The 72089-nt window shown below is 40.5% G+C and overlaps 2 long non-coding RNA genes across 2 annotated transcripts; one reads left to right on the top strand and one right to left on the bottom strand.

Moving 5' to 3' along the window:
• The first annotated feature begins 32322 nt into the window (after window positions 1-32322).
• On the top strand, window positions 32323-41916 carry LOC128854048 (uncharacterized). Its single transcript, XR_008452953.1, has 3 exons — window positions 32323-32445; window positions 32816-32980; window positions 41593-41916. It is a non-coding gene; the product is annotated as an uncharacterized LOC128854048 (long non-coding RNA).
• A 1088-nt stretch (window positions 41917-43004) lies between these two features.
• LOC128854013 (uncharacterized) lies at window positions 43005-61398 on the bottom strand. Its single transcript, XR_008452903.1, has 3 exons — window positions 61280-61398; window positions 48178-48344; window positions 43005-45376 (listed from the first exon to the last, which is right to left on the bottom strand). It is a non-coding gene; the product is annotated as an uncharacterized LOC128854013 (long non-coding RNA).
• Between the last annotated feature and the right edge of the window lie 10691 nt (window positions 61399-72089).

Below are 72089 nucleotides of genomic sequence, written 5' to 3'. Positions count from 1 at the left end.
TAGATTAGGAGTATTTATTCCCATCACATTAACACATGCCCTACCTAAGCCACAGTCTTTTGCCGCATTTACAATCTGGAGATGCTTTACATCACAAGAAAAGGTTTAACTGGATCAAAAAGTTACACGGGCTTCAAATAGTCCAAACATTTGACTGTTATATCTATATGGAATAGTAATTTACTTGCACAAGTCGATTCATGTTCTGGATACCAGCAAGGTGGAGAGCAGAGGCAAAGATTTTATGGGCTGAATGAGTCCAATGGGTTTTGCAATACTGGCATAAAATGCGAATTATTTTCCATAGTGAGACACATATGAGATAGACACTGACAGATATGAGAGGACTTTGGGTGATATCCATCAAAGCAATGAGAATGCCATTCATAAATCTCACTGTAATTTCCTCGAGGGCTGTTGGCTGTTGTTTCATTGGCTTGATGCTCTGCAGTTTACCACTGTTGGCATTTATGCTGTGTATGTAATTTTGAGCTGGATAGTCTTGAAACCATTTAACTTGTGGAAGTAAATTGCTTGGAGCACTATGAAAATATCATTGAGACTGTGTGGTTTTTAAACTCCTTTTCTCTGTACCGTGTTAGTGAATTATTTCCAGCTGCTTCTAGACACTCCTTGTTGCCTTGCAATACTAAATCTACATACCGTGCACCATTCAGGTGATCCTTGTATGTTTGGAGACCATAAACGTCCTCCCAAAGCTCTACTGTGAAGCATTATTAGTGGCATTGCTTGACATATTTATCTTTTTATGTTGGGACGCATTTACACTTTGTCACACCTGACACGCACATTTTGTTTCAGAAATCCTAAGTGTTAAAACACAGGTAAAGCCTTGTTCCACTTTATCCCCATCAAAGTGTAGGTTACCAGGTGACTCAGATGGTGCTTCCATATAACACATACAGTTCTGGTAAAACTTCCCATGAAACAAGGAGCTGAATTTAAAGCTGATGCAAATTCCAGAATTCTTGGAATCATTAATAATGGAAAAAAATGGTGATGCTCTATCATCTATAGCAAGCTGTTGCCCCAACTTTAGTTTAGACCATTGAGGTTAGCCATTTTCTGGCTACGGACACAACTTTTAGGGTGCTGTCACTGAGGCACGTCACATATGGGGCCAGGAAGAAGAGCAGTACTGTTCCCTTTCTTGACAGCAACCTGGTAACATCTAAGGAAATCCAGCCTTGACCAAACATCTATGAGCCAAAACGTAGACATGGGTTAGGTTCTGCTTCACAGTATTTTGAGCTTAGAACAGACCTTGTTTTGATGTATATTAATGATGAAATAAAAGGAAAAACATGATGAGCTAAGAGTGTGAAATAAGCAGGGTTAACTGATTTTACTGAATGAGGTCTCACCCTTTACACCAATCCAAAACTTCTACATGTGAAAATATGTCCAGAAAACTCATATTGGTAAATGTCTGATGGGAATTCACCAGATCTCCTTTACTGTTCCTGTATAACTTCCAAAAATAGATTGTTTTTAACTTATACTAGAGGTTTGTTCTAGTTGAATAAAAATAAAATGCCAATGATAATAGGAAAAGAACTGTTAATTGATTTTTAAATGCTGGTGGTCTTGAGTTGTGCCAAAATTAATGACAATGATAATATGTTCATGCAGTCCTTTTTTATCCCAGAGCTCCTTACAAGCTGACTTAAAAATTATTTAAAGAGAAGAGCAGCCAAATTTGGGGTAAAATATGGCAGTTGTTTTACAGCACTCGACAATGCTATACAGCATTTCAAGATGGTTTTCCAATTGAACAGCAGGAGGAATATTGGGAGAATGCATTACTGAAACTGGAATTTTTCCAGATTCCTAGGATTTACACACTTTTACAGTACTTTCTGGGAGATCTTTAAACATCATGAAAGCTCAGGATAACCATCTACAGTGCCGGTCTAGTGCTCTCGCTATGTTCCATATGGAGTGTCAAAAATAGCATGCGCAGGATGATACTTTTAGTAACCAAAGCTAGCAGAATATTAATAGACGGTAAAAGTCTCTGCTCTCACAAAACCACTAAAAGCATGTTTTCAATTGCAAGTGTTTTAAAGTGGTTTAAATCCTGATGACTTGTTTGTACAATGAGAACTTTTAAAACAGGCCTCCAAGACAGTCTGAACCTATTGGTCACCTCTTCTATTTTCTTAAAAAAAAAAAAAAAAAAAAAAGAAAAGATGCCAGCGTAGTTATTTGCTTCAGGATTTCTCAATATTTCCTTTCAGAACCATTACTCAGGGAAATGCAAGCTCCTGCATGTGCAGTGTATGTGATGGTTGCCGGGGAAAGATGGCAATGGCATGCAGTTGAGTCTCAGCTCCCATGTTCTTGCCGTTGCTGATCTGGACACATGCCATGCAGAGCCTGGCAAGCTTGCCACGTATCTCGCTGGCTTTTCTCACACCACCAGTGGGACTGAAAACTGCAGATTTCTTATCTCCCAAAAGCTGAGGTTGTGTTGATTTCTCCCAATGTAATAATTTTGCTTCTACTTTCTCCCAGGGATGCAGTTAGTGTTCAGCAGAGTGGAGTCAGATGCTCTCCTTGGACTGTGGCCTTATGTACCCTGTGTGGGTTTGATGAGGGGAGAGGGTGGGAATTTAGCCACCAAGGGTCACTTGCAGTGCCGGAGAGCACAGAGCCACCAATGGTGCTTTAATCCCAGTCATACCAGCATGGAGCATAAAGGAGATGGAGCTGTTGGAATGGGTCCAGAGGAGGCTACAAAGGTGATTGGAGGATTGGAGCACCTTCCCTACGAGGACAGGCTGAGAGAGTTGGGGTTGTTCAGCCTGGAGAAGGGAAGGCTCTGAGGAGATCTTATAGCAACCTTCCAGTGCCTGAAGGGGCTACAGGAAAGCTGGAGAGGGGCTGTTCATAAAGGCTTGTGAGGATAGGACCAGGGGGAATGGGTATAAACTGGAGAGGGGCAGATTTAGACTGGACATTAGAAAGATTATCTTCACCATGAGAGTAGTAAGACACTGGCCCAGGTTGCCCAGGGAAGCTGTGTCTGCCCCATCCCTGGAGGTGTTCCAGGCCAGGTTGGATGGGCCTTGGGCAGCCTGAGCCAGTGGGAGGTGTCCCTGCCCATGGCAGGGGGTTGGAACTAAATGATCTTTCAGGTGCCTTCCAACCCAAACGATTCTATGATTCTATGATTCTAAAGGTGTTGTTTTTTCATTAGGTTCTTTGCTATTGCTGAATTAACCTTGTTGGATGGGAAAATTCCCACTTATCTCCACTTAACAACACAACACTGGTCCACGTGTTGGTGAAAGGGTATGTAATACTATTGAAACAGCTCTTGAACTGAGGTAACAGAGGAGAGTGTCCGTAGTTTTTCTGTTCAGACACCTCAGCTATTGATTTCAGCCACACTGTTCCCTCCACCTCTGCTCAAGGACTGAAAAAAGAAAAAGTGACAGTCAGCGTAAGGCAGACATAGGGTCTTCCAAACAGCCTAATCCTCCTCCTGCAGTGTGGGTAATTACGTGGCACTTCTGTTTATTTTAACAGACTCTTATCTCCCTGAACAACTCTGTTAGTGACCTCACTCTCCCAGAGGGCAGCTGTGACATCATCAAATGGCGATACTGCTTCCTGATAATTTTAACCCCTGTCATAACCAGTTATAAATTCATAGAGAGACTTCGTGTTACTCTAAAAACTTCTGAGATACATGAATTTCCTCTTAGTAGAAGAACAATTCATCTGTTTTACCTGACTTGTTGGTTCATGTTGAATACAGCGTGGTTAGCCAAATGTAGCCTGTCTATCCCCCCCACCCACTGAAGATGTTAAATTTATTGTGCATCATCAAACGAGAGTACATTGAGGATTTAAAATTCTAAATATAATCAAGTTCTCCTTTTTTTCCTTTTACAGCAAAGTTTGGCATCTTGGGAAGGGTGAAGTGTGTAGTATCACTTTGATGCTGGATGTGCTCAGAGAATGATATTGACCCAGTATCATTAGCATTTTAAACCGACAGACTTACCAGTGTTTAAAAGTGAGGAATCATGACTTGGAAATCTTCCAGTTTCTGGATATGCCACTCCCAGCCTTGATAACTTGGCAGTGATTGCAGTGTTGAAGAAATGCATGCAACCTCTGGTAGAACACCACTGATTTCTATTAGGAATTATATAGCTTTACATTCCCAGGCTGAGTGTGAAGAGCTGATTTGATGGTTTTCTTGCATAATTCAAATTACAGTCCTGTTAAGCTCATCTTGTACAATGAGCTCACTGGCAGTAGCATCTAAAACATAAATAAATCACACCACTTAAACTGGAAAGTTTGAATTTCATTTCTGATATTCCAGACGTGTATTGTTCTGGCAGCCTTTATCTTTCAATCATCTCAAAAGGACCTGCAAGATATAAGTGATGGATATTATTTTCTTATACACAAAATGTCAAATAATTTATTTTGAATGCAAATAATCAATCTCTGGAGCCTAAAGAGAGAATTTTTATACGTGTCTACAGCTAGGTCAAGAAGGGTATGGTATTTTTAGATGGCTGAACTGGTAGAGGCGTGGGTGTTTTGCTTTTGCTTATGCTCTGTACTCCTTTTGTATGTGGGCCAGATTCTAATATAATACATTATCCTTGTGTAGCTATGAATCCAAGGGCAGATTTTATTTTATTTTTTTATTCTTATATCATTCAAATAGTGATTAGAAGTGATAAAGCCTTCGAACAATGCTGTGCAACTATGGCACACACTTAGAAGACAGACAAATCCGCAGAAGAAAATGGGCCAACATGTGTACTTTAAAGCTTCTTTTATTCACATGAAAACCATGGAAATTTTGGTCTAGCTTTCTTTAAATTATTTTGGGATTGCCCAGTTCAACACATGGGTAAAATACATCAGAATCTACATAAATCACAGAAACCCAAAGCTGAATTGGGATTTGACTAACATCTACAGCTCTGGTGATATATTCCATTCCCTGCAGCAATACAGAAGAAGGAGAAGACCTACTCAGGAACACTCCAGAAATTAGACATCCTATAAGAGTATCATCTCCTCAGTTCTTACAAAGACATTGGCTGATTTGATAGTTAAATTTAGTCTTGCTCTCATTTTCTGTTAGATTTTGATGTAAATTCAAGTCAAGAACAACTTGATGAGGAATATTGGCTTTTGGCTTGAAACTCTGACCAAGTGTGGATGATGTTAGTTATTCTTGAGTGTGCAAAAGCAACAGAAGCTTATTTCAAAGAGCACTTGGCACAGGAATATCAAGTGTTAGTGCAACTTACTCCAGCTGAGAGTCATTATTTCCAGTGGCAGTGGAAAACCATTGAGAGCTCTCATGGGATATTGTACAAAATGTTATGGCAGGCATAATATTAACCCTTGCCACTGTTTTATGTGAAATTTCCAGTCACAGTCAAATTTTACTAGGAAATGAATCCAAGATTTTAGAAAATGACACTTTTGCCACCCATGATTTTCACAATGTAGGAAAGGAAAATGTTAAGCCTGTTGCTCAGTCTGTTCTCCTACATCCCAGTGAAGGGAACAAAAAGAGAAAAGCGGTTTCTGCTAATTTCAGGATTTAACAAGACTGCTGGTAAGGAAAAGGCTCACTTGTAAGGATGCAGCTCTAGAGTCTGGGATGGATAAGGCAAAATGCACACTAGAATATTGATGCAAAGACCTAATTTAAATCTTCAAACCTCTACTGCTGCCTTAGAAATCAAGATAAGATATTTCAATGCACTGGGGAAACTACATCACTTATTTACTGTTTGTTTAAGCAAAGAAATGAGACTATTTTGATTTCCATTTAATATGGGCTTCAACCCATAGGCCCCAATGAGAAGCTCTGGATATATCTGAAAGAAATTTGGTCAGTGAACCTAAATTAATCCTACTTTTAGGTGCTAAGGAATGACCATAAACCTTCTAAAGGAAAAAGTCAGATCTTTGGAAGCCTCATCATTTAAAAGCCCCTTTCTTCTTCCACGTATGGGACCTAAACCATAGTGCTGTTAAGTTAGGAGTCCTCAGTGGGAGGGATGAACATAAGTACTCAACTCAGGATTTAAGCAGATTCCCTATGTTTTATCTAAGCTTTCTTATGAATTATAGACAAAAATCTCTGCTCATTAGGACATTATCTTGTGTATGGCTTTTATTTAAATAACTTTCCTGGAAAAAAAAAAAAAAACCAAACAACTCTCAAGACACAAGAACTAACTGCTTAGTGAATGTTTTCTGTCAATAAACATTGTAGAGAATGCCCGAAATATTGCTCTAATGGCATTAATAGTAATCCAGCAAACAGTACTTCACTGATTCCCCTTTGCCAACTCAGCCAAGAAGCAGAAGTATTGACTAGAAAATGTAATTTAGCTTAGAGGTAGAAATTAGGCTTGTTAAAAAGTGTGATTGCTGCATTCATATTTTTCAAAGCAGTCTATGGTTACTATTTAGAAACGCAGACACCTCCCCCTCCACCACCTTTATAAGCCTAAAGTTTTGCTATCATTAATAAAGCCAAAAGGGAGAGGTGGGGCCACATGTGGTGTCAATACACTTTAATTAAGTGTAATAATTCCCCTTTTCCTGAGGTAGACGTGCTAAGACAGATTTCTCTTCAGAGATTTATGCCTCACCGATATATTTCTCAGCTTTTCTCTCTGCTTCGTTTGCAGAGCATCAGTGCCCTCTTTGGGAGGACCACGATTCTGCAGGACTTGTCCAGAGCTATCACAGAGTATTTCTACACGTCCACCCCTTTAAAAAGTGCTTTTTAGAGAGTGAAACTAACCCCGGAGCAAAGAGCCTTTTCAGTTTGAGCTCCAGCTGATAAAACATGTAGGAAAGCCTTAGCAGGACTTCAGCTGCTCTCTGAGGAATCCATTTTCTGTATCTTGATCAATAATTTAACTGTGAGAACATCCTGGAGGCTTTTTAATACCTGTGCAGGTATGATGCTGTCTTTAGGCCTGGGACATCTTTGTGATCCTGGGACATCCTGGGCTGCAGCAATATCAAACAGTGAAACCTTTTATCTGAATTCACTCTTCTCCTTTGTTGCTTGATCCGAGAAGAGGAGAGAACAGGGTGTCCACTGGACAGCACATGGTCATAGAATCATAGACTCACCAGGTTGGAAAGGACCCACTGGATCATCGAGTCCAACCATTCCTAACATTCCCTTAAACCATGTCCCTCAGCACTTCATCCACCCGTTCCATAAACACCTCCAGGGAAGGCGACTCGACCGCCTCCCTGGGCAGCTGTTCCAGTGCCCCATGACTCTGTCTGTGAAGAATTTTTTTCTGATATCCAGCCTGACCCTCCCCTGGCGGAGCTTCAGGCCATTCCCTCTTGTCCTGTCCCCTGTCACCTGGGAGTAGAGCCCAGCTCCCTCCTCTCCACAACCTCCTTTCAGGTAATTGTAGAGAGCAATAAGGTCTCCCCTCAGCCTCCTCTTCTCCAGGCTAAACAACCCCAGCTCTCTCAGCCGCTCCTCGTCAGACGTTCTCCAGCCCCTCACCAGCTTCGTTGCTCTTCTCTGGACACGCTCCAGAGCCTCAACATCCTTCTTGTGGTGAGGGGCCCAGAACTGAACACAGTACTCAAGGTGCGGTCTCACCAGTGCCGAGTACAGAGTGTCGTAGGCACCGTGGTCAGAGTTGGGCCGCAAAGCTGAAACAGTCAGATCCTGCCAAGTTTAATGGAATATATATCCTTAAAAAAAAATAAATCTCTGTCTAGATAATCAGGTATTTGATTGGAAGCACAGAATATGCACCAAGATCACCAACTAAGGCCCTAGCTATCGAGGTTTAGGCCTTTCAGGGATGTGTGCAGGAAGATTTATCTTTCCTTGAGGAGATGACGTACAAAATTACGATGTGGGATTGGCAAGCTCACTACCAAAACATAAAGCAAGGAGAGGATCAGTTTGTTGCTGTTTCTTTTTAGCAGGCTTTGTATGTGACTGCAAAGTTACTGAAAGTTGCTGGTCAGCATCTGTATAGGTCACACAGTGAAGCAGGCAGTGATGGAGCTCCTCGGAGCATCTCACGAGGGAGCCCTGGCAGCCCGGGAGGGAGTCACCGAGGTCTGTTAAGATGAGCTTTCCGGAGAAAAGGGAGGCTGACTGGGAGGGAGGGGATTTTAAAAGTGATCAGAAGCTGATAGCAATGCACAAAGCTCTGGATTAAAGGCACTATTGCTCACTGGAGGTCACTTTTCATCCTGAAGGATAATTCTTGCCTGCTGCAGGCTTAAAAATGCCGTCTCGCATTCAACATCTGTTTTAACAATCTCTTCCAAAAACAAAACAATATTCCCCCAGCGATTGTGGTACAACAACACAACCCCCTCTGCTCCTGCCTGATACCGGGAAGTGCCCTGCTGCGCTGTAAACCTTGCCCGGTGTTCATGCGCTGTATTACCCCCGACAAGTCAAGGGGCTCTCTCACTTACACATTAAATACTTGGGAAGGATTCACCAGGGACCAGGAATGAACAATTTTGCTGAAGCGAGGAAACCTACAGGAAAGTACTAAGCAGATAGACAGGGGTTCAGGGAAGAAACAGATCCTGCAGAAGCTTTTACTTGATGATCAGTATGCATCAGATAAGCAGGAACTCTAACATTTGCCAGCATTGGTTGTGTAGCACTTTGTGAGCAGTGGCAGATCCTGATTAATCCATTGGATGTACAGTTTAACCCAAAGTTTGTTTGCTGAATTTGCGTGTAGGGGAACTCCTATATAAAGCGTTGCTTTCAGTCTTAATCTGGGTTGTGCTGTCTCTCCAAAATAAATCCAAAGTGCTAAAATCTTTAACTGCAGGAGCAGCTTCTCTCCTTGCACAGGAATTTTATTTCGGATTCCAGCATCACCAGAACCAGAGAAATCTGATAATGGAATGAGCAGTGTTATTGAGAAAGTGGAATAGTGTAAGACGATGAAATAGAGAGGAAGAAAAGGCAACCAACTGAACAGGAATGATTTCTATAATGGTAACAAAAGAGGAAAGAATTTAATCAAATATCTATATGTGTCACCAGACAAGAATTGTTGAATCTGTGGAGAAGTTGAAAGTGTTTTGCAGCAGTAGGTGTGGAAGAACTGCGTCAAACCCCGCGCTTGCACAGCAATTTGGTATTTAGTTTCTCAAGGAGCTGAACGAGAAAGTTCAAAACAAGAAATCCTGGAGAAAATGGCTTCTTCTCTCCGGGGCTTTTGCAAGGCAAACTCTTATTACAAAAATCAGCCCCAGAGCAGTGTGTGTAAACAGCCATTACAATGTTCATACACAAATTAGTTCTGTTTATATCAGGGAAGAGCCTCTTTTTGTGGCTGCCCTGCACACAAACACACACGGCCTCAATACCTTGACAAATATTTCAACTCGTAAAGCTCAACAATTCACCGAGGCCTCTGCTGAAACAACAGAGCAGCTCATCACCAGGCCCTGACGTATCCTGCATCGGCCTATACCCTTCACTACCTTCATGAAGCAAAGATTATCAGTGAGACCTTAACGCAATGCCATTTTTTTTTAACAAGGGGTAGCATGTGCAGCAAAGCCCTGAGCAGGAGAAATTTAGCCTTTCCTCTAACAGAGTCTGGGAGAAACCTCTGAAAGTGTGTTGCCAGCCTGGGATAAAATCTAGGTTCTAATGGTTTATTACAGAATTCAGTCCATGGCTTCTCTTTACTGCTTAGAAAAACAATGTGTTTGTTCCCCCCTGCAACGCGCAGAACATGACAAAATCAACTGAATATAAATTTCTTTCAAAAGACTTCAAAGTGCCTAAGACTTTTTTGACATTGCATGGATGCAAATATCACTTATGCTGAAAGAAATGTTATACATTATACTTTATTTTAAGAAAAAAAATTGAGATCAGTTTGAAAGTTGCATAGTATAACGGATGCATCAGATTTCTTATTTAATTTCTAACACCTTAGTTAAGCTATATGCCAATTAACAACAATTGTATCTACATCCAAATATTAACAGACATACTTTAGAATTTGCTCTCATATTCAAAAGATTATTTCTGAGCCTAATCCAACCTAATGCATTTGAATCCAAATATCCCAGTTGAGGTGAAATTCAAGCTTTCCTTGGTGGATGGAAACAGAAGTGACCCGTGCCCTCTGGATGTAGAAGAGGGGCTCCCAGTTTGCAAATCCATCTACAATTTAAACTCACTAGTCGTATGTTTTACATTTTAACTATTACGTTATATTTGTCGCCCTTCTCCAAAACACCCATCTCACTCTATGTCCTGAGTGTTTTCGGACTGCAAGGGGAGTTGGGTGTGCTTGTGCCTGAGTGGCATTGGGAGCCTGGGCTGAGGCTGGGTCAGGTCTGCCTGAGCTCCGTGGCCAGTCCTGCCCCAGATCCATGCTGTGCCCAATAACCCTCTTTAGACTATAGTCTCTGCAGTGCAAGAACTGACTCTTTCTCAGAGTTTGCACAGCCTTTGACATCAACAACCAAAGAAAAATACCCCTCCGCCAGCAGTCAGGGTCCTATGTTAGGACTATAATGAAAATCTTGAAGAATGATATTTCATTGATGCCTATGAGACTGCTTAAATCATGCGCCAAGGATGTTCTTCAAACACCAGGTTATTACAGGTCTATCCAGCAGCTTTGTTTCATTAGAACAACAGAGTTTAGAATTGCCTTCATGAAATCACCCTCAAATATCTGGACTCTCAAGGACGGGTCCTTGAAAGAGAAAGCAATAATCAAGAGGAAGCCAGCCAGCTATGGCTCAGATTTTATAATGTTTTCCTGCTGTTATTTTCACCACAGGCTATTTTATAATCCCCGCCTCTTTTTGGTTTGGGGTTTTTTTTTCCCTCTATGAAGCTGCATTTTAAGGTCACATCTGTTCGGGGCACATAATGATTTTTATGACAACTTTCCAAAGAAGTGGAGAACTTGAACACAGGAAGGACTGCAGTTAGACAGGTACATATCAGGGAGGATTTTTCTCCATCTTGAGACATTTCCTCATGTTGAACTCAGATGATCTATCCCTAACCAAGAGATGCCTGTCCTATGTTCTAACAGAGCCCAAAGAGTGAAAACACAGGTAAAAACAAAGTGGTAGTGAAAGGCAGGTGCCAGAACAATAGCTTATCTGCAAAATGCTGTAGGTTTCTCTCTCATGGAAACTCAAGAGTTTTGGAAGTAGAAAAGTCCCAAGCAAGATAATGTAAAAATATTTTCAAAAATGTCATTTTTAAAGGCTAGAAAGAGCCTTGGAGAAGATCAAGAACTGACAGCCTCTATAGTGTATTGCACAGCATCTCCAGCAGCGTGTGTGTGTGGTTTTGTGTGTGTGTTTGTAGAAGAGGATTGCTCTTTTCTTTCACAGTATTGTTATTTATTGGAAACTTCCTTCACCTTCTCAAGACATTTCCGATAAATCAAAAGGTCCTTTTCTTCCTGACTGGCTTTCTCAGAATTGTAAAAGCAGAAAAAAGAATCTGGTTTTGTGTGTTGGGGAAGGACCCAAATCTGGTACTGCTGGTACTGCTCGATGCATTGCTCTGTGCTGTCTTTAATAAGGTTGTGATATAGCTGATACACTCTCAGAACAATTCTTTATCCTTGGATTTGTAGAACTTTTTACAGGCCCTTTTTGATCTCAGACAAAGCACACGTTTGATTTTCTTCCTTATCAAATAGCCCCTAAAACCATTTACAGGCTTCATGGTAAACAGAACACTTGCTGAGATTAAAGCTCTAAAGTAGAAACATGGAAAATATCAATTGCAATAAAATTGCTGCCTTTCAGTGAGCGTAATGATTATATTGTGCATCTGGTGTTCATGTCCTGGCCTGCATCAGAGTTGTCCGTGGAGTGGTGAACACGCTTTAATGCTGGAGCTCCTGTGATCCATGTTCTGAATCATCTATGAGCATAAATCATGCTTTGGCATCAGAGCTTAAAGCACCTTTGGTATTAGTCATTGAGTCAATGGTTTAACATGTCATCTCCTATGCTGACTACAGAAAGAAATCTCTCCTTTTAGGAACACCTCATGGATAACTTTGGCAAAGCACAAAGAAGACTACAAAAAGCTACATATAAAACTGTACTGAAGTGGTCATATTTGGGACATCCTTTTTCTGGGCGCTCTGAATCACTTTCCCTATCAGATCTGAGCAGAAGGTCAGATGTATTTTCTCTATGCCTTTTGATTTATTTTTTTTCCAATATGATTCCCAAATAAATCACTACTATACCAGAAATGCAGCATTTTAAATCCATGTTGTGCTGATGCAAATCACTTCAGAACGATTTTGCCAGGTATCCTCAAATGCAGTGGGTAGAAGATCGTATTGGAGAAGTGCTGCATGAAATTATGGCAACTAACTTCTGGGAGCAATGCTGGTAGCTCTATCACTCATGTTTAGCCTCCTGTGGGTACATTTTTCAATTGATATCCCTTAAATAACCTTAATTATGTGTGTGTTAAAGTGCCTCATACAGCAGGGAAAATTGAGGAAGACACTTATTAAAAAGAGGCACCAGCACATGTGGTATTATTTTTACAGTCATCCAGTGTGTTGATATAAAGTATTACATTTGAGTCAAACCTCATTTGCGTGAGTAGTTAAAGTGAAAGCTGATCTGTCTTTGCATTGTGGCTCGAATGGCTGTCCAATTAGCGGAATGATTAGCCCGGCTAATATCAACAGAACCATTCCTGTGTCAATTTGACAGTTACATCACCGCACAGTTTTCAGCCACTTCCTGAGGGTTTCTGAACCAGACCCAAGAAAACTGTAGTCCTACAAAATATCCCCATGGAGAAGGCATGTTTCGCAAGCATCGTTTTAGGAAAGGCCAGAGGACGGGTTCTTATGGAGGCCAAATATTTATGTTGACATTTTTTCCACAATTTTCCAATGTTTTCTCTAAACATATGATCTGTTGTTTTCAGCTTCTGCTTCTGGAAGGACTGCTGAAAAATAGTTTGTTTTTACTGAGATTTTACTTGACCTTGAATGCAAGTTATTGCTTGAGCTACTGAATAGTGGTTTATGTTGTTGATATGTTTGCCATAAATCATTGCAGAGGAATCTTAGAGGTGTACAGGAATATTTATTTGTTTTGTTAAAAAAAAAAAAGAGGGGCTGTTTAAGTTCCCAGTCATTAGCAGAACAAGTTTTTTGCTTCTGTAGAACGTTTACAAATAAATAAATTCATTTAAGAATCCCCATCCTTGTTTATCATCTGTGGTTTGTTACTTGTCTCCGTTTTTCCTCTCATGTAGTGCCAAGAAACCAAGCACGGCTCTGTCTTTATCTGCCTCTGGACAAGTAAACTTCTTTTCTTCCGCTTTGCTGTAAGTTGATATTAGCTTCTAAGATTTTCCACCTGCTTCTTTCATCACATTTTGAGCTCTTTTCTGCACACCCAGTGGCCAGCCTTCCAGTGGGCTTGTAAACCCACTGTCTTTCTACATGCTTTAAAAAGTACCATTCTCTTCAGTGAGAAGAAGGTGGACCACAATCAACCTCACAGAACGTGAACCTGATGACAAGACCAGCCTTGTTTGGTCCTGCCTGTTAACTTCCTTAATGTGATTAAAAACTCACAAATATTGATTTGAACCCAGCACTCTCACGTTCAAAGGCAATGACCTGGACATCAACACTATCTTCAGCATTCAGTGTTCCTTTTTTCCCTCATTCTCCTTCCAGCCCACAGAAAAGTTCATCACACTAAATGGAACAATTTTAAGAGTAATTTGACCAAGAGTTCTCAGCAAATTTTTCTGATTGTGTTTATACTATATTCCTAAAAGCAGAGCTGCTTTGCAGACAAATTGGTAATTGTCCTTTCCCAAGAATAAAACTGAAGAGAACTAACTCGGAAAGTGCAGGAATGGTTTTCTGGTAAGCGATTCTACAGACATTTGAGAAATTTTTGGTAAAGCATTCAGTAGCTCCAGGAAGTACAGTCACTTCCTTTCAGATTTCTAAAAAGTGCATGATAAACATGTACAAATCAATGATGGCAAAGCACTGACACCGGTGCAAAATTTGGCACTGGCGAATTCGGGCTGGCACCAATGACAATGAGCTATAAATGCTTTCTAAAATAATTCTGGCAATGGGATTGGGGATCTGTTCTAGATTACCATTAATGCTGCTATGGATGTCTGGAATTTCTTCCATGGTTTTTCCTTTCCAGGCTCCCTACAAAGATCCATCTTGGAGTCTGTAGTCATTAGCTCTAGAAAAAGCTATTTTACAGCATTATACTATAATCATTTTTTCTTTATTCTTTTCCACAACACAAACCTGGATCTAATCAACTGGCTTTTGTGGTTATTTCATTTGCATTTTACCTGCGAGATGCAGAGTGAAGCCAAAAATACGTGATCAGTTCATTTGTTCTCCAATAGAGAGAGAGGGAATGCTGATACCAATGCAAACTAAATTAATCTGACTTAATAATCTGTGATAAGTACATTTATTATGTTTTAGTCAGTGTGCTTTTTATGGGCACCCATCTCTCCTATTTACTGTGGAATCTTCCCACTTTCCCCCACATACAAATAATATTTTTTTTCTTTTTAATGTATTTGTTTAGTGAGAAATTCTTTATTTTATTTAGCCCCAAAGGATGTCTCGGTGGGATGTCCTTTGGTAAGACAGGAAGCCAAGAACACAAACTGGATTCATAGTATGGAATGGTAAAAATCACCTCAAATCCACAAACTGATTTTGGTTTAGAAAGTTGCTAGATGTGTTTTGTTGTCAGGCATCATGCCCCATTATACTGGAAATGCCCAGGAGGAGTGTTCTTTCCCCTCTATGCCCTAAGCTGACATTGACTGAAATCCTTCCATTAGAGGAGTTTATAACAAGCAGAATTAGGTTGTTGCTCTTAGTTCAAACACATACCCCTTCATTTCCTTTAATTTTATACAATGTAAATAAATACTCAGTGGGCCTTAGAGGCTACTGGAAGGCACTGAATGCTGGTCATGTGTTCTAAATAAGGCACTCCCAGAAAAAGCAATGCCTTTAGGCTGAGGAAGGTAATTGTCAGTTTTCGAGGAGAAAGGTCGAGGGGTGCAAGTGGGCTTTTTCCTGTATTTGTCCGAGAGGATAAACAGCAGGGAAGAAATGCTCTGCTAAAATAAAACAAAGAAAAAGCTTGAGGAAAATAGATGACTCCCCTGTTACATGGCAGGTTTGCCTAGACCAAACTGCTCCATAAAACTGATGGATTTTGCTTAACCAAAGAGGGTGCTTTTCCCTGATGAAACTCTTGTTTTTTCCTAGAGCCACTGCCCTCCAAGAGCAGAAAACTGGGGTCTAAAAAGACTCATTGCCCACACCAGCTATGAAATCATTGTAAATGGAACTAGAAACCCCATGCATGCCTGTCTTACAGAATTAAATCTGTTCCTTTCACTACTATAACTGATAGTTGTAAAACATTCATACAAACAAGAAAAGGCAGCTTAAAATGTCTTACTTGCAATGCCCTTAACAATCAACTGAATCAGAATAATGAAGATATTGTCACCATACAGTCTCAAGTGTTTCAAGTCCGAGGTTCAGATCTGGGCATCTCCTTTTCTCCATTTGGCTGGTTCAGGCACCAAGATTTTGAAGCACAGAAGGCATGTCCATTTTACTCAACTCTAAACTGGTCTTGCTCCTCTAGCTGAAGGGCAAACTGAGTGCATACCATCTGAGATGTTCTAGAAAAGTTATTCGCAGGAATATTTTGTCCATCGCAAATAACACTTCCCCCTCGTGCACTCAAGCAGGCAAAAACAAGCTCAAAGGCATTAAATAAATGAATAGATGTCAAATTAAAGAAAAGGTTTAAGTCAACAGAATGGCGCCTCTATTCTATTCCCACTTGTTTTCCAAATTGTTTAATGTAAGGCACAGCCTTCCTTTAATTATAGTGTTTTTGGCTAGCTTTAAGAATTTTAAAGAGATCGTAATGATCCCTAAATCACAGATAACTGAACCTATAAAACACAAACTCTGGTCTTCCCATAATGTCATCTCTTGCCAGCTCTCTGTCGGGAATGATTTTCAGTCAATTTGATCTTCAATAAATAATAGCCTAGGTAAACAGGTGAACTCACAGTAGGCAGGCTAATCCTCTTACCCCTTCTCTAACACAGATGTCTCCCCAGGCCAGCAGGAGGGACAGTTATGAGATTGGCAGGCCATACAGCTGTGTCCATTCCACTTTTTCAAGGACTTAAATAGCCCTCAAGTGTGATTTTATACTCTAAAACATCCTAAAATATGACCACATCCTAAATGCATTAAAGATTGTTCCAGGGCCCCTGTGGTTAAATGGAAGAACCAATATCCTTGAGAAGCTCTACAAATAGGAAAAGAAAACTACATCAAATGTATAGAAGACTATCATGGTGAATAAAGGGATATGCATATTTTTCTTGGGTTTAAGGAAAGAATAGAGAATCAAATATCTTACTAATATCCAGGTTCACTTCTTGCTGTGGTTTGGGACAGAAAAAGGATAATGAAGGCTGATCAAAATGAGCCAGACCCTATCACGCAACGCCTTAATTCCTTAGATTAATATTATGGAATTATTTTCTTGAGAAACAAGACGACAGACAGATAAATAGAAAGACTCATGCTTGCCTCAAGGTGTGCTGTTTGTCAAATTTACACCAAGATTTTTATCTAGTAAGAATTTAACTTGTTCTTAGATTTTCTCTTACTGCAGATTTAACCCTGAGGAACATTCTCTGTGATTTCCTTGGAGTATCGCACTATAAAAACTTGGGGCTTTTTTACCCTAATAGCTTTGCTAATTCAAGATTCATCCTGTAGCACATCGTAGTTCCAAAGTTCTATTCTCATGGCTAGAGTAGATTAATATAAGCGGTTGAGCCTTTAAGACAGTTTCAGTTGACTAAAAATCAGACACAAAAAGCAGGTTTTATAGATTCATTCTTTTCTATGTATATTCTTTCCACATAAATACATTTCACCTAGTTTTCAACTTAATAGCACTGTATTTGACATGGATAGCTGTTTCTAATTTGAATTTTACAAAACTAATAAGCAAGGCCAGGTAAATTCTATTCCAAAGAAACAAAGTAGCTCTGCCTATTTGGAAGACTCAATGAACTATATGGACTCTCAAGCTCTATAGGATGTCAAGCCTGAGGCTTGTATATAATATAGTCCTGGATATTAATAACTATATTACAGAAGAGTCATACATAATTTAATGTGGATTAGATTGGCAGAAATACCGTTCTACTTTTGCTCATAGACTTTGTCTTTTAAACCTGAATATAGATTTTCACATCAGTTTCATTGGACCTTCGCTTAGAAATTTATGAAGAGGTGATAATTTTCTATTAAGCATAATGATGCAATTTAGAAAATCACAAAAATCTTTCTCACAACTGATAAAAGGCTTTTCCATCAAGAGTTTGTTTCTGTGCCTATAATTGTACAGTGTGGTAGCTTCGTCTCTGAATTGAATGAAGTGACCACATCACTTGTATAAAAGTAGAACTCTTGACTTCATCTGCAAAAGGAAATGATTCTGATCTCATTTGCATCAATGTCACCAGGTTAATTTCTTCTGAGATGCCTCAGCTTGCTTAGATTGTCAGCAAGAAAGAAGACGGAAAGCAACACTGGCCTTGGAGCAAGTTTCTTCCCGTGGTTCACCAAAGAGCATCCTCTCCATCTGCTTTCTCTTTTATTCACGTATTAGTTACACTGTTTCCTGGATCCTGCTTTCACAGTTTCCTTTCCTGTTATGTGGTCAGTATAATGTATTATAATAAAGCATAGGTAGAAAAAGGATGTAAACTTGAGCTGGATGAGTCTTGCCAGAATTTATTGCCCTGAAAAGTTGATGAGATATCAGGGAGGTCTGGAGCATGGGTAGGTGGAAAGGCCTATGTAGTATCATGTTGGCCACTGTAAATAGAAGAAATGCAAATGACCGAGTCATTTGTTATTGCTTTTTTTCATACTTTCTTAGTCTTAAAGAAAGGCATTGTTAGAAGGCAGTCAGCACTGAAACAGATAAAAGAATAATAACCTGTTAACAGATACTCTATCATGTTAAAAGTACTTGGGCATTTTTTTTTAAGTTATTCCAGTAATGTCTTTGCTCCCTGTTGTTCTATAGCTTTGTTCATGCTAGGAAAGTAAAATACTGTTGTTCATTGTTTCTTAATTCCTTGCCATAACAATGAATATTGACTGAGGCCCCTACTGAGCATTTCAAGAGCACAACAATTTAGCAGCCTCATCTTTCCTTTCTGCATAATTGCAACTCAAGAGCCTGATTTTAGGCTGCATTGATACAAACTACCAACAATTAAAAAAAAAAAACAAAATCAACCCAAAACCTGAATGATCTACTAAATGTCTCCCAAGTTTTCTCAGTGTTTCTTGTTTCAGGCATTATTTACAGCATGCCTACAGCTTCTCCTCTCTTATTGAAGCATGGGAGGCAAAGGGCCAAGATTTTCCATCTTAAGAAGGAACAAAGAAGCACCAGCAGACCAGCTTTGGCTGTGCGGCTCCTTGGTTGCTCTGAGACAAATCCCCCTTTTCCTTCTTCCAGATCTGGTTTTGATAGCCAGCTTGTGCATTGCCCATCCACCGCACACTCTTGGCAACCTCTCACAGGAGCACAGAAAGCTCCACCTCTGGCATGGGAACAGCTCTTGTGGGACCCTGAAGAGGCAGGTGCACCTCATCAGGGCAGCTCCAATCACAGGCTGGGCAAAATGATTTCTCTTGCACCTTACCCTTGTTCTTTGGCATATCCTTAGTTCAGCTCAAGCTCTAGACCTCATCATTCATCTCATTTTGCATGAAGAACAAAGACCATCCCTGTGAGCTTTTTATTACCCAACACAAGAGCTTTATGCTCCTTTTAGGTCCAAGATCCCCTCTTGAGTAAATGATTAAACTTTCCACAATATGAAACATGGGTAAGAAGTGCTGAAAAATCATGCTGGAATAATCAAAGACACCTGTCGCTGGTAGAAACTATTTTCTAGTCAAAACACAGCTTTTGCTAATAGAGATATACGGGATCATCAGAAATGCTCATAAAATTGAGGCGAGGGTTTCGTTTTTCTCTTTATGGGCAAAGCGTTCGTATTTGCTTTCCTCTCATTCAAAAATAGTTCAACCACTTTGTTGGAAGTATTGAGGAAAATGTTATTTAAAATACTAAATAGGTTACCTCCCCTCAAACATCTGCCAATATTGCCCCTAAAATGAAAGTTTAGGAGAATTTTGAGGAAGAGAAACATTTGTGAGATTTAGCCAAAGGTCTACAATCTTCTAAGTCATAAATCCTATTTGTAGAAGAGTCTCCTAGCCAAATTTGCTTGTTCCTTCATTTGGATTTACTGGATCACACTCACTATTTTCTACTAATTCTTCTAGTGGCAGCTACTACACTCCACACATCCTGGCACTCCAACTAAAGGCTGTGTTTTACCATGTTTATTTATGAGAGACTGCCTGAGAATTCCTTCTTCACAGATCCTGATTTTTAGCAGCTCTTTGATTTGTTGCTGTACTGCTCAGTTCTCTTCTGAATTGCTTCATATGCTATTGATTTTCTTCCTTCTCCACTGCAGTAATCTTTGCATCTGACCGATGTGAGATTTCAAGAGCCCTGCACTGAGGCTTCCTCCTTCCCTTCCAAAAGAATTCAACAGTCTCTTTTTTTGCTTCTTTTTTTTTTTTCCTTACATCATCCTCATGGCTCACATCCTTTCTCTGCATCTCCCTCCTGATTCATTATGTAACCATGACTCTCTCTTCAAACACAGAACATCTGTGGATGGAAGGAGAAGGGTATAATTACTATAACATGTGGTAAGAACAGCAGATTATTTTGGTATTATCATCGCAACTTCCTTATATTTCTCTTGCTTCCCTTTTGGCATTGCAGATGATAGAAACTAGCTGAGTGAAATCTTTCCTTCCAGCTCTCTCCAGGGGACAGGACACTGGTTCCTACCAGGGTGCTGGTGGGCAATATAGAGAGGCCACAACAGAGGTCATAGGTTGAAACACATGCAATATCAAATGATGCCATAATTGTTAGGTGCTGATATCATGGCACTCTCTGCCAGGAGATTTTGCACTCTAATGACTGGCTCTGTACTCCTTACAGGTGAGAAAAAGACGGCAGTGCTCCAGTACCATCTGCATCACCACACCTTGGAGCCACCACCATGGAGTGAAGTCCAGCAGGAGCAGGTCCATCTTTCCCAGACAGAGATATCATTATAGCAAGTGAGAGCCTGCTGAGAGGAAAAACATATCTAAGTCCGCAGGAACTTGTCAGAACTCTTGTAATATTTTGGGGTTGGTTTCTAGCCTGTAAAACAATCAATAGATATCAGCCATCCCTGCTCCATAGGTGGTTTTCTGTAGGAATTCCTCCATGCTAACCACATGGTGAAAGATAGTGTAGGTCAATTTGATGAAGACTTGCATTTGGTGTCTTAGTAAATAAATTTTACTGTGTAAGGAGTTCTAACTGCTGACAACCAATATTTGTTCTGCCAGTAGGGTCTCTGAGGTACATCTCCTTAGCTGCAGCTGTCAACACGAAATGCAGACTAAACCTGCTAAACTTATGTATAATGATGGTACCACACAGCACTGATTACTTGGCAATCAGAGATTACATCAAGCAGTCAATGAGTAGAAAGGAAATATATATGTATATATATTCAACATTTAAATCTTGGGCTTGCTGGGAATTGTTTGTGCTACAGTGAATATCATGTCATAGTGAATATCATGTGACTATCATAGTGGATATCATAGTGAATATCATGTCATAGTGTTGTTTACATCAATCAAGGTTCAAAATGGATGGTTAGCAGATGGAAAGGCATGAAATCCTGCTCTCCAACAGCAGTGCAAGAGATATTAATACCCTTCAAGATTAATAGTTCAAGATTGATACTTCAGGATTAGAAAGCTTTACTCTCATTTTCATCCTATTACACTGCCAGCAATCTTGATAGGCATTTTGCCTGTTGTTATAATGAAAGTATGTGAAAGCAGTACTAATGTAAAGCACATAATTTCTTACTCTTTTCTTATTGGTGCCTTTGTTATTTATCTTAGGCATATGCAATAAAGCAAGTGGTTACTCTCCCTCAGGGTCCCATCTTCTCCTCCCATCATCCTTGATCCCACTGCAGGGACAACTCATGTGTTGGATTTACAAGCATGGAATAATTTTTGGAAGAGCCCACAGTGGTGCCATAAACACAAGTTCCAGCTGAGGGAGAAAAGAAACTATAAGAGAGCACCTCTTCACAGTCCTTGTGCTAGCAAGGGAAGCAAAGGAGATTCATTGCTTATGAGTATCGCTGGCATCTGTGTCTAAATCCTCTTTTGTTAAACCTTGGCAAATAACCGGGACTATATGCTATAATATTTAAAGCTCAGTTTATAATTCATGCTGAAATTAATGTTAAAGGGGTTTATTATGTTTCTATTCATGAATTATCCATGAACAGATGTTGATTGCTCATTATAAGAAAGTATTCATTAGATAATTTCTGCAAATACTCTTTGGCTTTCTTTTTGTTCTGAATTCAGTTTCTTGTTAGCATCTAATATTAAAAATTAAACTATTTTGGCTTCAGGCAGAAATCAGAAAGCATGATCTTATGATTTTTGTTTGGAAGTTACCAGTCTCCAGAAGAATATTTAGTAAGTGTGGATCCAAATTTTCAATTAATACTCAGTATGATTTATTTAATAATAACTGTTTCTCTGAACTTTTTTGCTAGTTGTCTTATTTGCCAGATTATTCCTGAACTTATAGAAAATGGCCATGACAATGTTGTCTGCAAAATTGATACCACTCATTGCCTAAATACAAATATATGAATTAAAATTATTGCAATTTCTTTACTTTTTCCCATAACGAAGACTCTGACTAATAACTGCCCTCTCTCCACATTGTTTTATCCATCTGTTTCAAGGCATCAAAAAGCATCTTACTAAGTCATCATGTTTTGCTTTCTTATCGGTCTTTAAGGGGAAGGTCCTCTGCGGATTTTTTCAGCAGCAATGCAGACATATGATATCAATTTAATCCTAACACCATGTGGGACTCATTGGCCTGACTCATGGGCTGCAGATTGGGGGTTTTTTTGCAGTTATTACAATTGCTTCCGCTTGCTTCTGCATATTTCCCCTTCTTGTTGCTTTAGCCAAACTCCAGGATAAAACTCTGTAATGGAGCATGCACTGTTGCACAATGCCCTTCTCTCTGGTGTCATTGTTTGATCTGCTGGGATATCATAACCACCCATGAGCTGAATGATAGCAGGTTATCTTAACCTTTAATATTTATGCCTTTAGCCTGCAGTGACAGGACAAGGGGTAATGGTTTTAAACTGAAAGAGGGGAGATTTAGATGCAATATTAGGAAAAATATTTTCCTGTGAGGCTGGCAAAGCACTGACAAAGATTGCCCAGAGAAGTCATGGATGCTCCACCCCTAGAAATGTTCAAGGCCAAGTTGGATGGGGCTTGAAGCAACCTGATCCAGTGGGAGGTGTCCCTGCCCATGGCAGGGGCTTTGGAACTGAATGATCTTTAAGGTCGCTTCTAACCCAAACCATTCTCTGATTCTATGATAACGATTTAGAGATTGACCTAAACTGCTGTTTACTCTGCATTGAAAACAAGGAGCAAACTTCTGAGAATCATTTACTGTCTTATCTGTGCTGAGGGAAAGGTATTGAAAAACTGGAAGATAATAGTGAATTGCTCAGGCGTGATACTTAAATCAACATGGCCTTTTCTGACCAGACCCGAACACGAGTTCATTCTTCTTATCGTCACTGTATATGAAAGGGATTAATCTCTTAGGGGGATTTCATCTTTTAGAAACAATACAAGATGATCAGAGTGAGCTGAAACGGGAGAAATACATGGATGTATAATGGTCTCTGAGCTGCTTTCTACGGAAATTATTCCATATGATCTGGGCGGTTTTTTAACAAAATAATGCAGAGCTTCCAAAGACTCAGAATAGATAAATTTAACCTTGTGTGAAACACAGAGGACAGATCCTTCTCTGCCATAGCTACACTGAAAACCAGAGAAATTTTGCTTTCTACCAGCGGAGGATCTGGATTTAGAGGATGGAAAACCACTACAAACCATAAGCTTTTGGCCTGACCTTGAGGGCCAATGGTGACTGGTGCCTACCAGCTACACATCTCACACAAGCCATAAAGCTGACAAGCAGTGAAGAGACACACTAGATGTCATGTCCACACATGACAGCTGGAGTATGCGGAAACATAAGAAAAGGTATTTGATTTGATTTTAATTGTCAAACAACAGAACATTTCTTAACGTAAGGAACATAAACCAAGCCTGTACTTCCCATCAAAAGCAGAAGAGGATTTGATGACAGAAGTAGTTTGCTTGCTTGCTTGCTTGTTTTTATTTGATTTGTGGCATGAGATTGATGAGTTTCTCATGTGCAGTTGAAGGGAATAGCTGTATAATCCCATACAACACTATGCATAATATTTATCACAGAAAAATACTTGCACAGAAGCATCGGTGCAAATGAAATTACTTCCTCTAACTCACAGCTGCAAATACAGAGTGTGCGCAAGAAAGCTTTCCCAATCAAACGTAGGTTTTCGTTTCATATTGACTTTGGGGGCAACGTGCCCAACGAATTGTGCGATCTCATGTCTTTCCTTCATTTTAATTAGATCTCATGTGCTTTGACTATGACAATGAGATTTCTTAACGCTATTGCTCTACTTTAAAAGTGTTAGTTTGCTTTGAAAGAATTCTTGCAGTATATAAATGATGCTGTAAGCAAAATAGTCAAACAAACCTATCATATACGCTGGTATATTATATGTCCTGCTTTGTTAAAAGTACATAATCTGTAAATCTAACAGACTTTTGAAGACATAGATCTTAGTTTCCAGAAGGTTGTTCTTATTAGAGGATAAAACTAGACAGGACGATAAGGACTAAGAGCATTGCTCTGCATGGGAATATTTGAACTATTGGAACACTTAGTCAAAAAATAAAGAAGGTTCCCACCCTTCTCCTGCCCAGTTTTCTTCATTCTAAACAATTTCAGACTCACCTATGGGCCAAATTCTTTACATGCTTCATGAATTCAGCTGGGTGTTTGGCTAGTTTACAAGCCAGAGAATGAAGTTTTTTAAGTTTTTATATGAGAGAGGGTGTAGAAATTGGGCTATTGCTACCTTGCACAGACAAAACAGAGGAATATGAACCCAGCTGCTAGACTGAGGGTTTGGGGTTTCTTCTTGTGAGTAGACACAGGAACACACAATTTCAGACTTGCTACACTTTCCACCCAAAATTATATTACAGACATAGACATGTTCTCATAAGCCACGTGGTAACATATTTAATCTCTTTATTTACACTACAGACCTATTTTCTTCTCTGAGAGCAGGAGGTGAAACAGCAACACTGCACAATGAGTCAACCAAGTGGTTGTCTGCGATAGTGCAGAGGCAAATTCTCTTTTTGGGTATCAGATAAAGCCTTAGTACAAAAGTTGGCAGTGCTTTGTAGATGCTGCTTTCTGCCTTTTCTCTCTTTTGCAGCAACAGCTCAAGTTTGTGTTAAAATACTAGCATGAAATTTGGCTCTTGGAAATAGATAGATACAGGTCACCAGGAGTTGGCTGCATGTATTTGAGAGCAAAGTGCAGGCACCGAGATGCCGGTCATGACTACATTTGATAGTGTTTAGTTTATTCTTTCAGATCCCTGTAGAAAGAGAATGATTTCTTGAATTATGCACAGTCCATGAAGCTCAAGCACATTACAATGACCTTCATAAGTCCCATTGCTGATGCACCCCATGTTCCTATCCTGCTGTCCTACTCTAAATTGCTCTCAACCTGGACCTATTATGGGAAGCAGCATTCCATTATATGCATTTGAACGAAATGTCAAGGTAGATAAAAAAAAACTAAATGTCAAGGTAGATTAAAAAAAAAATAGCACCTTTATAAATCTCAATCCTACTAAAAAAAAAAAAACCCAAACAAACAGAAAACCTTAAAAAGGATCAAAATCTATTTAAACAAATTCCCGCAGAATACTCATAAACTCCACAGCTGTCTGGAAACTATGCACATCTTTCAGGTAAGTTCCAGGGCTTGTTCAAGAGGGACGAGATCTTGCCAGTTTCTATCCTATGTAAGGTTTATTGGTCACAGACTTCCTATTAATTAGCAGAAACATCAGTGATCTCGTGGCTTCCCTTTTATTTCTGAGGAGTAGCCTGCTCTCCCTCACTTGCAGAGGCTCCTGATGTTAAAAAGCTGACCCTGGGCTTTGGGGATCCAATAAATCCGTTACCACATTCCTCCGATAAATATTTTCTCAAGCTGTTTAGTAAAACTGAACAGCAAAGGGAACTGCGGGTAGTAAAAGCGGCCAAATAAACATTCACATTAGTGAGTTGATTTTCCAGCAGTGTTGGTGCTGCTGGAGCTGGCCACCATGGGATGGAGGACACCTCTAGCCACGTGGGTGCTCACTTATTCCATTAAAGGTACATTGATGTCTAAGAGATCAAAGCTGACCCAGCAAAACTCATCAGAAGACCTCTGTGAGACTTTCTGGATGAAACAAAGGAAGCAAATGGTGCAGGACAACAAGCAAGGTAATGACACATTCAGCTTGGAGTCCTCTTAGCCAGAATAGAAAGACAGGCTTTCATTCCAGAAAGAAGGTGTTTGGGTCAGTTTCAAAAACTTCAGGGCTTCTAATATTTATTTGCAGCTTAAGATATTGCTCTTCTCTCCCTTATTTCACAATACATCTCTCTGATGTGTGGGCATCACACAGGCAACTGGGCATCCATGAGAACAGATGATCTTGCCCTGGGCCTGAATGGCCAGGGCTTCTTTTATGCTGAGAACAATTTTGAATCAAATGCTTGACATGTGCATTCATTAATTTCTTTTTGTACAACTTTTATAGAATCTAACAATTACAACTATATCAAAGAAGTGTCTAGCAAATATCTGACACTCCTTTTTCTAACTTGGAAACCAATGATGAAATGTCAGTTTGACTTGCACTGGAATACTATGGAAATAAGGAATGATAAAATGGTTTTCCAATTAAACTCAGTATCGTATCTTCTCTGCATCATTCCCAGTGAATAAAAAGAACAAAAATAAAGCAGAAGGAGAAAATGATCTAAACTCAACAACATTTATTTTCCGTTAAAAATGTTCTGAGAAAATATTTTTCTTGACTCTAAGTTTTAAGTTTTGAAATACAACAGCACTTGTTTCTTTACATTGTGTTTTAGTGTGCCTGAAACAACTATGAACAGGTTAGGGTTAGGTGGTTAATGATGAGTTAGTAAAGATGGGTCTTTTGGCCTGTTTGTTGAGATTGTCGAACTTGACCTACAGGGACTCCTTGCTCCTTGGCCTGGTTCAGTAATTAATTTGCCATATGGCTTAGAAAGCAACAAGCAGAGTTTCTCTCCCTGCATAGTGTGGTTTTAGGAGTCTCCGTGAAGCTTTTTCAAGATGAGGAGCTAGACATTGCTAGGACAGCAGCAAATTTCAGTGCAAAACTATTCCAAAAGTTAAACCTATGCCAAAAGTTAAACCTCAAATTGTCAAAGGCATTCCCTTCAGCTAACATTGCCTTTCTTGCAAAATCTCATAAATAGAAGTCCAGGAAAGAAAGAAGCTGATAAATTAGACATAGATCTATGAAAAGAAAGGGAGCCAGAGACCAATACCTACAAGACATATGTCTTTATTTACTGAAACATAAATCAAAGAGAACAGGAACTTCTGCAAGTAAATCGGATTCCGTTTGTATGTTTTTCCTGACACATAAATCTGACTGTAGCAGAATGGCATGAATAATAGAGGAACCAAACTCCCACAGTGAGTAATCTTTCATGGATTCTGGACTGATAACTTAGCCTGCTGAGCTGGACTTTGGTGCTGTGGTGAATGCCGGGATCACCGGAGGCAATATGGATGTTTGTTGCCTGAGAGTTTCTCTTGCTGAAGGCAAAATGTTTTGGATATGAGTTCCTACGTGCTACTGTAAATCCAAACTTTATTAATATCATTTGCTAAACAAAAAGAGTTGTCTCTTCTGTGGCCTTAAAGAAAGAGTCCGCAGTGATTTAGGTAACAAATACCAAAACACAATGCGGGGGATCCAATGACAGCAATGCAAACTGGTAGCAAGAACAAAACAAACCACTTGCAGATGGGCTTGTGCATGAAAATCCCTGTGTTAAAATGCAGCAAGAACCCAGCTGTCCTCCAAGATGTGAAGAAGCATGCCTTGGAGTGTGATGGAAGCTGGCTTCAGTCTCCCAGGTCCCCAGTTCCCAGAAGAATATGCCATCATCTCCCAAAACTCAACTTGATAAAATATGACCAGAAAGCTGCAAAATGATAAAGTGTTGTAACATTTCTTTGCAGACTGTAGAGGGGTCTTCAGAGCAACAGCTATATCCACATGGCTCAGATACAACTCACCTGGCTGACAATAGTTTTGCTGTGTCTACGTGAAGTATTAACTACAAAAGGCTTTCACAGCCAGATTCATAAGGCATTTCCAGGAGAGCAAAATCCCCTCTTTCTTAGCTGTTTTTTGCTGTCCGACTTGCTGAGACTGCAAATTTGACCATCTTGTGACTTGAAGAGGCCTTAGGTGAATCCTGTCTCACTCTTAGGAATGTTATCTTTTCAATTTTAGCAAACAGAAGATATTTTCATAGAGATTCCTCTTGCTCACACTAAAATGGAGAAAGATGGAACATGAGAGAGGGTTTTAGTCCTTTGGCTGACAAAGTCTGCTTTGAGTAAAAAAAATGGATCATGCAAAATATTATTAATGACCAAATCCACAGTTTTCACTAAGCCAGAACATTACTCAAGGTCATATCCCCTGAAATCCTCCTTTGACTGATGGAGTGGTTTCTTCCAGTTTAAACGCAGTCACAATATTATCCCTAATGTAAACTGGCAACATGGATGTTTTTGCAGTTGGTGTTGGTAAAGCATTCCCAAGAGTGGCAGATTACTTTCCACCATGGAAAAACAAATTCCACCCTCCCTGCCATCACCCCCAATTCCACTCACCTTTTCCAAACAGTACATTCAGTAGGAAATCCTGATGATGTTAAAGCTACTTCTGCTGAAAACCTGGCTACCTTAATTGGTCCTGTTCACTTGATATATGACATTTTCTAAGTCAAAGTTTTCCTATGCTGAGTATCCATTAATTTTGTCTCCAATGAGGCCTTCCTGGTACTGTATCAAATACGTTAAAACCTATCTTGCAGGAATGGAAAATGAGTAAGCAGATCTATAAAGAATAACAAAACAAGAGGTTCCTCTGGGGTGTGTTAAAGACTACCCTAATGCAGTAGGGCAGGCTGGCAGGGCTGCAGCAGCAAATGGCTTTAGAGATTGGAAGTGGAGAACAGACTTACAAGCAGCTCTTTCGAGCAGCAGGTTGGCAGAGGTACTTGGAATGATCACCTATGTTAAGTCTGTTGATGCTGAGAGTCTCAAATACCCTGAAATATAGCAGGAGAAGCACAAGAGTAGCTCCTGCAGAGCAGAACATCGTGGAGGCAAGGGAAGGATTAAATGCTTGTGCTGGAAGAGGGCTGACCTGGTTAAGGAAGGAAAGGTTGCAGAAACAAAAGGAGAGAAGGAGGAAGGAGGAAATGAAGGATGCCTTCTTTAACACCCGCAGTGTGGTTTTAATTCTACCACAATTGGAGTTAATGGCTAAGCTCCTCTCAACTGCTAAGGTCTAGAAGACAGTTGTGAGGCTGTTTTTTAATGACTACGCAAAGAAGCCATCTAGACGAACAAAGTGCTGCATTATTTCTCTGTTTGAATGATGCTAATGTGTTGTTCTAAGTTAACATCCAGAAAATTATGGCAGGTATACTGGAAAGGGGCCAGGGTTTTTTTTTTTCTACCAACACCTAGATGGCAAGTTCAGTAGGACGTACGGACAAGTTTTCAAACTACACCCCACTGCTCTAAAAGAGGAGTCTTCCACAGCTATAGTAACTTGTCATCTAAAGATATTTCGAGGAGGAAAAGAACCCTTAACAACCACAACAAAAAAAAAAAAACACTGAAATCAGATGACACACAGAATGAGCCCCTTCTGAAGTGATTGGGATATGTTATGTTTCATGGAACTGTGCAGGAATGTGATAAGGTCTCTTCCCTCTTCTTGCACAAGCCACAGCCAGGACCAAAGGCTCACATTTCCCACTCGTCTGCTGCAGCTCTGGACACAGGTACAGTCCTGGGGCAATGGCTTGAGAACAAAACCCATCCAAATCCTGCTGTCAGAAAGGCCTATAATGAGACTAGCACGCTGACAGCTTTATTGTCAACAGCCCTTGCATTCTGGGTCTCTGGGACAAATGTGGATTTCTAGTTTTGGGGTTGTGAATCTATAAAAATAAGAACTGCATCAATTAAACCTTTGTCATTAGTTTTAAGGATGTAAAATATATCTATACAGTATATTAGTGAGTCTGCTTTTAGGTAGACATAAGCTAACAAAATGCTACATTGCCATGGTTAGACTGATTTAACATGCATCTTTAACAGAAAAAATGTATCAGATTAAGTTTACACATTAAGATTCACACAGCCCTTGGATTGGAATTGAACCAGATCCTGCTTAGCCACCTTCTTACAGCTTCTTAAATATCCATCTATTCATCCTAATAGCTGTGCTGTTTTCTTGGGGTCGTATCCATCTTCATGGACTTTAGATGTTTTAAATTTAGGCATCAGTCACCCTAGGCTCCCTTTATCAGGAGAGGAGAGAAATGACTCTCTGGGTGGAGAGTCATCACTCGTTAAAATAGGTGTCTGAGAAAGGAGAGATGGATAACTCTTTGGAAGGGTCTGTTTGTCTAGATGTCTCACGAAAGTTATTGCACATGAATCTCAGCTTAAGCCTCTCCTAGTATCCAGCCCTCTTTCAGCTTTTATGTGCAGGTATCTGGCTGCAAAGAACTAATGTTTCTGTTCTTTACAAGGTGTGGGCATTTATCCAGAGACACGTAGGAAAAAGAGTTTAAAATTCACCAATGACCATAAAGGACTTTTCATATTTCACTGTCTACTTATATCTGTAAACTTAAATAAATTGGGTCAATCAGGCAATGTGGCCCATGTGCTAAAATCATCAGTTTATGATGTCATGGTCAAAAATGAGTCCTCTTTTAGGACTTTAAAAGGTAATTGAAAGGTTATTTTTTTTAGAAGTTCACTTCATTTTTTTCTAATGGGAAGTAAATGAGATTCAGGTCATATTCAGGCAAGCTCAGGGTGAAGTCATAGGGTGAAGAGAGGGAAGATGGAGTTGAAGATTAATTTGATTAGGATTTCTTAAGATAATATTTGATTTTATGAGGGTTTTAAAAGCAGCAAGGTCCATTTACTAAGCCTGAGCTGTTCATTTCTTTTCAGGTTACGCAGAAAGGCACAGAGTGTTGGTGGGAGTTAGATGGTCACCAAAGGAGAAAAATTAATACCAGTTACAATAAGAATCTGCAAAGTGTTAGCAGAATAAGCGGATTTGATTTAACACAGAGTTGAAGATTCTCTTATTTCTCAGTGAGTTTCCTATTTTTTGTAAAGCTCTTACTGAGAACTTTTAACCTGGGTGAATACCACAAGCTTTTAATTCTACTACAAACAAATAAGTCAAAGAATCCACAGGAAGAAAACAATTCCATGCCATACTAGTAGTTTCCAAAGAAAAATTGTTAAAGGTAGGGATCTGTCTCCTGTTGCTCCTAAAGAAACTTAAAATTTTGTCACCAACTAAAATAGGAAATAACAGAATCAAAGGATGAAATCCCAACATTAGTAGACATGGGATAAATTCCTTCAATACTGTATAGCATCCAGTGCTTGTGAAACGGGATTAGGGTCCAGTACAGAACACCCTGGTCGAGGGTGTAGGACAACAGATATCTGCTGGTGCAAAAAAACCCAAAAGTTCACTTTGAAATACAGCAAGCACTCACCAGGCCTGCATAGCAGAGGAGAGTTGTTTTGCTTTAGAGGATGCTCACAATGGTTCCGTAGGCCATCCTAGCTCTGGACAAACCATTATTGTCACCAAAATTAGAAGACGTAAAAAAAAAGTATGGGAAAAAAGTCCTATCTTTCTGTTTGCAAGTTATGAATGCATCCCCAAAGGTGGCAGGGCTATTAAATATCCATCAAACACATCAAGCACAAGTTGATGTGCCCATCAACTCTGTTTTTGCAGGAAGTTTTGAGAGTCACGATAGCTTTACCGGTGTCTGGTATAGAGTTCTGGATATTTGCAGCAAGGATTTTCTACGTGCTGTAGTTTGCTTTGAAGCTGTGACAACCAATACAGCTCAAATGAAAACTGCATGAACAAGAATATGAAAAAAATGAAAAGGTCTTTACTCCAAGTGTACTGTGTGTGCCTCTTTAACCTTAAAGTGGTTTCTTGAGTCAACAAAACTAAACAAGGATTTATCAAGGGCTTAGATCTGAAGTGCAAATTTGGAGTAGGAGAAAATTAAAGAATCCAATTGAATCTCCCACAACTATTTTTTTTCTTTCCCTACAAAGAAGCCTGAACCAAGGTGATATTCTTGATGAAAAGATTCAGGGGGAATTAAACCTGAACCTCTTGGTTTGATCCTCTCATTAAAACCACATATTTGTGAATACCCCCCACTCTTAGGCATGCTGATATGTTTGAGATCCACCGTCTAGGTCTTGCCCCCTGTTTTCTTACAACAAAAACATTTCTGGTGAAAAATGCATGTAAGTCTGCAGATCAATGAGCCAGCTTATGAGCACACTTGCTTTCCTCTAGGACTTTGGACAACAGCCCAGCCTAGACGTCATTCTGCGAGTCATACAGACGTTATTTTCCTTCATCTCTTCCAGGAGCTTTCCTTACCCTGCCATCTTATCAAAGACTTAGTATTTAAACAGCTTAAGCTTGATTCAGCTTGTTTTTGACGAACTGGCCACGGGCCATTTCTACCGGCAGCTCACCACTCAGAGCTGGGGAGCAGAAAACACCAGCTTCAAGGCTGGGATTGGCAGTAGGGGCAGGCTGGATGCTGTGACACCCTCCAGCATTACTGGATCCAGAGGAACTTGTGGACAGCTTTCCTCTGTGACCAGGAACACCAGAATAAATCTCCAGACTCCTTGGTCTGTTTCTCACCCGATCTCCCTAGAAAGCTTCTTATGAGTGACTGATGCTTCTCCATTTGAGAGCACTCTTTGGTGAGTGTTTAACATACCGACTTTTAGCTTTAGCGAACTAAGTGTTCCAGGTTTATGGAGACAGAACCTTTCAAGCTGACAGCTTGCCCTGCTTTCTCCCCAGTGTGTGCTTGAGACAACTTCTCTAGATTTCTTGGGTTGCTTTCTTATTTATTCTTCATAAAGTACCATTGAGTTAGACTGATGTGTTCGGTAATGGGTCTATCAACGTTTATGGCTTTAGACTAACACTGCCTCACTTTTGTTAATATTTATGACGGTGTTTCTAGGTGTATACCTAGATGAGCCCACAGCCGCTTAAATTCCCCATCCACTGCATGTCGCATCACTGTAAATACTAATGCATTTATTAAGTAATATTTCTTTTCAGGATGGGTAAAGTGATATAATCTGTGTAAAAGCAGAACCTTGAACCTTCATCTCCAAACAGCTTCTCTCCTAATGAAGGATCAACTTCTGTTAATTCTTTTACTCAGAGCAGTGAGGAGTATCAGAACATGGAAGGAACAGTACTTCTGTCTCAGTAGTGGGGAAGGTAAGAAGACCTAGAAATTATGAAGCATATTTTTCTTAAATCCATGATGGTTCGAGTAGGCTTGGTCTTAACTTCATTTAGGGTTGGGAAGGGAGTTCAGGAAAACAAATGGGTCTCTCCAGATTAAACATGGGTGGAAGTCTGTGTAATGAATTGTATTGGCCCTGGGACCATTTTGCTCATCCTTGCTTTTGTGAAAATATTTGCAGTGTGACTTTTGGGCCAACTGAGAACTGCCTCTGTTTGTTAAGGGCCGCAAAGAATGTTTAGAGTAGAATTTTGGAAATGCCTTTGAATAATGTGGATTAGTGGCTGCCTGTGCAATTGAAACTTTGCCACAATTAAATACCAACAATAATTAGCAAATAACACCCAAACCCTGAACTTATATTAAAAACACCTTCAGAGACTGACCAAATAATTCAAGGACTTATACTATTGGGAAAGCTCCAAGTGATCCTGGAGGTTGGATCATCTCCTCTTCCCCTCTACCCCCAGAATACTGGAAAGCTCTGTGGGCTCCCTAGAGGGAAAGGATCTTGGAGCTCTCCTGCAGTATCCCGTGGTGGAAAATGGGACTGAGCAGTTCTAAACTTCTGCCCGGGCAACTCAACTCAACTCTTTGGGTGCTCAGGAAGCTCAGAGACTTCTTTCTAAATGTTTAGTGATAGCTCTCACTAAAAAGTTCCCTGAAGCATCTGCTGCCCAAGGAAGTGGGATGCTAAGCGGCTTTTTTTTCCACCTGTGCGGTATTGGCACCCAGGAGTGATACAGAAAGCACTGAAGTTTTTATTATTGTGACTCGGGAGTGCTGTTTTTCCTTCTGCAGTCTGCATAAAGCCAGGCTGTATTTCTGTGAGCAACAACTGTTTCTTTGAAACACAGAGACACAGGAAATAAAGCAAGTAAAAAAATTTAGGAAGTTGGAAGGGAAAAGAAAAGAATAATAGAAATTCATGATTTACAAAACAGCACAATGAAAAAGAGAAATAAAGGATCCTGGAGTTTTATAAGATTATCTGAATTCATTTGAGAAGCAATACAAGAAGTGAAGCTTTGTAGCTCTAGAGACGATATTCCCTAAACTTTTTATGTCTGTTCAAATGCCTGGTGTGTGGATTTGTCAAGCTTAAAAGACTAGCAGACTTGGCGATCTAATTCTTTTATCTGCAAGCCAGGTAGGGCATAGGCAACTGCCCAACTTTCCCGTATTTTCCTGCCAACATTTTCACTTTACACTTGAAGGGACTTCGTGCAGAGGGTGCAGTGAGATGCAGTCTTTGTGTTTGTTCTGCTCTGCAGCAGAGGCATACAAAGATGCCAATGATGTGTAAGGATTACAGGAAAGTCTGACCCTTTGTTTACTTCAAAATGAGCTGAGAAGATCCAAGAAGTGGCATTAAGCAGCACAAACTGAACCTGGCCTGGGAAACAAGAGTCAAGGAATTACTGGTAACTAGTTCAGGCAGAGTGAGTGCAGAAGGGTCATATACTGACTCCTCACCCAAACATCCATCTGAGACTTATCTGACACTAAAAATAAAGTGCCGTGCTGGCCTCATCGCTGGGATACCTGAACAACTTTCCAGCTTCCATGCTGTCTTCATAGCTGGTTGGCCAGACACCCTCCAAAAAGGCACTCATCCAGGTTTACATCAGGAGGATGTAAGGATGTGAGGAGGATTCTTCTGCTGAAGCTCATGTCTCTTTCCAGAGGAGAGCCACAACTAGTGCAGAGATAAGATCCTGCTTTTAGCTGGCTACCATCAGGGAAGACAAATTCTGCCTCTAGGTAGGACCCTTAATGTCCATGTACAGACATCAGGATCTAGTTTTGTGTGCATTCCCAGTCAAAGGGATGAAAGGCAGCTCTAGGTCAGAAGCTGTGTAACAGTGCTAATATAATGCTATGCCTGAACTATTAATCCTTACACTGTGGGTGATAAAGACATATCCCAGCATGCCTGAGATGAAATAAGCAGTCAAAACTGCATTTCTTTTCTTTTTGGCGACAATTCCGAGTTATCTAATTTCCATTTGGACTTAAATATGCATTCTTGTTGTCTGCAAGCTAAAATTCAATGTCTCAAGATATTTTGTACTGCAACCATTGAAACCTAAACCTATTTTTTTTCTTACTATTTTCTGATGAGACTGATTAAGATGTAGTGAATTGAGATCTAGGATGCAGAGTAACATATTCCAGCTCTGCTCACAATAAGCATCTCATATTTACTCCTGGATCCCAAGTGTTCCCTTCTGATACAGGATACTGCATTCCCACAGAGTTCTTAAACCCCTGCTATGCAGGAGAAGTGTGTGGTCAAGAGTATTTCACTTTGTTGGATACCAGATTTCAGTAATGTTTCTCACATCTTCATTTCAGCAGAGTCTAGTTTTTGAGAGAGGAGCCACAGACTCATTCTTTTTTTGGGAAATGGCAAAAATCAGACATCAATCAGAGCCACAAAGTCTCCATCTAAAATCTACCTTACCCTCCACGGTTTCAATGCCTTGCTTCTTGCACATGGACACCAACTCCAGATAAAATGACTGATCTTCTCCAAGAAAAAGGAATGCCTTCAAGCATGAAATATTTACTTTATTTATGGCCTACAAGGTTTTTGGAATGCCATGCTGTGCCACAAACCTTTGGCTGCAGCCCTTTCCATCAGACCATCCAATTCACCTTGGGACATGTTGATTCCATAGCGAAAGCCCTTGCAATTCATTTTATTACCTATCCGATTATCTCATTTTCATAGACCACCCAGACCTCACTGAGCTAAAAACCCTCTGGGAGGTAAACAGTAGCCATATTTCCACATTATTGTGTTTCTTTCCTATACAAAATGTACTGCTACAGGCTCACGTTGGAAGTGAGGGCATAAAATTATACCTCCTTTCCTATTACAGTATGATCTGGACGCTCTCGTGCACACTAATTGGAAACTAATTATGTGCTTCTGCTTAACTGGTAGGTTTTGATTGTGGAAGTTTCAAGGACTAAAGAGCTTCATGCTCTTCAGTGGGAGTGTGTTAAAGCTACTTTATACAGAAGGGCACATGGAGCAAAATGGTTATAAGAGTGAACCGCTAAAATCTCAATAAGCTCAAATCCTACAGATGGTGAAAATCAACTTACCTTCATTCAGGTCACCGTGAAGAGGAACTGTTCCACTGTGTCCTTGCTCGAAGGAGTTTGTAAGCTTATTTTGAGCATAACACAATAAGAAAGATAAGAAGCAAGCCCAGAGAACTGGGGAAGGACATGGCCACCACGACTAATATTTTGTGACTGCTGAGCAGAGACGTGGTGTGCTGCACTGCGGGACAGCAGCAGGGAGGTTTATTATTTAATTTGTAGAAATCATTAGCTGAAGACTTTTGTTCTCTTCTGTTTTGTTACCATGTTGAGTCCTCTACAAATAAAAAGATAGAGAGAAACACGTGTAAAAAGCTTTGTGTGACAGGGCCTCACACAGTCGCTGGTGTCCAGCTGCTCTACAGTCCAACTAGATTTTCCGCCTGAAGTTTTCTCGTGCCAAATCAGCAACAGTAGAGCTAGAGGGACATATGAAAAAATCAAGTTATCCAAGAGCTGCTTCAATGTGAGTCAATAAAGGAATGCGATATGTCTTTGAGGAGTCACGGAGAAGAATGTACCTGGGGCTTAATCTGGAAAAACAGACTCTTGTGGCCTCGCAAACCAGAATAAGCGTTAACTTCATGGCCTAAATTCTATCTGCAGCAGTTTTATGTCAGTGTAATTCTCAAGTGTTTAACCAATGACAATAAGCGCTGTTAATATTCTATCTATATAAAAAAGCTGAGATGTTATGGCTGTAAAATCTGGAGTTCTTGGTTCTTCAGGCCTTGCTGCTGTATCATCTCTGAAACTAAGCTCTGTCATTTGAAAGAGGTGAGGCAATTGAAAACATCTAGGCTCTTTAGATTCATAAATGCCCATGAACCTCCCAGGAACATAAGTTTCTATATATATTAGAACTTAAGATGTTATAAGGTGCAAGGTGGGTTTTTTTTTCCTTTTTTTTCCTTTTTTTTTTCATTTTTTTTCCTTTTTTTTCCTTTTTTTCCCCCTTTTTTTAATCCATTTTTCCCCCTCTCTGTCTCCTCAATTTAATATGAAAGAAGAGTTTGAAAAAAATTCTGGGTTTATGCTTTTGAAACCAACAGAGAAAACAGCAACTCCGTAGTGGATGAAAAGCAGTTTAGGAAAACGGGCTGAGCCAGTTCTAGGCTACCTGTTTATGTGTTGCTGACACTTTTTCCTGTCCCATGGATATACATTAAAGTGAGACTCTTCCCAGGACAGGACTTGTCTTCAGCTCAGAGTTAGTGCCCACTGCTTCAGGCATAAGACTTACAGGAGCAGTTTGAAGTCACTTAGGAAAAAATAAGACTTTTGTAGTGATTAACAGGTTTACCAGCAGGCAAACTGTGCTTTCATATTAAATTGAGGAGACGGAGAGGAGGGCAGAATGGATAAAAAAAGGGAAAAAGAAAAAGAACTAAAAATGAAGCAGAAGTGCTGGGAGAACAAGGAAAGAAAAGCAATGGATCTAGTGTATCATATATAAACTCCCGGGGCACTAACATTCTGTTAGTGTCTTCTTCACATGGCTATTGCATGAAAGAAAAAATAAACAGGCAGCTCCACAGCTGCCAATTAGTATTCTGAGGCTGTCCGAGATCTGGCATCGCCCTCGGCACAGCCGGCACCGGGAGCTGCAGAGGCCACTGATGGCAAACAGCTGAATCCTCCGGCGCTCGGGCTGCCGAGTTTATCAAGCTGAGGTGTCATTTATTTTAAGTTCATTTGCTCTCATGTGATGGAGCTTGATTACTGAGAAGGAAGGAATCTCAATATGTAGTTTTCTTAAGAAAGTGGCTAAAAAATTATAAGAGCAACTGAGCTGCTCAGTTCCCAACACACGGTGCTTCCTTAGCACAGTATAGTTCATCAACATGGGCTCCATTTTTTGCAGGGCTTCTATAGCGTTGTGTCAGAACATGATTTAAATGTAATAACAATTGTTTGGCTTGCAGTCTGAAAGGAACATGTGGTACCTTTTTACTGTTTTACTATTTTTATAAGTTAAGCTGCACCATTTTTTGTTAACTTCAAGTATCTGTGGTTTCTAGGGAGAACTTGCTTTCCAGGTTTCAATTTTTTATTCTGCTTCTATGTTTGAAATAGATTTTTATTTTCCTTTTCCATTTGCTTTTAAAAAAGGTTTACCTTTTAGTGTAAATGCAGATAAAACCATCCTGGTCTTGTCATCAGCACCCTATTGTAGCTAGGAGTGGATATTAAATTACCTTATCCAACTGGCTGATTGCCATTAACTCTGAAATGTCTGACTTATCCATGAAGTCACTGTGTCCAAGACAAGAAATGTCCCATAAAATTTTGGTGCTTTTCAAGTTCCAGACTGCTTCTGTAATAGAAATTTCACAGTAATCTCTCTTTTCGTGCAGTACCATTCACTCACCCATCAACCTACGATGACACAAATGTTTGTGGAAGTGAGTTTGAAGGTTACACACACGTGTGTTTGTGGAAACCAAATGCTCTGCTTGAACGTGCAGTTATTCATGCCAAACAGCATGGGCATTCAGCCAGGGAAGGAAAAGAAACAATACAGCAAGACCCGTCTGGCCAAAAAGGGTTAGCAAACCCCTCTTGACTATTTAATATTGAAACACCACACTTGTCAGCTGTAGTTTTTAGAGTAGCACATGTTATCAGTATCCATACCTTATATATGAGCTGGGAACTGTGCGTGGAGGAACAAGCTGATATGTACTTATGGGACTGATAGATGCTCATGTAACCAGCTAATCCCCTGACAAGCTGCTCATGGATGTGAATATTTTGCCACATCCACTTGGTTGACTTTATTTATAGGTGGAATAGAAATAGAACCTGAAAAACAAATTCTGCCAGATCTCAGGATAAGAGTCTCAAGCACATATCCCACTCGCTGGTTGCTCTCAGCCTATTCCTGGTCACAGTGTGATAGTACCCATGAGGTCAATCCCTTCCAACAGCTACCAGTTCTCTCACTTTGGACTGAAAGCTGAAAATGCCTTTTGGAATCTCAGTATTATATATTGCCATCGAATCTGAACCGTAAACACGACTTAAATCTGTGCCCAAACCATAGCCAAAACTCATCAATTTGATTTATCTCCATTTTAAAAGAGGAGAGTCAGGAGTAGCCAGTGCCTTTATAAAGGGAAATATTGGGCCCACAAAGCATTCAAAAATAGTTGAGTAAAGTCATTTAGGATGACCAGTAATTTGCAAAACTTCCAGCACTTCAATTAAAACAGTTCATCAGGATATTGCAGTACCTTCAGCTTCTCCATCTGCAATTCATTTCTAGAATGGGAGGTGCAGCTCTTAAAAACTAAAAGGTCCTCGGCAGTGCGGAGCATGAGAAGGGATCTACACTGGTTGTGTGTGGCCTCGGTATCAGCTGAAATCAGCTGTAAAAGAAATCAAATGATTTTCATGTACAAGACCAAATGTTTCTGAAGAGTGCACATGGCTTCGCTGAGTGTGTGCATCGAAATTCCTTTGCACTATGTGATATTTTTGGGGGTACGGATTTAAGACTCGAGTACATGGGGCAGTTTTACCAGTGAAATCATAGCAGTGCAATTCTCATGTTATTATTAGGCGTGCTTATTCCAGAATAGAAACTACAGAGAAAGCTACACCACTGTAACTGTGGCAGCGTAAGTTGACAGCAGACAGACTCCTTAGTCATGCTAAATTTTCTAATATGGGTCTGATATGAAGCTCACAGAATATCCGGGAAAAACAAGATGACTGTGCAGATTTCTGGAGAGGAATTGGTGCCCAGGCTGCAGAATCAGCCATGGAGCCACGAGTAGTAAACTCTGAGCATCCTTAGAAATCTGCAGTAAAAGATATCCTATGCTGATTGAAGATGGGACTTTGACTTTAATAATGGATTTGAGTCAGTGGCCTTCAATCTGAAAACAGTTTTCAGACTACAGTGGAGCATTTTATATCTTTATTTCTTGGAGAATTTCACTTGTCTCATAGGAAGCATTGAAATCCAAAATTTGATCTGCAGTTTCTCTTGTAAGCTACATATCAGGCTGGGAATCTCATCAGAACAGGATTTCTTGTAAGATTTCCAGTTCCTGATGGCACAAAATACCACAAGAAAAGACTTGCTTCATTCTAGCCAAACCCAGAAATTTCAGAGATATTCAACACTAAGCAAGTGAAACACCCAAAGTGTTCTGAGACACAATGAAGCTTTTTTTAGGATTCATGCTGATGGGGCCGGATCTCTTTGCAGTTCATCCCTGTTCCAGCCATGACAACCCAACTGATAAATTGCCATGTCTCAGCAGTTCAGGCATATTTCTTATTCGAAGCAACGAGATTTCTTTGTGCTGAACATACTCTGTCTTGCTGAAATTGGTGCTACAAGGGGCCTCCATACAGCCAACCATTTCTTAGAAATGAAAGAAAGAAACCCCAAGTCAAAACAGAAATTAGCTCAACCTGTTATTAGTGGTTAACAGGGGAGAAGCTGTAATATTCGAGTCTGATGTGGTCCCACTTGCTCCTAAAGAGGGTTAATTTCTTTTTTTAATAGTGAAGTGCAAAAAGAAACTCTCAGCTTTTACTTTTTCCCATGAAATCATAAAGATCTTTAGTGCCCTCTACAGCCACACTGAACTCATTCATACCCAGAACGCTCAGCTCACTTTTTGTATTCTGGTTCTTCTTTCTGTTTCTCAAGTGAGCTGCAATATACAGTCCTTTAAATGAGCTTTCAGCACTGCATTAATCACAGGCCTTAATGGGCAAATTCAGCTCTTTTCTTGCTAATATATTTGCATGCTCTTTACGTAACAGAATGCTAAAAAGTACAGTCTGTGCAGCTGGGGAACTACAAGCTTATTTCGTTTCCAACTGAGCTATGCAGCATGTGGTTTATATACTGAAAAGAGAAACAGAAGGCACAATTTTCCTCCCTGTGCACTGACACTTCATCTCTTCTGCCTCTAGCCAACTGCCTCTGATTGAGGATAACTCACGGAAAAGACCTGAAAACCCCAAATTACTTTGCAGCCTCGTACATTTACTGTGAGTGATTTACACAAAGCGTAATGGACCTGGGTGCTGTTTTAGAAAATAAAAGTGAAGGTGTCTCGACTAGGCTTACGCAGCAGTTTCCGTGGCCTGAAAGACCTTTGCAAGATGATAAAGTTCTCAGATCAGTGAAAATCAGGATATGTTGTGAATTGGGATAACGCGCTGACCCTGGCCGTAGCTTTAACATCATTTCACCCAGCTTTTCATCCACATTCTTCTGCAGCAAACATGACATCTCTTCTTAGGTGGCTTGCCTTTAGCCGCAAACCAAAGTTTTGTGTATTTAGCTTTACCCTATGGACAGCTGCACAGTTTCCCACCCAGGAGCAACTTCCACATGTGTCCTGTAAATACAGCCCACATCTGCTGACCTTCTACTGAGGGTTTTCATGATGGGGCCACAAGCTGTCACAGCCTTTTAAATGTTGCTGCTTTCATTCAGGTTATCTCAGCACCACAATCCGGAGGTTTGAGCCCAAGGTTCCAGCTAGCAAATCAGCCAAGAATAGCAGCCTGTACTTGAAGATGGACTTCAGCCACCTCACGCTTGCCCAAATGGGTTAGTGCCGGTCATGCTCCAGCTTGACCCAAGTCACTTGAAAATTATTTCAGGTGTACACATTTAAACAAGCCGCAGATGTGTTTGGGGATCACGATGGAGACAAAAATCATGGGAACAAGGACAGCATCTCTTGAAGGCTTCGCTGTAAGCAGAAATCCTCAGCAGGGCACTCAATGGTGCACTGTTTGCCACTGACCACATTGGTTTGCACAGCCCATATGGAAACTGGCAGCCACCCCATCCTAAGGAAGATTTTGTAGTGAGAGAGGGTTTTCCAATGACATGAACCATTTGTTAATGGTGGAAACATTGTCCTTTTATTGCTCTGTTACTGTAATCAATGTCTCCAAAATATCCTACCTAGAAAAAGTTAACTGATAGGAGCTGAGCTATTACTTCATCAGCTACTCCACGACCTGGGGAGCTGTTAAAAATCTAAACAATAACAAACATTTTATTTACAACTGGTAAATTATGTCCATATGTTTCTAAGCAGACCCTTTCTTAAGGATGAATTAAAGTGCCAGAAATAATCCATGTTAATGCACAAACTGTAGTGCTTAATATGGCCAACAACCCTTTTGTTTCATTATGTTTCACCCTCTGTTCTCAGTTTCATAGTTTCCTGGAAAACCAAATTATTTATTTATTGGGTAAAGGAAGGAGAGGGGGGCAAAAATAAAAATTTTCAATTGAAAATATCGCTTTCCCCGTGCCGTTTTCATTTCAAAATACATTTTGATTTGTGTGTGTATGGATATGAAATAATACCTTGAAATGAAAACCTGTGTTTCATTTTGAAATGTTAGACTGAAAAACACTTTCAGCTTATGATGTCACTTTATTCCTATGTTTAAAAATATAAAAATAAGTGTCTATGTTTCATTTTAAGCACTTTGATTTTTTTATCTTTTCCTCACTGCCGACTCTTCTCTCCTCCTTCCAGTCTACACATTCATTTCTATCCTAGAAAAAAAAGGAAATAAAATGCTAAAAATGGCAAAAATATAGGAGAAATATTTTTCACCCCTTTTAAATTTTTGTCCAGATATCATAAATAGTAATATTCTTTTTCAGTTTACAAAAAAAAGTGACTAGTGAAAAAAAAAGGAATACTTCTGTATATTCATGTTTTCTTACTTCTTATTATCTATTGTATTGAATTAAGAATCTCGTATTGAAAAAATCTGAAGGGAGGCATTCCTAAGATTAAAAAAATCAAGAAGCAGAAAAATAAATAAACCCATCTTTTTTTTTTTTTTTTTTTAATTCAGAAGCCCAGCCTGGTCTAAACTCAAGATTTAGTGAAAAATTGAAATAGAAGCCTCAATATTGAGATGCTCCTTCCTGAGGTGTGTGAGGTTTTGCTGTGCAAATGTCGAGCATCCAGCAACAGCGAAAGCTACGCTGCTCCCTCCCAACATTCACAAGCATCCTTCACCCAGGGTTCAAGAAAGCTGATCTCAAAATGAGAAGGAAGCTCCAGAAATGGTTACTGGAAGGTATTCCACGCTGCTCGGCTCCCTGCAAGCCCGAGCAAGACCTCCAGGACCTCCCGTTCACAAAGCATTAGTGCAGCTGTGAGGTCCGAAGAGCAAGAGAGGTGCTGGTGGGCACTCAATATGCCAATAAAGTAAGCCACTAACACCTCCGACTGTCCTTGTTTGGATAACAGAGCTGTTTATCCAAGGCTGACCAAACTCCTGGAAATAAAAATTCACCCCGTTAAATGCTATGGGTTTCATGATATTTCCAGTCGAGAGTTGGCTCAGCGTCGGCTTTTGCGTGTCGTGAATCTGTTACCATTTGCAAATTTATGCCACACACGCACATATACACACACAAATTATGAGAGTGAGTGCAAGTGTGGAGTAGCTGATGACAATGAAATAGGATTAGGCTGGAGCCTTGTCTTCACTTACTAATAGAAAAGGAAAATCTCACAGAAGACAGGTTTAATCCAGCTGTGAAGTGTTTCGAGGGGTCTTAGATGCATATCGTGTACCATGTAAAGAATAATAGGAACAATAAACCTATGCCAGATACATCTGAGTGTTTTGAGTGGATATATAGTCACTTTTTATCGTTTTTTAAATGATACACAGAGGGGTTTTTTCTGATATTTCACGTGACATGAACGCAAACAGTGAATCCAGAGTGATTTGAGAGGAGTGATCAATGGGAGGGAAGAAATGTTAGACTTCAAATCAGTTTCCTACCCCATAAATTCTGCGTTTCCATGCATCAGTTCTTTGTTCAGTTCCACACAGCCACCCTGCCTAAATATACTCTTACAGAAATAAAGATATGGTTTGATCCTGGTAGTGTTTCTTATTTTTCACTTACTTCCTAAAATATATACATGTTTTTATTTTGCATAACCGATCACCTGGGTAAGGAGCTGTTTTTTTACTGTGAGAGTTAACCTCGTCATTTGACGCACACGTTGAATCCAGCTACAAACAGACAGCGACATGCTGTAAAGGTACAGACAAATTTAGGAGAGAAAGTGATGATAGTGAAGATGAAGGACTATTTTTAGCGATTAGCATTGTCTGGAAGCTTAAATCATGTTCAAGCTTTTCCAGTACTTAAAGAGAGTCTGCAGGAAGAGGGGTCTACAGATGGAGAGGGGCTCTTTATCAGGGAGTGTAGGGATAAAATGACGGAGAATTGTTTTAATCTGAAAGAGGGGAAATTTAGATTAGATATTAGGAAGATATTTTTTATTGTGAGGATGGGGAGGCCCTGGCCCAGGGTGCCCAGAGCAGTGGTGGCTGCCCCATCCCTGGAGGTGTTCAAGGCCAGGTTGGATGGGGCTTGGAGCTCCCGATCCAGTGGGAGGTGTCCCTGCCCATGGCAAGGGGGGGTGGAACTGGATGGGCTTTAAGGTCCCTTCCAGCCCAAACAATTAATGATTCTATCATTCTATCATTTTGGGATGAATAATGCTTGATTGTTCATTACTCTCATCTCCTCCAGCTCTTCCCGTGCTATTACAGAAACCCCATAGAAGCTGCAAGTCACAAATATGGGGAAACTGCGAGGAGAGATCACAATCACAAAAGACTGTAGTTCACGATCAGAGTTCTAGCTTTTTAACTTAGTAAGTGCAGTAAAAAGCTCATTTACACCCCTTCCACCTCTGGATACATTACTGCTCCTAAGAGGCAACGTACATAAAACCCATTCAAGCTCTCCTGCTGTGCTGTAGAGAGCAAACAAGTTTCCAACTCTCAGTAAAACATTTGCAGAGCAGATGAGAAGTGGGGAGTTACAGGACAGATGCAAGGACATAATTTTCTGTGGAAAAGGTAGGCAGAGGAAAGAAAATGAAAGGAGAAACTCGGAGCTCCCAACTTCGACTAGACAAATCAGGGAGTATTTCTGTTTTAATCATCACTGGTCTATCATTTTGCAGATAGTGAAATGACTCCATGACTCATTTATTTTGTGCAGTTCGCCTCAGCACAAGTTCCTGTCTGCAATTCTGGCTGTTGCTTTGTGTTGCTGCTGACTCGGTTTAACCAGCCTTGACACTTAAAGGACAAAAATTAATCTTCCAAGTAAAAGATGGCCAAGATTACTAAATTATGTGCCTCTTCATTATCTTCAGGTACCTTCTTAGGACAGATGAATTGCCTCAAAGTCAGGGAAGAAAATCCTACAGGGAGAAAGGAAAGAATAATACTGAATGAAAACATGAAACTGCACCAAAGGAAAAAGGGAAAAACACACATGCCATGATTTTCCCCCACTCATTCTGTTTCCTTTATGTTCACTGGTTCAGGGCCGCTGGTAGAAGATGGAGACATATATTAATTCTCCGTGCAGAAAAGTAAACAGTGATCTCCGTCCTCTGGGATTCAGACGTCTGGTCTCAACTGTCCCTGAGGAATCTTCCTCCATTGCCTAATGGTCTCTGACCATAGCAGATCCATTTAAGGGATACCATATCATTTTCTAAAGCCTCATTTAGACTCATACCCAAAAAAAAACATTGCCCTGTCACACTAAAGCTATTTCAACCCCTCAAACCTCCTTTTTCTTTATCTCTCGTAACTAATTTAAAACGCAGGGATGGATTTAAGAAAGAAAAAGAGGTAAAGGAAGGAAGGAAAGTAAATAGCACGAGAGGTAACTTTCCAGAATGGTATTAAATGATGGATTTTAAAAGCCCATTTTAAAGAAAGTTGTGTAACATTTTTAGAACAAGTGCCTGCCGTAAAAGAGAGGGGAGGGAAAAAGACATTATCTGGTCTAGTAGTTTTCAGGAAGTTGTGGTCCCAATTCCCTAAAAATAAAATCTCTTTATGATCATAATTTTGCTTATTACTTTTGTTACAGTAGTACCCTGAAAAGTTCAGCAGAACTTGGGATCCTGTTGCAAATGCAGGTTATTGCTGAGCAGATATAGTGTTTGAATAAATCCAAACCAGAGCATTGGTATAGATACAGAAATTCTCTCCAGAAGACTCCCAGGAGCTCAGAAGTTGGTTTTAGTCTTAGGTTCAGATGTAAAATGCAAACACCATCACTAGTGGTGAACTGAAGTATTTAAGAAGCATTTATTTTGACTTAAAGGAAATGTTTGACTGTGATAAGAACAATTTTTTTTTTTCATGTTGTTTACCCTCTAACATTTCAAGCTCCATATTAAAAGAGAAGTGATAGCGATAAAAAGATTTGCCATGAATGATTTGATAGAAGCAATAAGTGCCTGTGAACCATTCTGGTTAACATGAAAGGGCATTTCCTCGTGGGAAACTTTTCTGGACGAAATTTTTAAACCAGATCAAGTAAGATTGGAAACTGCTACAGGACAGAGGAGGCTGTAATGGAAGCTCATAAAATAGGAAGGGACTTGGTAAAGGGCATCTTGACAGCAAGGCCAGGAACAGAATGAAACCTCCTGACTCCTTAGTTTAATTTTTAAATGTCCATGGATTTATTCCCACGCAACAGTCTTGCTGCGCTTCCTGTCTAGCACACCTCACAACTGCCAGCCTGGGGAGAAAAATCAGCCCATCTTTCTAGTAAACGACTGATTTCATGGGCCACTCTGGTAATGCTATTAAAGATGATGTTTTTGAACAATAAGTAATCTGTTCTCTGGGATATTTGTGGAATTCCTTCTCCCTGCCCTGATTTTTTTTAAGAAAGAAAACTAAATATCTACAGGTAAACTCTCCCGAATAACTTATGGTATAAAATATTATTGGTGTAGACTCCATCTCAGAGGGTTTTAACTTTTCTGAGTATGAACTTTAATTGGTAAAATTTAGCTTAACTCTGAAATCAGAAGATCAAAGATTTGGCCTTACAGGTTTAGGGACAATTAAATATTCTGAAATACTTATTTGAAGCCTCCAACAGAAATGAATGGTGTTGATTTGGGGGTTTCTCTGAAACGAGAGTTTGTGAGATGTTACAAACTTTAAGCTTGTTACACACCAGTATCAGCAACCATTTCCAAAACCAGAAGTTTTTCACACTGTAGGGTCTGTCTGGGATGAAATATGGGTGTCCTGCTTGGCCTCAGATCAGGACCAAGTGACCGAACTCCTCTCTCCCAGCCCCAAACCCAAGGTCTGCAGGATAGAGTGTCAGTGCAGTGTCCTCTGATGGGGAGTTATGACATTTACTCAAACTTTGGGAGCACTTTGATCCTTCCAACTAGGAGTTTCCAAGTAGAGGAGTCTGCATTTTGCCTTGCCTGTTGGTATAACCTTGAGGAGTCAATTCTGCAGACTCAGAGACTTGGGTAGCTGCTGCTGTGTTTTATTGCCACGTGTGAATTTGCTATTTATTTCCAAAGTTTCCTATAAAAACCTTTAAATCAATTCTTCAGATTGTAGTTGGAGCTCCCGGCTGGAGGCAGAGCATTTCAGAGTCTTTTCAAAGGACTTATAATAAATAAATAACCTTGTAGCTTGGAAGAAACGCTGTGTTAAAAACCCTGCTACGTCATGTGCGTGTGTCTATAGTGCAGCTGTATGTTTCTGATTTGTTCCCTTTCCATCGCTTTTGAAGTCAGACACCATAACAGCCAACTCAATCTGCCATGAGTTTGGTGATACCTTGGTCTCTGATCATTTGCCATTTTAATGTCTCCACTCAAATATTTATTAAATGGCACATTAGTGCCTCTGTGGCCTCAGAAAGCAGCAGCTTTTCCTTGACAGTAGAATTACGAGTTGCTAGAGGGTTTCTTAAATATCTTTTTTTTACCCAAAAAAGAATAAAAGATATGAATAACCACATTTTGCAATAGTCTTCCTGTTTCTGTTTATTTCTTAGAAAGTAAACAAAACAAGTTTGGAGAAAAATGTTTCATGTGATACTGCCTTCCTGCATGATCTAAAAGTGCAGAATACCTGAAATGAAGAAAAGCCCTCCCTTAGAGTATCTTTATCTACTTCAGATTCGGAGCAGAAAAGGCATACTAAGAAATTTTTCACCCACCTGCAGAAGAGATCACTGATCAGCTGCATCACCCTATGGATAATGCCCAAAGTTTTGTCTTCCATTCCTGGCACAGAGCTCGTTCCTGACTTCTTCACTTCCTGCGATGAGTTGGGCATCCGCCCATCCAAGCAGGTGTTGTCTTTTCAGAAGGAAACATTCAACTTCTAGCAGTAAAAGGATCAATCAGTTAGACCTCAGGGGATTAAGCAGTTTGGGGCACAAGTTTTTTGGAGTGCTCAGCCAAAACTGAAATGGCTCTTTCAAACTTTTCAGGCTCTACTTATTCCTGTGTCAACAGGTTTGCTTGCTGGGACATGACTGGCACAGGATCTGGTCTCATTCCAATTAAGATGCACAAGCTAATTTGTAGAGAAAATAAACCTCTTGTGGTGAAACAGTCTTAATAAAACAGGTATGTGCAATGCATATGCTTCGGTGTTATTGAAAATGTATATTAGGACTCTAGGTTTTATTTCTCTATTTGGTTTAGTGCAATTTACACCCTTACATCTATTCAGATCTTTACAAGCAATAGAGCGTCAGTGAAATGGATGCTGGATCTGCGTGAAATGCCCCAATCCATATCTCCTGCTTTTTGAGTCTGAAATCAGCCCTACGTATTGTGACTTTAGCAAAAAAAAACCCAAACAAAAAAACCCCAAACAAATAAAAATCCCTCTTCAAGGCATGACTTTTACCAAGGTAGCCTTTAGTTATGAAATGATTCATACTGAGTCTAAACCTTTAAATGAGAATAGAACTGATATGCAGAACCCCTTTAGACTTGTGATCCATTATCACCACAGTCTCTTTATGGAGACCCCAAACTTACAGGCAACTACATCTACCTATTGGAATATAATTTTTCTGAGACTCAAAATCCAAATAGCTATTAATTTCAGAAAATTCAGACTTAGGAGAAGGTATAGTTTCCTCTTGGATGGCCTATGTTTATTTTAAATGTACTTTGGTCCATATGATTAGTGCTGCTTTCTCACTCAGGATATGGGGAACTATAAATGTTAATTTTTCTGACACACTATAATTACTGCAGACATCAACTAGTTTTATGCAATTCTCTAAAAATATGGTCAATAGTGTTTGCACAGGAAATTCTGGCTTTCAGGGAACGCCCTGGATTTCATCCGTTCTTGCTTGTAACTCGATCTTTTTTAAAAATCAGAAAATACCTGGTTTTACTTGTCTAATTTGTAAGTTGCATGAAACATTAGCTTTTGGTCTAGACGTTGCTCCTATATACATGCTGGTTATATAAGTTTTCCAGGAATACCTTCAAATACCTTCTTTATGTCTTTCAGAATGTTCCTAGGCTTCTTCTCAAACTAAGAATATATTTGCAGTCGTTTCTCCTATCCTTTTCATTATGAATAGAGAATCAACTCAAAGTCGCAGTCTAGTATGGCAGAAAGGCAGAATCAGGACACCTGGACTCCATGTACTCTTGCAATTATTTTCCATCACTCTACTGCCATTTCTGTAATTAGTGGTGCATTTGATGGCAGAAGGAGTTTTTCATGGATCACAGTTATATGCAGCACTACTGAACATTTTGCAACCCACATTTCAACATTAATTACTGGAAAGATGTTCCTTCTCCACCACTTTAGTTCTTACTACAGTATTTTCGGCAAGGCAAAAAGCAGGACAGAGCAGTCGTACCTTGTACCCGCCAAATGCTTTAACTTTTTGCTCTATGGCTATTAAGTGCTCGTCCTGCCCTACTGCACCTGCAGAGGCAGTGCAAGATTTGGTTAAGCTAAGCAATTAAGTACTTTTGGTCTAGATATCCAACCCCATGGATCCAAAGAAGGGGAAAGAGAAGAAAAAGAAATAAACCTAACCGCAGTCATATCCCATGTGTTACCATCATTTCGCAGCATATCCGTCCCACCTTATCACATTCTTTGGTCGTGGTGTCTTTTCCTTTCATAGAATCATAGAATTATAGAATCACCAGGTTGGAAAGGACCCACTGGATCATCGAGTCCAACCATTCCTAACACTCCCTAAACCATGTCCCTCAGCACTTCATCCACCCGTTCCTTAAACACCTCCAGAGAAGGTGACTCGACCCCCTCCCTGGGCAGCCTCTGCCAGTGCCCGATGACTCTTTCTGTGAAGAATTTTTTTCTGATATCCAACCTGAACCTCCCCTGGCGGAGCTTCAGGCCATTCCCTCTTGTCCTGTCCCCTGTCACTTGGGAGAAGAGCCCAGCTCCCTCCTCTCCACAACCTCCTCTCAGGTAGTTGTAGAGAGCAATAAGGTCTCCCCTCAGCCTCCTCTTCTCCAGGCTAAACAACCCCAGCTCTCTCAGCCGCTCCTCATAAGACTTGTTCTCCAGCCCCTCACCAGCTTCGTTGCTCTTCTCTGGACACACTCCAGAGCCTCAACATCCTTCTTGTGGTGAGGGGTCCAGAACCGAACACAGTACTCAAGGTGCGGTCTCACCAGTGCCGAGTACAGAGGGAGAATAACCTCCCTAATTTCACAGAAGACAGGCAGCTTTCACAATGGCTACATGTCTGTCTTCTCCTTTTGCCTCATCCAATGAAAGCTGCTTTAGCCAGGAGTGCGTTCATCCCAACCCAAAGCCTGTGCATTCATGTCATTGTTGGACACATGCCCAAATCTTGTTATTTAAGACCAGAGGCATCACTGCTACCAGCTGAGCATTTATGTCTGTAGAGCAATAAGAACTGAAGTCAAGATAAAAATGAAAACAGCCCCTTCGCTCAGCCAAGCTTTACCTAAATATCAAATACAGCAAACCAGGAGCAGTTCCAAAACACTGTTTGTGATCCTGATCTGGCCTAGGGACAAGAATATCACTTACACAGACTCTAGCAACACTACACATAGCTTTTACGAGAAGCTATCCTGCCAATTACTGCAACTGGAAACATACATTTGCATATGGAATACGTGGATTATGGAGAGAGATTTGTTTGTTTTAGCTTGGTTTTTTTTTAGCGTGTGGAATGCTGCAGACAGTTTCCATTTGCGTGTGTGTATCTATAGGATGGACTCCTGATGGAGCCCTCTGAGTGGCTAAACCCACTGTGGATTACATTCAGCTGGAAAATAACACTTCTGTATCTAGAGCACTCCAAATAATAATTTATAAAAGTGGTCTAATGGCTCTATATACCTTAAGCACTTCTGTAGCTCTCAGTTTAATATCTGGTTACTTCGAAAATGGGAATTTTTGCACATAACTTACTTGCATTAAAAAGAAAGTTGACACACATTTTTGTGGGAACAGATCTACTCTGACAAAACCTTTTTTTGGAACAGTTTCTTGTATGTAACTAATAAGGCATTGTCAGAGTAGCTAATGATCTCTTGCAATAAAGGTATGGATCTATGGATCTCAAGTTCTTATCAGAAGATGTGGGTGTGGTGAAAGGCTGGCTGTGTTAAACCAAATGTCCTACATCAAATAGAAGAAATGCTTAAAATTCAGCCCTAAACCCTCAAGATTATGTACTGGACAAAATCTAGAGTTGGAGGAGCTTCAACGAGGCTGTTAGTATAATAAAATGTACGATAAAATGTACGATGTCCTCTTCTGATTCAAATAAGCATTTGGGCAATAAGCAAAGGTAAAAATGTGCTGAATAAGTTGTCAGTATCAGAAGGTAAATGGTGCACACCTTTGAGAAAAGAACACTGCATGATAAATAGTTCCTGAGAATTAAAAGAAAACAAACAAAAAGAGGTGTTTAACTCCATCTAATTTTGTGTCAAACCAATAGTTGATGACAACCAGCCAGTCAGGGCACATTGCAGATGGTGTTTTTCATGGCTGTAATCTAATGTCATAGCTTTTGCAAAAGTGGAATTAAAAATCTTCAATTCTTTGTGGTGAAGACAGACAGATGCTTTCCTGCTTTAATTCCTGAGTGGCCATAACATGTTCGTTGACATTTCAACTTGATGTTTTAATTGGCTTATTTGAATAAAACTCAGACAGGTTATGTTGCTCAGTTTTATTTTGTGTCTCCCAGCCCAGCAGCCAACAAAAAGAAGACAGCAGGACAAGGAGGGGCACTGACTTTTCACCTCTCTGATTCTCTCCGTGTTTTGTTTAGCTCTTAATATATTTAAATGCATGCCTTGTTAAATTAGAACTGTGTCCTGTAGGCACTGAAGGCAGCAACCGCAGCCCAAAAAGAGGGTTCCCAATTGTCCATGGGAATGTTTTTTTGAAAGATTATTTTTTAAATTAACTTGTTTCTCCTGGGCAGCTCTGAAAATGTATATTTAATGTATCTCACAGCCCATCTCAGAGGTGTGTTGCAACATTGGAAGCAGAGGAGGTGGTTCCTTGATTTTTCCAAACTGTGGAGGACACTTGCTGGGCTGGAACACACCTCTCCGTTCCCACCATCCCAAGGAGAAGGGCAAAAGCTTCTCTAGAAACCATGCTCATTTCTGTGTCTGTAGCAGCAGCACTTTCTAAAGGCTCACAGACTGAATATCACTTGGATCCATCAGGGAAGTGAAACTCAAGTAAAGAGTGCTGTGACCTTTCTAACCTGGATGGCTGTGGAAATCAGTCCAGATTTGGGCAATTATCATTGCCAGAAGCAGGAAGAGTAGAGAGGGCTGGATGGAATGAAAGGAAAAGAGGAAGACAAGGAAAGCAAATGGTGATATAGCTGGTGTTTCTCACCTAAAACTTAAGAATTGCTATTCTGCTCTGAATACTAAAAAAAAATAGTGATGCCAAAAGACACTCACTCATTACATCTGGTGAATACCTGATTGCAAAACTACACCAGCATCACTGTCTGTCATTTATTCCCCTCCTTTTTTTTTTCCCTTAAGTAAAGATATATGTGTATACTAATTTGCTTCACTTTTTTTCTCTCCCTTGTCCAAAAATAAAGATCATGAAAAGATATGCATGGATTTCTGTCTTGGTTCACTTAGGTGAGCAGATAACGCTGAAGATCAGTATCTACAAAACCGTTGCGACTTCCAAATATTCTTGATGGCTATAACTGTGCATGTGTTACAGCCTGGTGATATTTGGTCTGAGAGAAACAGGGAGAACGAGGCATGCTTGGTTTATTTAGCAGCAGGTATCTCAGGTACCACAAATGAAGTGCAGTCTGAGTGGGAAGGGAGTTTCCTCATCCCAGGTTAGTGCTTGAGGTGCAAACTCACAGCACAAAGCTGCCACAGACCATTAGCCGAGTTGGGCATCCATCTCTGTCAAGGGGAAGGTCAGGGCTCAGTTAGCATGGAATCTGAATTACCTTCACCCTGGAGAAACAGGCGCTCTGGAGTGGGACAGAGGTCACTGCCAGGGCAGCGTCACAGAAGGCCCAGCATAGACTCCTACCTTCCAAAAAGAGATTGCAGCTTCACCTTCAACAGTCTTTGCTACTATCGAAACACCATTATTTTGTTCCTTTCCTGTAAACTCTCAGACTAGAGTTGTCTTGTTGCCCCTCTCCTCGTCCTTCACGTTCCTGCTGTCCATTCACACCCCACAAAGCTGTTTAGTCTGCCTGCAAACCACATCAGATTCCAGAAATAATCAGTAATATTAAATTGGTGCCTCATCTCACTGCAGTAAGGAATGCTTGGACTATGGACACTGTAATTTTTTTTCATACATAGGTAGCTTTGCTGAAAAAAAAGAATGAATCAAACTGGCAAAACTTTGAGGAGAATCAAAAATCTGTAGATCAAATAATTCCGAGCAGCAGGATTTTTTTCCTATTTCCATCAGAACAAGTTCTTTGAGGAATAGTCAGCCTAAACTCAGAACTTCTGCTGTAACGGTGGGAGAACGAAAAAAAAATTGATGTGATCCTCAGATGTTTCCTATGGAATAGAGGCAAGTCTATATGAAATGAGTCCTTCCTTCTCATCAATCAACTGTCAAACTAAATTATTTCAGAGTTCTGGTACTGAGCCTCTGGAATACTATTAGAAACTTCTTTTTTTTTTTTTAAATTCTAAGCTAAGCAGGAGCAGACAGATGAAAAAAAATAAAATAAAATCTCCTTCCCAAGCAGGATGAACTATGTGTGAGCAAATTGGTCAGTCCTGGACATTGCTTCATGGTTTTACCCGGGAGCTTTCAAAAACAAACTGCATCCTGGGCTGTCAGCAGTGTTTGAGCCGACGCGGCTGCTCAAGTTCACCACCGACTGTCCCTGCCAGCATGCGACCAGCCTTTGCCCGAGCAGCATTGCAATGCAACGAGTTCCTTCTCTCCGAGCTGCCACTGGGAGGAATCTGACCTCGGTCAAAGACATCATCTCAGAAAAAAAAGTTGCTCCTTCTCACCTTCAAGCTATCTGCTAAAATGAGTCCTTTCAGCTTGAAGGAGGCCCTTCCCATGATATTTTCCCAAATGAGGGAGGGCTGGTTGTCCCTGGCCCTTGCTGGTATGTGTTGGTGTCTTGAGGGATCAGTCAGTTCTCACTGCTATCTACAGGTGCTCACACCAGGCTGGGCTCTTGTCCAGAAAAGTCTTCGCTGCTTTATTAAGAACTGCCCAAAGAGCAACTAAAAATAATGTTTTTAATTTAATCTTTGGCTAAAATCATGGTAAAAAAAAGCAAGGAATATGAAGAATAACAGTGAAACTAACAGATTCCCTGTACTGACCGTCTTGATATATTTTGCATTTGAATGACTCTTATTCAGAAATCCCACCTTCATTTACATTCAATTCAAAAATCACACAGACTCTCGTAAATCCCACCGACTTTGATGACAATGTTAGATGTGTGACAACAGGCAGAATTTGAGCTTGTGTGTGGATACTTTGCAAGAAATAAAGAAACATTTTCTTCATGTAGCAGAAAGGAAATTATGCTTTACTGTATTGTTTACTCTTCCCAATATTTTGTTTTCCCTTTGTTTAATATTTCAGCAGACACCATTTACCTTCCCTGATGATCAAATAAACTGGGTGGTAAAATAAAGGATATGCAACTCATTGGGAGAGGGAAAATGGTATTATAAGGCACACCAAAGGGATATAGATTGGAAACCCAGTAATGTGTGATTTGCTACCTCACTCTTGTCTCACTACCTGAGGAAAAATCTTGTTTTTTTCACACCCAGTGAAGACACGGGTTGTCCTTTAACAGCTCTGCAGCACAGGGGATTGCAGCTCTGAAAGCCGATGCTCGACTGCTTTAAAGAGCCATATCAATTCAAAGCAAGATCTTTCTCCTCGGTGAAGATAACAGGTAATGAAGGTAGAGATCAGGATTTTTGAAGCAGGAGTAGCTGATTATGAAGGACAGGATGAGGCTCAAACAGTGGAAGGCTCAAGCATCAAGAGCAAAACATCTGAAGATAAGAGATCTTTCTCTAGTCCTTCCTGTCCTTGATCCAAGGCCGACAAAGTCTCTCTGTGGGCTTCAGGGGAATGGATATAAACTGGAGAGGGGCAGATTTAGACTGGACATTAGGAAGAATTTCTTCACCGTGAGAGTGGTGAGGCCCAGGCCCAGGTTGCCCAGGGAAGCTGTGGCTGCTCCATCCCTGGAGGTGTTCCAGGCCAGGTTGGATGGGCCTTGGGCAGCCTGAGCCGGTGGGAGGTGTCCCTGCCCATGGCAGGGGCGTTGCAATTAGATGATCTTTAAAGTCCCTTCCAACCCAAACTATTCCATGATTCTGTGATTCAATGATTTTCACTGCAGAAGCCCAGACTGAACCTGACTCCCACCTTGGCCCTATAAGTAGCAATCTTCTCTACCAATTCACCTGAGTCAGTAGGTATAACACAAATTGAAGAACTGCCACCAGAAGACTGGAAATTTTAGACTGTTGTTCCCATCAAATCTTTTTTTTTATTTTTTTTGCAGGCAGAAGTTCAGGATTCACTTCACTCATCTTTCCATCAATAGTTTCGGGGTGCAAATACTTCTCAGCCTTTTTCTGCTGTGACAGTCAGTCAAATAACAAGTTTGAATGTTCCTTATGAACTTAGAGCATGGGTTTGCAACAATTCACTTCCTTTCATCATTTTTTCTGAGGTTTATAGAGGAAAAAATAGGACTCTAATGTCCATGTAAGTGGCACCCATTTGATTACAAACATAAAGGAAAAATATCACTTGATCTTTTAGATTTGTTTCTTATTCAAATTTTGTGTTGAGAGTCCTGTGCCTGGTAGACATGCAGACTTTATAACACAATCCATGAGAAAACAGATAAATTATATAGATTAGACTTGTTATTTCATCCTATTTTTTTGCAGTATACTGTTTAATTAAAATTAATGAAGAAATCTTCTATGACTATCAAAGCTCTTTTAAAAGAGCCTTCTCTTTTCCTCTGATCCAAAACTTTTAGTTTGAAGACAGATTAACTGAATTAAGAACAGGAAAGTGTAACAACATGACATGCCTTTGAGGATCAGACTTAATTTTTCTCATCTAACCACATGACTATTTTTTCCTGTGAAGTCGTATTTAAATATTTATTTTAAAATGGTGAAGTGCCTTCATATAAAGACACAAATAATTGTTTTAGTTGGCAGGCCAGAGATCAAATAAAATACCTAAATGTGGTTCAGATATTGACATGTATCATTTTTTATGAGAAAAAAAGTACCCTAAGAGAAGACCTCAATATACTTGATTATTTCTGGGAGCAGACTGTGGGTATAAAAACACCTTCACTATCTCAAAATTTTGAGAATAAAAGATAATATAGAACAAAATTTATAGGCAGATTTATGTTTACGTGCTGGATATAGTCCTTTTTTTTTTACTTTTAGAACTTTTATAAATGCAAAGATATGGTATTTCTTATGGGTAGAGGAACATGATATTTTGCTTATATCAGTGTTACAATGACTATGATGAAGCTTCAAATCAAAGACAAAAATAGTATATTTTCTTCCTACAAAAGGGATCTGTTCAGGTTGTATCCTCAACGCAAACCTTCAAGTTCCTTTCCAAGACCTGAAATGTGCCTTTTTTTTTGCTGACATTTATAAAAGTTCTGACTTATTTTTCATCCTTTTCATTTGTTTCTTTGCTGCAAAAAGGATAAAATGTCTGTTGTGAGATCCTGTCTGTTTGCTCAGATTTTTTTGCTGCTGCTTCCTTTCTTTATTTTGTTTTTTAAATTACTATTATTTAAAGGTTCAGCTCCGTTGGACTTCACAAACATTATCAAGACATTGGGTTGATATTTATAGTTAGGAAAAGACTTTGGTTCTCTTAATTTTGTGTCTTGAGTTGAACAGACATGACAAACTCAGGCTCTGCTATAAATGTTTTCTCCGAGTATAATTGCCAAGCTCAGCTAGAATTCCCTATAATTGTTTCCCCCATCTCTGCTAAGCCTGTCTTATATTTTTGTGGCACAAAATCAGCTGGGCGAGAGGTGTTTTCCTCAGTGTTTCCCGTCATAAAATCACAAAAGCCTGCTTCCAACACCAAATTTACTTCTTGATGTTATAATGGAATTTTTTTATAGTTTCCTATCCTATATGAAGTTCCTAGGAGAAACCTGCTGCACAGACACGAAGAAGGGATGCAAGGCATGTGGATGAGAGGAGGTGATGAGGTGACATGGAGGTGCTTTGCTACAGAGAGCCCAGGGGCAGGGGAGTGCTTTTTCAGCAGTGACGCTGAAGATTTTCCACCTGGGAGTATAAATTTTCTACAGTATAAAGCATCCTATACAGGAGGAGACACAGTTTTAGTTCCTGCCCTATCACAAGGCAGGGAAATAGCACGTCCAAGAAGCATGGCCAACCCTTCCACTTAGTGGGGAGCAGCAGTCGTTGCCTCCAAAAATTGCACATTTCTGAAGCGGTAGTATGAAGAAATCTTCCAGCACCTCCGTTGTCCTGCCTTGCTGAGAAAGGTGAAGATCTGAAGAATCGCATTTCAACCCCCGACCTGTGTTTTCGCTACGTTTTCTCCATGTGGTTAAATCCTACCGTTGACTTTACGCTGGGCTGACTCCAATAATATGGCAGCAAAAACTGCATAGAGGCAGTGTCCACTCAGAAATATAAATTAGATTGTGTGGGATGGAGCTGGTGGATGTGCCAGAAGAAGATGGCAGTCAAGCTGAACTAAACCCTGCAGCTTTGTTAAGAGCCAAGCAGCGTAAACAAGCTGTTTCTGCATGCTAAAACACTCTGCATTTTGGAGTGCAGGAAGGAAAGCAATTTATAATATTAATGCCGCAGAATTGGAGCTATTCCTAATGATACCAGCCTGCCCAGGCACGTTACGGAGAAATGTTTTCTGTCAGTACAGCCAGATTTATTGTCTATTCATCTCTCCTCTGAAGTAAAAAAAAGGGAACGCTCGGTGACAACTTGTTGATCTGATGGACTGTAAATTTTATCACAGAGAAACTATTGGTGTTACTTAGAAACAAGTTTTTTTTTTTAATCAAAGATGTGACAAAATCGGTTGCACACGTGACATTGCCACTTAGGAGCGTTAATTCATACTTAAAAATACAAGCATATAAAAGAGGATGGAGAGAATATCAAGGCAAGCTCAACAGGCAGTGTGGATAAATTGTGTGAGGCCCCAGGTCTTCATAAATAGACAAAGATGATGAGGATTATATGGCCAAGACCTACTCTAAAATCAGTGATTTTTACCTGGCAGCATGGTTTATGCCATGATACTTCGCTAAGACTTTTCAATAAAAATCCATTCTGGGAGGGAAAAAAAATACTCCACTATCAAAACCCCAGAACACCAAACTCCAAAGTTAGATGCACATTGAAACCACTGTTTGTAATGCTAACAAAAGCCCGACACGGAAGCAAAAGTGTCCTGTCTATGATTGATGGAGAAGTTGGTGAATTGGACTGATTCTGCTCAGAGGGAGGTGGCAAATTGAGGAATTTATCATAGAAAGCTTTAAAGCAGGACATTAAAACAGACATTAGGTTATAATATACAACAACAAAAAAAGAGGTCAATTTGTTTTCATCTGCTGGTTACATTCCAATAGGTGAAGTCTTTTTTTTCCTAGCCTCCAAGAGGAGATATGCACCATATGCCACCAGTTGCTCTTGCGTACAAAGCTGTAGCGAGATGTTTGCCAGAGGTTTGAACCTCGGTGAACATGGCCTTTCCCTCCCAACATTCATTTCCAGCTGTTTATTTGAATGTGACTTTCAGGCTGGTGAAAACATGCTGGATTAACAGGCCTTGAAAATTAAGGACTATTGATCCAGGCAGCAAGTACATCAGAGACAACGGTCTCTCTGGCATCCTCAAATGGTAATTATTTGGAGGCCAAAATAAAACTGTGGTTTCTGATACAGCTGAAGCTTTGCCTCACTTTTGCTGTAGGGTTTTGCACTCAACAGCATACGTGCCCACATAAGAAAGGTAGTAAAATATTTCTGCATCCATAGATTTTTTGTGTGTGTCAAGACCAGAGGGAACAGGGTGTTAATGTAGTTGAACCCATGACACTTACATAGGCCAAATAATTTAACCCTTTGGATTCTACAGTAAAGGGATTTTGTTCAGTCTCTAGCAGCAGGAAAACACAGAATCCTCAAAAATCACACCTGAAGGAGACCGTGCACCCTATAAAAATTATATATTGCTTTTAAACTTCCATGATCTTCAACTTCTTTACGAGTTCAGAAGCTCCAGGGATGCGATCGCTCTGACGCTGGTGGGGATGCGGTCTAACTTGTCAAAGGCTGACTGCTTGAAAACGGAGCCAAATCTAATCAGGACAATAATGCAAAGCATAGCATGGGCTTGTGCAGCAAGGCTGCGTCTGTCACTCTCTATTAGTTGATCTGTATGATTGCTTAACTGCCCCTTTACTGCTTTGTGTTTTCCAACATGTCCCAGTCTTAATTCCACCAATAGGCATAAAACTTCCTATCATGCCAGTCACAGAGACAATTATATAAGAAACCTTTTTCTTTTTTTTTGTTCTCCCCCTCTCTTTATTACAGTTTCAAGAAACAAAGAGGCCCATTCATTCAATTTGCAGCTGAATCTCTCAGGTTATGTAAATTGTTAAATCATCCATGCTCTTTCTTTTTAGCTATATTGCAAGCAGTGAATTTCCATACCCAGTTTAAACTTCACAACTGATCTGCCCCAACAAACACTAAGAGTGAGAAAGATCGAGAATTTCAACTTTTTTGCTTTCTTTTCTTCTCTTTAACCAATGGGTTACACTGCCATGGAGAAAAATAAAAAGAAATCAGAAGACTGTAATGAAAAAACTAAGTGGAATAAAACCTTGTGATATAATTAGGAGATGCCTGTGGACTTCATTCAAGCTTTATTCCTTTCCATCAAGGCATAAGTTAGTGCAGAAGCACAGCCAAGCTTCCATTTTCACTCTCCTGGTTTTAAAAGAGGAAAATATTACTATTCTTAACTTCCAGTTTAAATTAACTAGAAGCACCTTGGAAAAGCTGCTTCTTCCATTCAATCATTAATGCTTATATTGATTTGTTAAAATTGCTGTAGGATTTCTCTGGAGTGGGAAATGATAGCAATATTAGAGTTACTCTTGACCACATAACGATGCATGTTAATAGAGGTATTTGGTTTTACTTTGCACACATCTTTTTCTCTCCACCTTTCTGCAATTCAGACTCAAAGAGGAAAAGAGCATTACAAAACCTGCCAAAGGCCTGGCCGTTTGGGGGTGCTTACACTGAGCTTTTGGCCAGCAAATGTAACATTTTGCAAAGAATGCCACAAATCAAAGCCACGCTTGTCTCTCTCGGAGAGGGGGACCCTAGTCCTTGCCTTCCCAAGACCTGGCCAAGGAGCCCGCCAAGTGGCTCTGCTCTGAAACCCCTCTTCAGGAAACAACATGCATCTTGTTTGGTTAATAAAAGAACATTTCATACAGCACAATTCTTACACGCACGCTTTGTTTCTACTGGCTTTAAGTAGAGATCTCTTATGGTTAAGAAAGCGTCTACCTGCACACACCTATGAAGGGGGAGTAAGTGGATAAGAGAAAGCAACACGCAGGGCTGGGCAGAAGCTGGTGGCAAGTTTATGAACACCTAGACTGAAAAAGCAGAGCAGAAAAAACCTCCTATCAATACCCACATGACTCGTACCTTTAGCAGAACAGAAGAATGAAGCCTGAGCGTGTTAAAACAAGGACTCTGGCACTGCGTACTCTGGGTGGGCTCAAAATGTCTGGTATCCATTAAAGCCCAGCATTTTGCTGAACCAGGAGATTAATTCTCTTGCAGGAACCTGGGCAAACCAATAGCAGCAGAAAGTTAATCAAGCACTGATCCTCCCAATCCACTTAATCACAGCCAGCTGCTACTTAAAGTCTAAGAAGAGCAACATCCCCAGGGCAGCCCTTTTGGAGGAGGGGAGAAGCAATTCAGAAAGAGCACCCTGGATGGGAAAAGGGCATTAAAAAGTTAATAAAATAAAAGTTAATTCCCTCAATCAAGGAGGTAGAGAATAGTTCTGGGAAGTTCTAAAGCTTCCAATATTAATTTCTTCCCGCCTTCCCAGCTGCTTATCCCTGGAAGGCATTTGATTTGTACTAAAATATTTGCTCATAACCCAAATTTCCTCCTGGAGTGTACACAGACTGTGCGATGCCTGAGACTTGGCTGGGCAATTTTTCTCTGTTTCATTCCAAGTGTCTCTAAAATCTTAAAAACACTGACCACGCCAACTCAGTTTACATTGGCTGGAGAATCTTGTCTTCTTTGTTTTCTTTTTCTTTTTTTCTTTCTTGAGGTACGTATGGTCTTTTGGCCATGTCACCCTCTTAAAATAAAATTTTGCCTGTTTTAATAAATGTGTTATTCCCCATTTGAACTTTATTGGACTGGAACGTTCTGAGGGGTTCTGACAGGATTTTAGGTGTTTAAGCTTCCATATAGGAAATCCCTAAGTACATCATAGAGACCTCTTTGCAAAACACTTGAAGACTTCACGTGATGTAGGAAAATGCTTTTCTTCCTGAATTCTCATTGGGGAATCTGAGATATTGGTGGATTAAATGACTTGATAAAGCTACCTGGGGTGACTGTGACAGAGCGAAGATTTAAATACAACCTGTTATTATATTAACCGCTTCACCATCTCTAAGTACTGGGTTGAAGCAAATGCAAGGATGACGCCCTATCTCCCAGTCAATGGTCATCATATTTAATTGTGGAGTTGAGAGGGGATTTTATGATCAAAGCTTGCAGAAGGTTATTTAATTTACAAGAGAACTGCGTTAAGATTTTGGCTTGGTCACACAGGAATTTAAGAAGCCAACACACTGAAACCAGTGTTTAGAAACAATCTGCCTGATTATTAAGATCTGATCTTGAGTGAATTGACTGGAACAGAGTATAATAACCCAAAGTTCTTGGCAATGGCAAGGCTGGCTTGTCCAGAAGCTGACACCTTGCATGACAAGTGCACAGTCCGGCATTAACTTGACCTCTCACAGCAGAAACAGTTGGTGTCCCTCCATCCTGGAGGACACGTGGGCAGCTGATGGTGTTGGAAGGAACAGCAACAGCAGCAGTGCCCACAGCAGGGCTGCGTTTTCTTCAGGTTGCCCATGTGGATGGAAACCCTGGTTCAGTGTGGCAAAGCCTGGGGCAAACTTCCTGTGTAGCTCCACTATTATGAAACAAAACTCCACTCATTTTACCTTGAGTCTGCTATAAGCAAGTTGCTTTTTAAAGGAAAGAAAGTTGTCATCAAAAATAGTTCCATTTACTTTCACTGGACTCTCTTTTTCATGAATTTGCACAACATTCTTAAAATGCACAGTATTGGTCATCAGGTTCGTATTACTGTTTATTATCTTTGCCATGGCAAATACATTCCATGGTGCTTTCCCTAATATTTAGTTTTCTGAAAAGTTTTCTACCAAAGAAATATTCCTGAATATTAAAAAAGCAACATTTTGGACATGCCACAGTCTTTTATTTTTTTTTCTTCAGGAGAGGAAATGTCAAAATTTTAAGCAAATATTTGTGTTTATGCACACACACATACACACTAATGTATATGCATTCTCAAGGTACCATGGTAGGAAAAAACACCCTGGTGATTCCTTCACCATTCTGTTAAGAACTCACCATTTATTTGAAGGTACCTTATAAAAATCAGTTGGACTCTATTTTGTGTTCTGTTTTAAAGGTGTTTACAGAATTTCAAAAATTTTTTGGTAAGCCATCAGCAAACATTCCCACTTTTCTGTTGGCAAAATACCTGAACTGGACCAGTCTTCGGGGGGGTTTCCACTAATTTCTGCAGTTTCCTATAATATAGTTTGACTGACTTTGTAAAATTAATGTGGATGGAATTTTCCAAGTGGCTGAAAGAAAATCTATTTGAAGTGAGGACTTTCTATTTATTGCTTTGTGTTTACCGATTGCCGTCTACTAAGTGTACTTTCAAATTAACTGATGGGGTAGTGAGTGGTTGTGTTCCTCCCTTCCCCGGCTGCGTGCACTGCAGTAGATCCGCAGTGCGGCTGTGTTATCCTAAACATCTCTTGGTGCTCATGACCACACAGATCAGTGGGTGACAGCACGGTGAAAACCAGTCTGGATTTATAGAATCATAGAATAGTTTGGGTGAGAAGGGACCTTAAAGATCATCCAGTTCCAACCCCCCTGCCATGGGCAGGGATATCGCACGGGCTCAGGCTGCCCAAGGCCCATCCAACCTGGCCTGGAACACCTCCAGGGATGGGGCAGCCACAGCTTCCCTGGGCAACCTGGGCCAGTGTCTCACCACTCTCATAGTGACGAAATTCTTCCTAGTGTCCAGGCTAAATCTGCCCTTCTTCAGTTTATACCCATTCCCCCTGGTCCTATCACCACAGGACTTTATGAACAGCCCCTCTCCAGCTTTCCTGTAGCCCCTTCAGGTAGTGGAAAGTCACTATGAATCTCCTCAGAGCCATCTCCAGGCTGAACAACCCCAACTCTCTCAGCCTGTCCTCGTAGGGAAGGTTCTCCAGCTCTCACATCATCTTTGTAGCCTCCTCTGGACCCATTCCAACAGTTCCATCTCCTTCTTACATTGAGGATTCCAGAACTGGACACAGTATTCCAGATGAGGTCTCACAAGAGAGGAATAGAGGGGGCAGAATCATTTCCCTCACCCTGCTGGCCAAGCTGCTTTGGATGCAGCCCAGGACACGGTTGGCCTTCTGAGCTACAAGTGCATATTGCCGGCTCATGATTTCCAGGGGGAAATTCTGTCAGCAGTCACTGATCACTAGGATCCCCTCAGCCATTAAAAAACAAATGGAAGAGAATGGTTTCAAGGAGCTGAATATATTCTTCATACATCATTAATGAGATGATTTAGGTTGAGGAACATTAAGGAGATCAAGTGATGCTCAGGAGAGTCCTTGAACGTTAATGGATGCAGCTTAATTCAAATCTCTCTTTCTAAGGCCATTTCAAAAATGATTTATTATCATCACACACCTGAAAATGTCTGCAAGGCATTGCATTCCTGCAGCCAGATTCAGAAAAGCCATTAAGAACATACTCAAATAAACTTATTAACCCAATGCTGCCTAACTCTGGCAGCAGGGGAACCATTAAGGAATCACCCATGATATTTTAAACCTAGTGGTATTTTCTATAGCAACTATCACTCCAGCCCTCATATTATCCATCTCCACACTTCATCTCCTTGCATACACCTCCGCAATTAGTAAACAACTCCAAGCTTAAATGTTCAGTATTAGATCAAGAAAGTGTGCAGACCACTTTAAAGATCACCTTTGATAGTATTTCTAAAATGAATTAGAATTCTTAGACTTAGAGGTTATAAGAAAGCACAAACTTATTGGAGAATTTAGGAAGCCGGGGTCCACTGTATGTGGTGTATGACCCAGTGTAGATGGGATCTGGAGAGAAAATACAGTCAGAGAACTTTTCTTACAGAGGGGAAAGCTCCTGGCAACATGTTTTTACTCCATCGGGGCAGAAGTAGCAGAAGAAAGTTGCACTTCACATAGTCGACACAAGCTCTGCCAAGCCCCTGCTCCCACGTGTGTCTGGTGCTCAGTGAAAGAAGAGTAAGCACGGACTTGGACCCCTGGAAATCCCTCCATGCAGCCCTGAGTGCTCAGCCAGGGAGGAGAGAGGGCAACCCCATCCCTCGCAGGGATGACATAGCTCTGCAGTGTGAAAGCTCCATGAGATCAGATGGAAAAGTTTAACACTACCCCTGCAAGGTTTTGGTGCGTGAAGGATGGAAAAAAAAAAAACCTGAAGAACATCCTTAAAATGTAAACCATCTTGGTCTTTTAATAATCCCATGCGGTATGTTTTCACTTTAGCAATAATTGTATTTTCTTTTTGCGTATTTTATTTAACAACATTTCAGGGCCCGGCTAATCTGTTCCATCTGTTGAGGGAGTGAACAATGTGCTGAGCACAGAAACAACTGCCTTTATCAGGCTGTGGCAGTTTGCAGAAGCAATCTAACACCCCGAATAATTCCCCAGGAGGAACAGCAGTCTCACCTACTGTGGACGCTGCCGTCTTTGCTCCTATCAGTAACCACACCACAGTGGAAAGTGTTATGAAGAGTCAGAAGACATTTATGGTTGAAATATATCAGTGTAACAGTAATTGCAAGGAGATAGATGAAAGTCCTACAGGAAACAAAACTAATAAACGCAGCTTTTCTAAAGCTGATACGAAGGCTTTGGTGGTGAGTTTCTATTTTATATTACAATTTTCAAATCAAACGAAGCATCCTAACTGGATTAAGAAGTGTGAAGGTTAACTTTTAAGATGCTGTAGCATCTTTGTCAATCCATCCAGCTTGTGATGTTAAACGAGGAAAGAAATAAAGCAGCATAAAAAAATGCTCTATTACACTTGCGCTGTTACACTTGGCGATTCATTTCAAAGTAACACCCCGCAGCAAGATCCCTCTTGGCTACCTCTGCTGTGATAAAAAAGAAAGGTGTTAAAGTGTTCGTTTCGTCTGCAGCCCAGAGGAAGAGACAGGCAGGTGTAGCACAGGTTGGATGCTGCCGAACAGATGCCTCTTGCAGGCGGAGGGGCTGTGGCGCCCAGCTGAGCCCACCCCGGCAGCCACCCTGCACACCGAGGGTGCTCTGGTTTTGCAGTGTCAGTGATGCAAAGCAGCTGTCAAACAAGCCTTTCAATTAGCTTAAAAGCTGCTTTCTATTTCCTGAGTACAAACCAGCCCAGGCGGAGCGGCGTGAATCTGGCTGTAACGAGCATGCCTCCAAAATTTCCCTCAATAGAAAAGGTAAAAGTCAGTGATGAAATGCAGCACTTTCTGGAAAGGATCATCCTCCTCTGTTTATTGTGCAGTGACATGCAGGCTTAACACAAATATGCAGCGATAGAATCTGGGAGGGTGAGAGCCAGATAAACAGGAAAGATGTAGTTGCCCCAGCTGAGGTTTGGTCCAGCTGCCGAGCGGGACAGGGTGGTGGCTGTGGGAAGGCTTAGGCTGACAATGATGCATCTGACAAGGATGCATCTGACAAGGATGCATCTGACAAGGATGCAAAACTGAACTTGGGCTATTACATACCATAGGAGTATCCAGAGGAGGAAAAGGAGCAGAAAATTCAAATATTTAAAAGAGAAAAGAGGTAGCTTTTATAGGAGCAACTTGATTTTAAGGCATTCAACCACTTGAATACATGTAGCAGACAGGGTTATTGCAGTAAGTTCGTGAAGGGGAGATGATAGCGAGGCAATTGTGGTTTTTACTTTTTAACTTATGATATTGTTTGACAGTTTATTCCTGGATATCTCATCTACATACACAATATATAAATGTTACTCTTTTTTTCCCCATTTTTACCATGTTTGATTTCCTTTCTGATTTTTGCATAATTGCAGAAATCTCACACTTCACACCAGAAGCAGCTTGAATAAAAAAATCCACTGAATGAAAAGAAAACAACTATGTTTGGAGTTCATATCTTCATTCATAGGACAAGTTTCCACTCTCTGCTGACACCTGCAGTGCCGTGCACATTTATTTGAAGTGAGGACACGCTGCATAGGGGGTAGTGTTTGTTTCTGTTCCAAAATCCTTTTGGATCTGCCAGGGTGGAACATTTTGAGGGTGACAGAGCGGTGAGGTGGTGACATGGCCGGTGCCAAGGGCAAAAGGATGAGCAAGAAACTTGGTTAGATTGCAGCACAGGAAGAAGGAGGTCACCCTTTACCCTCAGATATATACATCTGGTCTTAGGCAACTGTGTTTCTGTAGAAGGATGGCTGTTATTATCTCAAATATACTGATGACGCTCAAGAAGGATGCCAGTTACTCGTACTGATAGATAGAGCTTTACTTTTATATACAAAGAAAAAAAAGTGGGAACTTGGGCAAGTGCAGAAGAGAAGTGTGGTTTTCTTTAAGCAGCTCAACAAACTGATGAAAAATGTATAGCTGGGTATCCCTGCGACCATGACAAAGCCTACCTACTCCCTTCCTACCCGGCCCCCCGAGAGAAGAAATTGATTTCATATCACATTTCACACTTCATTTATTCTGCCTCCCCCAGAGAAAGGCCCCCACACAATGACACAAAAGACATCAGTTTTATTTACTGCCCATCTACTTGTGTCTTTGTGTCCTGTTGCGTTGCAGGAAAGCAAACCAGTGTGGGAACGCAGAGGATTGAGATTGTTCAATGAAGCTTGCCCAGTGGATGCAGGCACAGTAAATCATGCCTGACAGACTATTGTTGGAAGGGGGGCTTTTGTTTTGTTTTGTTTTTCTGGAGTGGTGTTGGTTTTTCCCTGGGATGGCTTTGTAGTCCTGGAGCAAGGGTGGGTGTTGGGGAGCTGGGAGAGGGCGGCGGGAGGCATGTGCGCTGCGGCTGGGTGGGAAGCGTTGGCACTGAGCCTGCTGCGTGACAAAGTGCTTTGAATGTTCACATTCCCTTTTTTGTTTTCCTTTCTGATTATCCTCTGGCTCTAAATATGCTAATGAGTTGGGCATTTCCTTCAGCCATAATGCAGTAGGGCAAGAGCTGAGGTAGCTCCTGGGCTTTCAGCTAACCTGGAAATTGTCTCACTGGAGGATCTCGAAGCTCCTCCATCCCTGTTTCTCCCCAGGAGCCCTTGAGCCTGAGGCCCTGCCTACATTCCCCCACTTCCCTTGCACACATCATTTAGGACTGAATTTGGACCTTACACCTTAACCTTTGAAAGATCTGGACTTGGCTTTCATTACTGACTGATATATCATCTCAAAACGGGAAAAAAAATTACCCTAGAGAGTAAGGCTTTAAGAAACCATTTGATATCTAATAAGAGAAAGAGTTTAACTATGTTTGTAATATGTCAGGTCTTCCTGGAATTATACAATGACAACAGAGAATAATCAGCCTTCTCAAAGTAAATACACTTATACCACTAGGGCAGAAGCAGCATCTTGTAATATCGTAAGAGGGTAATATATATTTGTACCGTGCAGATCTCATTCAGCTTTGAGAAGCTGTTCACATACACATTATCCCATCCATTGTCACATGGAATTTCAAATATCAGACAATTTTATAAAAGCAATAGCATCAGTTATCTATGATTATAATGAAATTGTAATGCTTTAAAGAAAACATTCAGGACAAACATTATGAAGTCTTGTGTAGAAAAGTTCCATCTTTAGAGGCTTTAAATGGTTGTTTAGCAGTGTAAAAAGCAGAATATGGAATGGGCAATAGCTATTGAAATCAGAGAATGAACACCATTAACTGGCTGGAGAGAAGAAGCTAAATAATGTTCCCTGCCTCTGTGGGACTGTCTGTGACCATAAGGGTTACCCTCACTGTGCTGGTGGTGAAGTAAAGGAATTTAGCACTGCCTCCCACGGGAGACAGAGTCAGAAAATGACTGTGTGTAATATTGGCAGAAGATGAGGGAAGGATTAATTACATACTAGAGGTGGTCAGACACCAAAGAAAGTCATCAAGTGGAGCTGTGGGATCCCCATCACTGGAGATAGAAAAAAATCATTTAGATGTGGCCCTGAGCCAACTGATAACTCTGAAGTTGATCCTCACTTTGACGATACCTGTGCTGAAGGTGTAGGTAGATCAGATGGATTCCAGAGGTGCCTCCCAACCCAGATTGTCCAGCAACCCTACAGTATCTCCAGATCTGACTGAAGAGGTTTTGCATGTGGACATCAGGCTGTCTTTTTCTCACCTGTATATCATCATTTGAACAGTACAGTGAGGTTCACAAAACGTCTTTGCTGGGTCTCAGGACCTTCCATGTAGCAACGTCTGAAACATCTTCCTGCAGATGATTTAAACGTCTTTGCTAAGTGTGAGGAATGAATGACCGGCTTTGGTCAGAAAAGTTTAATATATACAATCAGAATTAGTCTGCTTCTCAGCCTGTGAATTCAGATCCACAAGATACAGCTGAACTCGATGTAAATCTGAGATGAAAATTCCAGTCTGCTTTTTCCTGAACTCTGGTCCTGCAGTTCCAAAGAACACTGTTCTCTTTTAAAGGATAGGACCACAATTCAACTTCCAGCGCACCTAGGCTGGCCAAGACAGGTTAGTCCTTGGCTTCCCATGTCCACGGAGTCAATTCCTGATCTCCATCTAGATTAACCACATGTATCTTCACCCTGCAACAAAAGCTCTTCTTTTTCACTTGCCAGACTCACGAAACCAATCCGTTCCTATGAATGGGATCTGTTTTGATGAATCAGCATTTGCCATCAGAAAGCTTTGCATCTGAAATTCCTCGGCCATCCTGAACCAGGCATCTGATGGCCATACTTTGAGCAGTCCTTTGGAGCTCAGGCAGAGCGATGCCTGCCTGAGTCAGCGGCTCGCTTATTTTCCCCGCTAGCCAGAACAATTCAGCAGCAACACTGAACAAAGAGTGCCCAGCAAACAGCCCATTGCAGCTGTCATCTACTGTCACTCCTTTTTATTCTCTCAAATAAAGGCAAACCCTTTTCAGCAGTGAAAACACTGGAGATTCAGAAACAATTGTTATGAGGTAATGCCTGGAAACGCACTTACAGAGCAAGATTCCTCCTTGAAGTATTTGTTCAAGTGAAAAAGCCTAGCTGACAATACCATGCTTAGCTGTTGGGCCAACACACATGGAAAGCCAGTGATCCTGTAAAACCACAAGATGCCAAACACACCACTTAGGAAACTCCTTGTCTTTTTGGCCTGAAAGGAAAAGGGCTGTCACTTGAAGCGTGGGCAGAAGCAATGCGCCACCGGGCAGTCGAGCATGCCTTTTGCAATGCCTTCTGAGTTTGAAGAGTCCCAGGTCTTGGCTTTCTTTTTCTCTGCACACTTTTCATCTGTATCCCATCTGATAGGAATTTTTCTCACTTGCCTCCTTGGCTTGGATCTCTTTGTTTCAGCTGTGTGTCCTTCCTCTAGGCCTGATGCCAAAGTCACAGATGTGCAAGATGGGAGAGGAAGACCAGAACATGGAGATGCTTGTGCTTGAATTTATCAACAAGCACTTGACATCCCCATGGAGCTGTTTATTTCACTAAAATCCCACCTGTGCACTGAAGAGTTTTCAGCCAACATCAGCTGGGAGTAAAGCCAAAGGCTGAGGAGAGCTGTGCAGGCTTTTACACCTCTCAAGAGCTCCCCTGTAATAGCAGCTTAAGTTAAACCAATGCATTTATTTCCTTCTCTAATTTTTTTCTTTCTGATCTTCTGTGAGAGACAGTCATGAGGTTTTTGAAGCTGTTGTGTGGTAGAAAGGGGTTGTTCAGTTAAGTGAGGAAGCTAAAGAGCTACCAGGAGGTGTATATCCTTACAGAGAGGACCAAAATGGTTAAGCTTCGATAGCAGAGGTGTGATTTTTCACACGGTGCTTTGCATCTGCTCAGGGCTTGTATCAGGGTCCTACTCCGATGCCAAATCACATCTGAGTATGCAGATCTTATCTACCAGGGGTGCAACTGAGCAAATGTTTAGATACATGAAACACATGTGAAGAGCTAAAGAAAAGGCCGGTTTTCAGCTATTGATAGCTGGAGTTTCTGCAGATGCCAAAACAATCCACCTGTGTCCTTTCCGAAGTAGGACATTTTCTGGTTTCCCCATTTTCAGGATGGTAAAGAAAGCAATGGATTACATGGCAAGTTGGTATCAGCAAAAGGAAAAAAAACTAATTTATTTTCCTGTCTTCAATAGCCAGAATTTTTCTTCTGGACAACCTCTGGTACAGTCTGCCTTGTGCGGTCTTTTTGGTAAAACATCACCAAGCCCAAGGAGTTACCCAAGAATTTTACTTTCTCAATGAAATGATTGTTAGCTGCAAATGGCCAGGCCTTATCGAATAGCACCCAGGCTCTACCGCCACCAGCAGCCACGTTGTACTAATAGTTGTGGTAGTAGAAGTGCAGAATAATTTCATAAAATAGGTTTAGATGTGTTTTTTCCCCTTGAATTTTTCATTTGTTCCTTGTAGCATGATAACTACACAAGAGGTGTACCAATGTAAATTAGACTCTAAGTATACACGTAATACTTCCTTCTTATCTACTCTGTTTATTATAGTAGTTGACAGAAGAGCCATCAGTTCTAGGTATGTCCTTTTGCAATTGTAGATAACACAGCACTGCCTTTAAGAAGTGGCATAAGGGAAATTTTATGGATTAACCTCAATGAAGAACAGAGAAAAGTGATGTGTTAGAAAGACAAAGAAAGAAAGACACTGAAGTAGCTCTGTCTCATTGAGATGGGTTATCCAGAATATTTCTAACCTTCTCCTTTCTCGAAAAAAAAAAAAAAGTGGGTTTCAATCATCTGAAATTGTTTATAAGCATCCGTGGACAGTATTTCCTTCCATTTATCATCTTTTTCCTACTTTTCATTGACAAAACTAAAAAATAACAAGTTAAAACTATTCACGACGTGCATATTAC

Source organism: Cuculus canorus, chromosome 18 (genome assembly GCF_017976375.1).
Source record: "Cuculus canorus isolate bCucCan1 chromosome 18, bCucCan1.pri, whole genome shotgun sequence".
Classification (NCBI taxonomy): Eukaryota; Metazoa; Chordata; class Aves; order Cuculiformes; family Cuculidae; genus Cuculus; species Cuculus canorus.
This window is presented reverse-complemented; position numbering and strand designations above follow the sequence as displayed.